This window comes from Lycorma delicatula, chromosome 10 (assembly GCF_047948215.1).
Source record: "Lycorma delicatula isolate Av1 chromosome 10, ASM4794821v1, whole genome shotgun sequence".
Lineage (NCBI taxonomy): Eukaryota > Metazoa > Arthropoda > Insecta > Hemiptera > Fulgoridae > Lycorma > Lycorma delicatula.
The window spans coordinates 123081078-123153166 of NC_134464.1; the positions used below are offsets into that span (position 1 = coordinate 123081078).

General features: G+C 28.4%; 2 protein-coding genes across 18 annotated transcripts; one reads left to right on the plus strand and one right to left on the minus strand.

Annotated features, from left to right (window-relative positions):
* Positions 1-3332: 3332 nt before the first annotated feature.
* Positions 3333-33726, minus strand: LOC142331010 (cytochrome c oxidase assembly factor 6 homolog). Of its 17 annotated transcripts, none has more exons than XM_075376552.1 (4): positions 33587-33726; positions 14685-14787; positions 14001-14227; positions 3341-3978 (listed from the first exon to the last, which is right to left on the minus strand). In XM_075376552.1, exons 3-4 carry the CDS (start codon positions 14142-14144, stop codon positions 3934-3936), a joined length of 189 nt encoding a protein of 62 aa, XP_075232667.1. In that variant the 5' UTR covers positions 14145-14227; positions 14685-14787; positions 33587-33726; the 3' UTR covers positions 3341-3933. The 17 variants fall into 17 exon arrangements, with proteins under 17 accessions (XP_075232672.1, XP_075232679.1, XP_075232678.1 ...); XM_075376548.1 differs by having other exon boundaries at positions 33473-33613; XM_075376553.1 differs by lacking the exon at positions 33587-33726 and adding an exon at positions 29158-29224.
* Positions 33649-56713, plus strand: LOC142331009 (gamma-butyrobetaine dioxygenase-like). The gene is made up of 7 exons (XM_075376547.1): positions 33649-33891; positions 35886-36088; positions 39539-39673; positions 45520-45625; positions 50360-50559; positions 53230-53396; positions 56465-56713. Exons 1-7 carry the CDS (start codon positions 33649-33651, stop codon positions 56617-56619), a joined length of 1209 nt encoding a protein of 402 aa, XP_075232662.1. The 3' UTR covers positions 56620-56713.
* Positions 56714-72089: the final 15376 nt, after the last annotated feature.

Here is a 72089-nt window from a genome sequence, read left to right on the forward strand (position 1 = left end):
GATCCTCTTCATCTCTTACACTTACAAAGCATTAAATCGTACATAAATAAGAAAAAGAACATGGAACTCCAAGAAAACAAAAATAAGTTCTTTAATTTTGTAATAACTATTGTAAACTTGGATTTTTTAATTTTTATGTTTAGTTATGCAAATTCAACCATATCGTTTAAATGTGTTCTGTTATAGTATTAAAATAAATAGTGTTGTCCTATTAGTCGTGGTTTGTCGTTTTAGTTAACAATATGTTTAAAAAGTATGAAAAAAAACAACGTGTAAATAAAATCTAGCCACAAACATAGTAAGTACAGTCATTCAGTTCTCGGCAATTTACTGAATTATTCAAAATTTTTATTTTATCAAAGTAATTTTATTTGTAGCTGTATCTTTTGGTAATATTTTAATTATTATAATACAACGTTAACTCAATGGTCATTTATTTTTATTGTTTCTCACTTCACCTTCGAAATAATGCGATTAGCCCATAACGCGGGTATAATCAATGTCCCCATTTGGCCATGTTATAGTGGAGTTGTAATGTAATTAATTAAAGTTACTAAAATTATATATTAATAGCGTTTCTACAAGATGTTATATTTCTGGTGGATCCATTCATTATTATCATCATCATCAGTGCCATAATTTTAAAAAAGAAATTTAATAGATTGCTTAAAAAAAATTCAAATTATAAAAAATAATTTAAAAAAAATGGTTCCCTTTAATCATATAAATTATAACTGAATGTTATTTTTCAATGGAAATTATAATTTGATCATGGCAGATGGTGGCAGCAACAGTCTCAATCAATTTTTTAACTGAACCTGCTTGTTTATAATATTAGCATTGTTAGATTTAAATTTGTATATATGAGATTTCTCCAAATTTTCAATTTGATAATTTATTTTTATTATGCAATTTATATTACATGAAGGGTCATTTTGTATATCTTAAGATTCTGTATCTGTTTTTAGCAATTTTATAGATACCATATCTGATTTTATTTCAACACTCATGTCATTTTTTCTAGGGTGTATGAAAAACAATAAATATTTTTTTTAAATTAGTCTTTTAATTGTATATAAATAATTTGTTTTATGTTTAAGTCAATAATAACTTTTGTATCAAGAGGCTTCATTAGCACTACCTCTGGCAAGTATGACAACTTGACAAGAGAGATAGCGATGCTACCAATATAATCTTTAAAATACAGTTTTTTGACACCTTTTTACTTTCAAATTCATTTCATTAAATAAATAAGAATGATTTTGGATATATGAATTGTGTTTAAGAATCCTAATTAAAAATGTTACAATCATCTTATGTGTAAACTAGTTTATCGATTAGAATTCTTGTTTTTTTTATTAAAGCGCATCAAAGTTCCACAGTAACTGCTCTAAAATTATTCAGACTCCAGAATTGGTCTGACTGAGATCAGCCTAGCTGATCTTGATCGGTTAAGAACATTGGAGATTTTTGAGCCTCAATACACATCCTGTCAAGAATTTTCATGATTTATTTAATATTTATATGGAACATTTTTATTAACTGTACATAAAACTCTGTACAATTACATCTTCAACTACATGCAAAAAATTAAATCAAAACACATTTGTCAAGCTTTCATTCGTTAATTTTCCTACTACATGAAATTTTTTTTATATTTCAATATACGTTTTTTTCTACATACAATTCTATGCCTAAACATATTTATGTTGAGCTAATGTTTTTTGCAAACCATTTATACACAAGATCTCTACAAAAGAGATGTGATCTTAATAGTTTTTCCTATCTTAATGAATTCATCGTGTAGAATTCATCATAGGATAAAAACAATAGGTCTCTTATTTTAATATAATATCCCGAAAGAAAAAAAGGGATCGATGAAGTAACTGACATCGTTATTCGATTGATTTTCAATCAAAAACAAATTGGACTTTGACCATATTTGACCGGTCTGCCAGAAGAGATATCAGCGGTATTTTGAAAAGAAAAAGAAACTTTATGTAGTAGGCAAATTATCTAATTATTTACAGCTGTCTTATTCCTATAAAATCCATGTTATTTTGAATAAATTTAATTGTACATGTTTCTCGGGATTGTAATTTGTTGTTCACAGATCACATTTTAAGTACTATAAAAATGGGAGAAGACAAACAGACAAGATGGTTATAGAGGTGCAGAGAAATTATAACAAGTTTTTAGCATCAGTAAATATAATTTCACAAAATTACTGAAAGCCAATTATCAACTGTTATTTTAAAAATATTTGTTGAAAAAACTTCAAATTGAAACAATGTAGAGTTTTTGCTACAATAAATTTGTCAAATATCAAGAACACGAAAAAAATTATAACATCAGTAGATAAATACTCATGTGCACAGATGCATACTCAAAAGCACATATTTGTTCTTTTGTTGAGTATTATAAATAAAAACCAAAATAATGAAGTAATAGTAATTGAGGCAGTGCAATAAATTATTTTGAATAACCTCATCATGCATTTTCAACATTTTCTGAGTAGCCTATGGCAGTATAAAACGTAAAACAGCATAAAATGAAATGCAGGAAATGTAGCCTTTTTTATATTATAGAGATAGGACTAATTCAATTAACTAGGTGTTCAATCATAATCTTTGTTTATTCTCAATCTAAATTTAGTCTCAAGTACAAAAGAAAAGAATTTACAGAGAAATAAATGAGTAATTTTTAGGATTCATTATCAGTTATGTTACTATACATTATAAGTGCCAAACACAGGATTTTTTAATAATTTGGTTGTTAAAATCTCACTAGGAAACTGTTTTTTAGAATTCCTATTATTAATTTTTCCATAAATTTGTTGATTAAAAGTCAGGATTTAAAAAGTTCAGATTAACAAGTTAGGACTACGAATAATTAAAGAAAGAGAAAAGTACTTATTTAAATTTGGATGTCTTTTCAACTAATAATTATAATAAAATAAAACAACTAATGAAATAGGGATCTATATTTATCTTTAAACTATTAAGCTAAAATAACTATGTACATAAATTACATTTAGAAAAGACCACCACAATTTAATAAGAAATTCACATTTAAGAAGACATTAATTCAATATAGGTTAAAACATATATATCAAAACTTTGGCACAGAATTTTGGCAACACCAGGATGTTTTTATAGTTAAAATGATACTGATAAAATTTATGATTATTAAAATAACATATAATAAACGTTACAATACATAAAATTAACGTAATTAAAAACAACATAATAATGAATTTAATTATGTGCAAAATGCGTCTTAATTTTAATTTAAAGCAAATTCTGCCAATAATTATCTTAATCTTACATTATATAAAATTGAGACAAAAATTTAATGAATGCTTTATAAATAGTATAGAATAACAAATAAATAAATAATGATAAGGTCTTTATATCATTGTACAGTTAAGATTGACTGTAATGTCTGATTTAACTAATACGTGTCACAGCTTGTTATAACAAGAATTTTAAAATTATTTTATTTTTATTATTTTTTTAAAATTATTTTTATTATTTTATTATTTTTTTATGATGTGTCGCAGCTTGTTATAACAAGCTGTGGCACATCATATTTAAGTCATATATCATATCTCAGAAAACACTCACCATACAATAGAAACATCTATGCCTTAGTGGCCTTTTAGTCAGATCGTACTATTTAGGTTTTACAATATCAGACATACATTAAACATGTATATTAATGAAGTATATATGATGTACATAAAACAATCAGGTGAAAAAATGTCAAAAGAGACTTGCCAGGAATTTAAGCCGGCAGCAACAAATTAAAAAACAAGAATTATGAATGATAGTACCTCTGAATTTCATCCAAAAGTTTTTGGGTTCAAATTCCACCAAAGCATGGTATTTTTATACATGCTAAAAATTTCCATACCAAATTTCCTCTAATAGGTTAATAGGAAGAAGGAAATCCAGTTGTACCAACATCAATCCATGTCTATTGTCAAGAGAAAAAAAGACAAAGAGAAAATAACAGTAGAAATACACTTTAAAAAAAAAATAAATAAAATCAACTTCAAAAACCCACACAAATGATACTTTTTTAATTATTCAGAATTCTAAATTTTAACTTTCAGAAGATAAAATCAAACTACTAATAATCTTAGCCCTGACCTCAAACCTAGTCAAAAAATAAAGAAGAATCAAAATGTACTGTTTTTTTTTATGTTTTATTTAAGTTGATTTCATTTTTCATCAAACTGATAGACCAAAAAACACATTACTTACACAAAAAAAAAGAATTCTAGGAAACAAGAAGGCAAGAAACCATCATTTTTATAAAAATAAGAAAATATATAGAAATGACGTAACAAAACTACTACTATTTTTAGATTTTTAGAATGCGAGAAATAATATTAATTTCTTAAATGTCGCATAAAAATTTTCTGAATAGCAATAATGACATTAGGGATTATTTCATTAAAATAAGACAATTACTAAGCAAAACTAAAAAATCTGATGTGGCATCACATGACTTCCTTGAACACCTATTAAATTACACACACATTTTTTTTTTAAATGAAAAGTACATATTTTATTTTATTAATAAAATCTGATATTTTTTATTATTATTATGGAATTATTATTTATCGTAAAAATTTTTTTACAGTAAGAGATTAATAATTATTAATAAATCAATATATTTAAATTAAAAAAAAAAATATACGTATATGAAGTCGGATTCGAACTGATGTGCTTTCGATTTTTAAAATCCAAATATTTCATTAATTAAAATTTCATTTGGCTATAAATCTGGAACCACTTAAAAGAGTACTACTAATGATACATCGTTGAAAAGTTCTCAATGAGGGCTTATTACTGCAGTTAAGAAAAAGTCCAAAATCCAATTTTTTTTTAGATTTTCGCTTTTTTGAACACTTTTGGTTCAGTCAACTGCAATCAAAAAGGGAAGTGCAGAACTAGATGTTACAGCAGTCCGAAATTCAAAATTTCAACATCTTATAGCTAATCGTTTTTGAGTTATGTGAAATACATATGTACATATGTACAGGCATCACGCCAAAACTAGTCACAATGGATTCAGGGTTGGTCAAAATAGATATTTTGATTGATATATATTTATTATTTATATATTGATTTTTGAAAACCAAAATTTTTCAAGATCACAATACTTCATTTACTTTATACAAAGAACTAAAAAAAAAGGATAAAAAAATCCTCAAATTATCTATATAAACATAATTTTTTTCTTTACAAATATCTTTCACTAAAGTTACCTGTAAAAAAAACTTGTCACCAGGGGAAACAAAAAAAAAATTCAGATTGAATTCAGACCCTCCTTTTTAAAAGCCAGTCAAAAATAAATAAAGCAGAAGTACCAGCAGTTCAAAAGATACTCCTATAAATAACTATTAGTCATTTTACACAGATTTTATAAACAAGTTGTATACAGAAAGAAATAAAATAAATCTAAAACAATGTGTTCAACCATTATTACCAAAAAAAATCAATAAAAAGAGTTATGTTATTACATTTTTTATCCATATGACAAGCATAATTTTTTTTTTTTTTTAAATTAGGCTTAGTCCTTCAAGGTAAAGAAAAAATTATCATGAATAGAAAAATTTTTAAATGATATTTACTAAGCAAAAAAAAATAAAAAATAAAAATAGGAGTTGCATGTCAACTTTTATTTGCCATCATATTAGAAAAATGAATTAAGTTCTTCCTCATTTAAAGTTTCTCACATAGCTCTTATAGTATATGAAATACTAACATAGCCTCCTTGACATGAACACCAGACTAATTTGAGAATTAATTTTTTTTTTAAAAAGTGACATCAAACCAAATTTTATAAAATGAAAAGCTTACTTTAAATGCTTTAATCATCTTTGCAACTATTCTCAGTGACTAGTACTCCCGTCTTTACACTAATATCAAATGTTATTAGTGGTGGCAATTCATTTTAATTAAATACATACATATTAGGAATGTAGAATATTACTAAGATAAAAAATTCCATTAAAAAATACAAAAAGAAATTTCAGAAAAAATGGTTTACAAACCCAAAAAAATCTGGCTACAATGTAGCCTACTAAACAACAAACAAAAGTAATTATTGTAGAAAGAACAAAACTACTAAACAAATATAATACCCCTGCAATAAATAAACTAACTATTCTAACCGTGCAATGTTTTACATTTTGTCAAAAGAACAGCAGTTTCAAACAAAGATATAATGGACATTTAAAAGCCCTCCTCAGCAACACAGATTAACATTTGCTAACCACCACATAGAACTAAATTATAAATCCACCAATATTGGTAACAACCTTGACATTCTTCCACATACATAAGAATCACCACATTTTAACATGCTTGAAGATTACGAAATATAATACAAATTGCTTAACAACATTGAACAAATAATTCATATCAAATACATTTTTCAACCCAATTCACAATAATATGTGTCTGTAATTAAAAAAAAATCACAATGCTACTACAAAAACTACTACAAATGCTAAATTGTTTTTATATTACAGCTATAATTTTAAAAAGTGTCTAGTAAATAAATGTAACCAGGATGTCCTCTAAATGAATATATTTTTAAAAATAGAAAATTCTTTTAAAATCCTAGCAGTCTGGGTGATAAAATTGCAATGTCAGCCAATAGGATTATAAGAAATGAATAGAATAACCTAAACTTTTATTTTGTTATTTAAGAATGTGTGAACAAATTTTAAAGAAATTATACATATTTTTGTGTTGCACAATTTAAAAAAAAATCTGTTCCTCATGAATTTGTTTAAAATTCATATAAACAAACAGTTTTCTAAATTAAAAAAATTAAATCAGTACAAACAATTTTAATAAATAAACATTCTTAAAATCACAGTGAACTGAACACTCTTTAAACATTTTTACATTACTTTATTTAAATTAATGTTATAAATAATATTATAAGTTGGACCGATCTGATTATTTTTTTACTACAATTTGAAGACGGTTGTAGCTGTAGCTGTTAATTTATCCAGATAACTCCATTATTGGGTTGATGGTAAAGCTTAAACAAACAGCTTATTACACTATCAATGTAATTTTTTAAATAATATTTTAGTTCATTGACTTCATGTATCTGTTTAAGGAAATAAATCCATGGCCCTACAAGATAACATAGAAAAGTAACTAAATATTAAAAAAAAATATTTTTGATAAATATATATTTAAATATAGAAAATTTTTTATTCTGGTAATCAATATAAAAAAAAATTATCTAAGTTCAAAATTTAGTGAACTGTTTTCAAAATCAACTATTCTATACAAAATATACAAGAATGTGATTGCAATTCTTTATACAGAGTAATATCTATATTCTGTAAATATAATTAAAATATATCTTCTATAAACAATAATTATTGCTGAGATGCATTTAATTTTCATGTTATTGAACCCATGATCTCTATTGTTTTTAGATTACATATTAATAAGATAATCTTTTACAATGAAACTTTTTACCTAAGCATGTTTGACTGAAATCTAATGTTCTTAACACGAAATAATTATCAATAGGCTGCTGCCACCTCTTATTATTACTCATTTTTGGTATTTACTCATTCAAGATGCAATATTAAAAAAAAAACTAGATTCAGTACAATTTTGGTAATTTTTTAACTCACTCAAGATGAATTTTAGCAAAATATTTGACCCAAGAAAATTGAACAGAATTATAAACAATATACAGAGAAAAATTTTTGTTTTTTTTTAATTTCAAATAGTTTTTTTTATTTTAAAATCTGTGAATGAATTTCAAGTAAATGGAAATAGAGGATAAAAAATTTGAAACAACTTTCAAACAAATCTTTTTTTTAGAATTTTGATTGAGGGTTTTCTTCTGGGCACTGAATAAAACTTGTACCTCGAGAAATGCCATGTGTCCAGTTGTATCGCTTGTGTCCAGGAAGGCCATCTTAATTATAATCTTAGAGAATTAAACAAATCTCTCTCTATCTATTGCAAAAAATGCATTTTATGAAAAAAAGAAAAATGCAATAAATACAATCTTTGTTAGAGATATTCAATTATATTAGCATCTTGTATGTTAAGTCCATAACCAAAAACGTGGTAGGACACAGAACTGGCACAACCATTCTTAAGATAACAAGGTTCCCGTGCCTTACTAAAGAAAGTAAGGATTAAAGTGGTTTCTTGTGCTCATCAGAATCTCAAGTGCACCGGAATGCAGATGTTCATTTCTACAAATTACACCATCACTTTATTCAACATAGGGGATAGCTCTAAAGAGAGCTATTTCACACTCATATGTGAACATCTGGAAAATTTCATCCGGTTTTTTGGGTTCCTTAGGTGTCAAAAAATAAAGATCTGGTGAAAACCACATATGCCCAAATTGGACCAATTACCATACTTTCCATTTTGTAGCTATAGTGCTAGGTGGGAAAGTAAAAGAAGGCCATCATATACATTGCCTGCGTATTTACAAAGAAAAATTAACATATTACTTTAATTTGAATTTGATAACTGAGGCTATATGTTTTAATATAGCTAATACAACAAAAAAATATAATTTTAATTTTTTTTTTTATTGTAATAACACACTTGTTAAATCAAGTAATTATTTCTAGTTAGATCATCATTTCTATAAAGTCAAATTTAATTTTGCTTGTCTGTAATTTTTCCTCAAAATACTGAGAACATAAACTGCTATCATGATTTTTTTTTGTTTACACCCTTTCAGTAGTTCATTAAACTTAAAAACTTAAACATTTACTGTTGGAATTATCCTTTAACAATTAATTTGACTTTAACCTAAGACTGCCAAATTTCTTCTCCTTTTAGTACTCAATATAACTGACATTTTTAATTAAAAAATATTTTATTAAAGATAATATATTTTAATTAAATAATATTAAATTTTTAGTTAAAAAATATAATAATGTTCAATAGTAATAAATAACGTTTGTAATTGCATTGCTTTTATTTTTACTGAGCATAAAGTAATATCTCTTTTTTATAATATTGTTCAATATAATATAAGGTTTTTATAACTATTTTTCTTTCCTTTAACTAGCTTTAACTTTAGCTTTTTTTTATTAGTTCTCTTTAAAATAATTTTATAATTTAACACAATTTTAAAAATGGCAATTAAAATTTAACATGGGCTCTGAGGTTCATGCAACTGGACATTTAATGATTAACATAAATATGATTTCTGGAGAAAATTTTACATTTAAAAAAAATTGATTTTAAACAAACTTTAATATTTGATAAAGTAGATAAAGGGATGTATTCATAATACGTATAAGAATAAATTAAAATAAATACTTGATGTATTGAAACCTTTTTCAGCAAAAAACATAGCATGGGAAAGGGCCAAAAATTAATAAGCAGTGAAAGAATTGATATACAGAATTAACAATGTAAAAATTACAAAATCTATCATCAATTTATAACATAGAAATACAGTGTAGAATTAAAATAAATTTTTAAACCATAAATGCTAAAAAACCATTTACAAATAACCTAAAATACTAATGTTCATTTTAACAGTCATCTTAAGTAGACAACAGGTTCCAATAAATAAATAAATAAATGCGTGCGTGCGTGCGCGCGCGCGCGCGCGCGTGTGTGTGTGTGTGTGTGTGTGTGTATATATATATTATGTACAAATATATATATTTCAAATTTCTAAAAAAATAAATATAAATACATGTAAACCACTTCGGCTCTCTGCTTGGATTACCCCTTTTATTTAAATTATTATACGTACATATACAAATTTACATATATATGCATACAGAGATATAAATAAATGAAAAGGGTCAATCTAAGTAGATAGATTAAGTGGTTTATAATTTATATACGAGGTGTGTGAGAAAAGTAATGAGATTGGTAACACTGTGAGCGATCAGGCAACGCTGTGTCTACCGGTCTGTGCTAGACCGGTTTGTTCATCCCTTCCACATGCTCAGTACAAGTTTCAACTCCGTTCAGCCAACACATTATTTTTGACAGCACCATCAGTGAAGTTGTGTGTTACAAAAATGGAGCATCGGAATTTGGAGCAACGTTATGCAATCAAGTTTTGTGTTAAACTTGGGAATCTACGAGTGTGACCTTTGAAAAGTTGCAACAGGCCTATGGGGAACATTGCTTATCAAGAGCACAAGTTTTCTGCTGGCACAAATCATTTTTGGAAGGCCGAGAACACATTGAAGATCAACCTCGCTCAGGGAGACCTACAAACATCAAAATCTGACGAAAATGTTGAGTGTGTGAGGGTTCTTGTGAAATCAGACTGTCATTTAACAATAAGAATGATGAGTGAACAGTTAAATTAAACACTTTCACCGTATATCAAATTTTGACAGACGATTTGGACATGCAAAAGGTTTGTGTGAAACTGGTGCCGAAAAACCTCACAATGGAACAGAAGGACAATCACAGAAACATGAGTGTTGATCTTTGAGAGGATTGACAATGACCAAGAATACTTCATTCATGTGATCACAGGTGATGAATCTTGGATATTTAATCCTGGCGAAGAGTGGCAAACTCTGTCATCTCCTTGACTGAAAAAATGTCAAATGAGCAAATCAAAGAAAGATCAAAACCATGCTGATTTGCTTTTTTGACAGTACGGGTATCGATCATAAAGAATTTGTTCCTCCAGGACAAACTATCAAACAAGTATTTTACAAAGGTGTCCTTGAAAGGCTCAGGAAAGAGTGATTCGCGTGAGACCAGACATTGCAGACAAGTGGATGCTTGATCATGACAATGTCACACCGCCATTTCCATCAGGGAATTTTTGAAAATTCAAAATGCATTCCTATGGTTCCTCAAACCCCCTATTCACCTGATTTGAGTCCTTGTGACTTTTTCCTTTTCCCGAAATTGAAACATGTCTTAAAAGGACGTCATTTTGGAACTCTGGAGAACATTCAAAAGACTGTGACCGACCAGTTAAAAGCCCTACCAGTTGAGGCCTTTCAGAGCTGCTACCAGGAGTGGGAACAACGACTCCGCCGTTGTATAGCTGCCCAAGAGGGAACTACTTCAAAGGGGATAATATTGTTATTTGAAAAAAATAAAAACTTTGGTAAGTAAAAAGTCAGTCTCATTACTTTTCTCACACACCTCGTATATGTATATATATTCATCAAGATATTGACCACTGTGGTAATTAAATTCAAAACAACAATTGTTTTATTATTTTTTGATTTTGTATTTAATATTATATGAAATATAAACCACTAAAATATAATAATTAGATAAGTTAAATTAACCATATTAATTCCCAATAACCAGTTTTTGTAGTATCCCACATCTTCAGTTGGTATTAAATTCTATATCTATTAAATTTTTTAAAATAATTTATCACTTTATTTGAAATTATATTTTGTAGCTTAACATTTTGAATGACATTAAGAGCATAATGTTTATTTTACTGTCTACTACTGAAATGATTTAATCTTTAAAACATAGTATTTTCCTTTGTGTAATGAAAGGATTGTTTTAATGTTATCATTGCCAATTGTTGGATTGTATTTTTATTATGTTTTTAATTAAATCATCATCTCTGATTGTGATCTGGTGATATAAATTATATTAACAAATATATTATTTCTCATATGTATCTAAATGTATATATTAACTTGTCATTATTAGAAATTTCAAAAAAAAAAAAAATTATTTTTGCAAACTGTAATAATATGTTTGCATTCTAACAGATGGTCGGCTACAATATATAAACCACTTTTTTTGGTTTGTATTCTGTGTAATGTTCTGAAAAAATCTCTTTTTAAATGATCTATTAGTTTTAAAATATAAATAATATTACATTCATTGCACTTAATTTTGTATATTCCTCTTAATTCCCATCTGTATTACTTTTATAATTGTTTTTTTTTAAATATTTCATAATGTGATTAATTGGTTTATATGCTTTTTTATATTTATTTTTATCATATATAAAATATTTTTTTCTATTATTTTATCTGTGTAATTAATTATATTTTAGCTATAAACTATTATAAATCTTTGTGTTATTTTTTTGCTGTTGTATTTTAGTATAATTACCTTGGTATTTTTCATTGCTTTTTATAATCTTTTTTCTATAATTTCACGATCAAAACCATTAAATATTGCTATATGGTTTTATTTCATATATTTCTTTTTCGAGTATAGGTAAGATTTAATGCATTAAAGATATGGATGCAAGTGGAAAATAATTATCCAACATATTACACTATTATAAAAGTTTTGATAGATAATGAATGAATGAAATTAAAAAAAATAAATAAATGAAAAAATACTACCAACTATTAAGCAAAAAAAGAGATACAAATTAATGAATGAATACACAAATCTTGGTAGTGAATTATCCTCATTAAATAATATATTATTGTAATTAAACAAAAATAAAATTTGAATAAAAGTACATTTTATTTCAACAGTTACCGTGTAGTGTAATTATTAAAAATTATAATATACTTTTTTAAACTTGTTTACTTAATATTTTGTTTGTTACTACATGCAGATTATACTTTTTTTCTTTGTTATGAAAGAGTGGACATCAACAGCTACGGTCAACAGCCTGGTAGAAATTGGTAGCGTATGAAAAGATGTCATGCCTCAGTGGAATTCAAAGCCAGGACCTCTGCACAAAATTCAAAGATTCTAACTGCTCAGCCATTGAGGTTGTCAAAATTATTTTTATTGTTTTTAAAAATAATTACAATCTACAGACTTAAGCAAAAACATATTTCATTTATTTATATTTGCTTAAGTTAGCCTGATGATGCTCTTCTGAAAATGAGAAATGCATCAGTTTAAATGAGTCTAATACATTTATTCTTCTTCTGGTAGGTTTTTATTGAATATCTTTAAAGACAATACTTAAAACTTTAACTATGAGCAAATATTTTTTGAAAAATTTGTATCAATGGATTCAAGAAAAGTAATTAAAAAAATTAATTTGGACACCACATGACTTCCTTGTACGCTATTAAATTACATGTACACATTTTTTTGCTGCACTTCATTTAAACCTATTTCATTTGAAAGTGAGATATGATCCTCCAATTCTTTAATAAAATGGATAGTTATACATACAATTGCTGCTAAAATGTTAGTTTTTATTAACATCAAATATTTCTACAATTATTACTTAATTAACATTTTATATTAGTTTATATATTAATTTTGTTTCACGTCACTCAAGTAGATATGTGGTGTAAGTGAGAACAAGTCGGATCCGTAACCATGCATACATTGGTTCGAATCCGACTTCATATGCATATATTTTTTTTTAACTTTCTTTTTTTTTAATTTAAATATATTGATTTATTAATAATTATTAATCTCCGATTGTAAAGATTTCTGAATTAAAATGAAAAGTACATAAAATTTTATTTCACTAACAACTTCTGATGTTTTTTCACTTTTTTTTGTATTGTTATTATTGAATTATTATTCATTTAAACAAATTTTTTTAACAATAAGAGAATAACAACTATTAATAAAGTTCTCAATAAGGGTTTATTACTGCAGTTAAGAAAAATATCAAAAATACAAATGTTTCAAAATTGAAACCCCACTCTATTTAGAGGTGTCGACTGTGTACACATTTTTGGCCCAATCAATTGCAACCAAAAGGGGAGGTGCACAACCAGATGTTACAACAGTCATAAGTACAAAATTTCAATGTTCTATGGCTATCATTTTTGAGTTATACATATATGCAGATGTCATGCTGAAACTAGTCAAAATGGATTTGGGGATGGTCAAAATGGATATTTCAGCTGAAATCTGAAAACCGAAATTTTTTATGATTACAATACTTCCTTTACTTCATACAAGGAAGTAAAAATGTTAATAATTGTTTATTTTTACAACTGCATACTAATAAAAAAAACTTAAGCATACTTTTACATGAAAAAAAAAAATATATATATATATATAAAAAACACTCACCCACTGTATAGGACATGAAATTTCATAAAGTTGTCGTAATTTTTTACAATGTTCAACTTCATTACCGTTATTATCTAAACACTCCCAGTAACGATCCCGTGAATCCCAACACGCCTGACGCTCATTTTTTGTTGGAAAAGACATTGTGTTGATGAATTTAATATTGAATATATTACAAAATTGTGTTAATAACTAAGCACATGGGATTTCACAAATTTCATTCCACACTAGAACACACAACACAAGTTCATAATAACAAATTTTCTATACATTTATAAAATTTGGTATTAAGGTAAAATATTAATAAATAACATTATAAAGAAATATTACAAAAAGAAAAAAGGGAACCGCTTGTATTTTATATAACTTAAATAAAAGAATTAGAAAGTTATGATTTATACAAAATCTTTGTTAGTAAACAAAGAATGAAACTTATTTTTGTATGCAAAGTATGTAAGAATTATGAAAAAAACTAGATATGTCAGGTATTTATAAAAAGAACCATACAATTAATTAATTAGCAAGATATAAATTTAAACTATTATTAAATGAATATAATAAAAAAAAGAAAAGAAATTTAACAGATAAATAAAATGGAATAAGCAAAATACATAATTAACAGATATAAAAGTACTACACACGACTACTAACAGGTTGTAAAATGAAAAGTAGAAATAAACTGACCAAAATTACATGCTGGGGATTATATCAACCAATCAGATGAATTTTTGAAATTAAGCCAACCAATTAAAATTCAGTAACACGTAGAGTGTAGTATGCAGTGTATCTGTCAATGAAAAAGATGCAAGGTGTAAGATAAAAATAACTTTAAAGAGTAGATTGAATAAGAAATAGAATACTGTGTTTATATTTTTGTCACTAGTAGTGTCAAAACTAATTTTTCACTATTTAAATATTTCGGCAAAACATTTTTCATAATATTTATTGGTTTAAATTGCAAACATATAACTGCAGTATTTATCAAATAAATCTTCTTTTTTTTTAAAAAAAAAAACAAACAAAATAAACATTTATATGTAAATTTTTTGAATGAAATTGTAATTGTTAAGACTAAATGAAAATACAAAGAAATAGAATGCAAACAGTTCTATTTTTAAAACTATTGATTCAATATTATTTAAAAATAAAATATCTGTAGTGAAAACCATTAAGTAATATATTATTATCACTTCATTTCATTTTCATTAACAAAGAAATGCAACACACAAATTACTTTCTATTTTTATAAATAATTTGTGCAACGTGCATCATGTTAGAAACTTTTATCATTATTCAGGCAGCTAATAACAATCAAAATAGTTTTGAATTACAATTTCAACTTAAAACAAAATCTATAAACTATAATTTTTTTTTTTAAATGATTTTCTCCAATTTTTAAAACTCTTTTAAGCTACACAAACCCTCATTCAGAATTTTTAACATTATATAATGGATAAAACTGTGAATTAACTTTTCTGATATGTTAAAAAGTTAATTTATAACATGACAATTGAATACTCTTTCAGTCCATATAACACAACTAATTCATTACCATAGCATCATAGAAGTAAGAACTAAATATCAATAAATGAATAAATACTTTTTCAGTTTAGAATGTAATTAAACATTTATTAAATCACATTAGAAATGGTATGGTATCTACATATAGCACTTGCTTAGAAGGATCAACAAAATATATGGTAAAACCTTCATTGGGGAAGCATTACAAAGTATAAAATTAATTAATGAAAAAGGGAAGCAACTACATGTGCATTAATAATAAAAAAACAATAGTAATTTAATTACATCAAGATAATAAATAAATAAAATCAAGAGAATAAAATAAAAATTTTGAAAGCATATAGGTATGTCTTCAAAGTACAGCATGAAAGAAATACGTAAAAAATTCAGTTTATCTCAAACTTATCATCAGAAAAATAACATAAAAGGAAATTTTCTGTTTGATTTTAACGAAATTCATAATAGTAATAAATATTTTAGAGCATTTAAAACATCTTTAATTGAAAAACAAAAACTGAAACAGAATATGATGCTATCAGATACATCAAAGTATTAAGCTGTATAACATGAATAATTCCCTTGTCCAGTTTGATACAAAAGAATATCAATTTTTTTCTAGAAATAAATGGGTGCCTGTTTTTACAGAAAATGTTAGTGTTTTTTCCTATTAAAATCTGGTCTAAAAAATGTAATTGTTTCTTCTCAATTATCAATTCTGTGGGTCAGAACTAATTCATGCTGATACTTTAAGAAGCAGAACACATCCTTCAAACTTGGAAGATGGAATAAACATTCCTCTTCCACAGATCTGTGTATGACTGATCATTAGTCTGTAAACCAACTGCACAGTAAGTCATTAAGTCCAGGAGTCCCTCAATCAGTAACATTTGGGCTTCCTAATTCCTTTTCCTAAAAAAGACCACAAAAATACTTTTTACCTACTCATGTTATATTTTCACCACCTCATTCATAAAATCATTTTTAAAAATGCATTTGAAACGCTATTTGAATTCTTGAGTTCTTTTATAAACAACCAGTATTTATATATATAAAAATAACTGCTGAACTGTAATTAACTTTATACCTTTTACAAGAGAATAAAAGTAAAAAGTTGTTTAAGTTATCAAAATTCACCAACATGTACGACTGTTATGAAGATATTGCACTTTCACACTGATTTATGTTGATTGATAAAAAGGTAAAATAACTTTTAATAATTATTATACATGATGAGCATTGCAAAAATTAAAATTTTTCAGAGACCAATTAAACTTCTACTGTGAATACAAGGAAAAAATGAAGATAAAACAAAATTTACATTACTAAATATAATTGTGATACAACAAAAACAAAATATACTACTACGAAGAGCACACACTAGAACTGATATATTATTTTAAATATTATTTTTAAAAAATAGAACTGTCATACATAAATGAAAGACAGGCGTCATACAATAGATGTCATACATTTAAAGCTTGGAATAATTCAGCTTCCGTTTTGGGATGAGCCAATATATTAAAATAACTTGTACAAATGTATACATAAAGGTAAGCGAGTGTGTGAGTATGTATATTTTATGTACCCGAGATGAAATACTTATACATTTGCCTGCGTCAGGTTCAGGGTTAAAGAATGATTTACTATATTAACAATATTGCCAAAACCACCAGAATGAAAAACTAAAAATAGTTTTTACTGAATCTACCAACACATGCATATTTCTAAGAATGTATACATGCATAAATATATTGAAATGTATACCACTTTAAATCTTTATTTCTCATCCAATCCTATATAAATAAACATTCTTAAAAAGATTTTTTTTGCCATTTATTACAGTTTTTTTTATCTTAAATAAAAAATTAACTGTAATTTAAACAGAAATATAAATCATATTTCAACATTTTAAATGAAGTATGAATAATATAAATAAAAGTTGAAATTAATTTATACATGTCTTACCAAAAAGTTAACATATAAAAGCTAGATTGCAATTAACATTTTTGGCAAATTTTCCAAAACAAGATTAAAATTTTTACTCCCTATTACACTCACTCATAATGAAAAAAAAAGATTCTGAAAATTAAGATGTTATAATTTAATAAAAATGAATCCAACTGAAACATTTTGATATCAAATTTGCAAAATTAAAAAAAAATGTGATGTGGACACGACATGACTTCCTTGTATGCCTATTAAATTACATATACACGTTTTTTTTTAGAATTAAAAGTATATAAAATTTTATTTCATTAATAACTTCTGATATTTTTTCTTTTTTTTTTTATTGTTATTATTGAATTATTATTTATTGTAAAGATTTTTTACAATAACAGGTTAATAGCTATTAATAAATCAATATATTTAAAATAATAAAAAAGTTAAAACAAAAAATGGGAGATGAAGTCTGTTCGAACCGATGTGCCTTCCCCTAAGAGCCAAATATTTCATTAATTAAAATTTTATTTGGCTATAACTTTGGAACCAACGAAAATAAGTACCACTTATGGTATATCGTTAAAAAACGTTCAATGAGGGCTTATTAATGCCCAAAGGGCTTAAGAAAGGTCCAAAATCCAATTTTTTTTAGATTTTGGGCTTTTACCATGAAGTAAAAAATTCAGTACAAGGGAAAATAAAGTTACTATATGGGATTTGCATATCTCCAGAAGCATTTGAAAATGTAGAATGGTTAATAGAATACTAAGGAAAATTTTGTTAAAATTAAACAAACACAAGTTATTAACAAACAAAACAAGAATTAGGTTGCTATGATTAGAATTGATAAAAAGCAAGAAAAAGGCAAGCCCTAACCTAAAAAAATAATGAGACATTATTTCAAACTACATTTGGAAGCAGTTTGTTTCTATTATTTTGAATTTTACAGAAAAGTGTTAAGGAATACTTAGTGAATATATTAATAGTATAAATATTAATTTGAATTAGTAATCAAATGAAGAAAACACTGGAGTTAAGCAGCAAACTAAGGAAAGGGAATTAAAAGGACAATGAATACAGTTTGTTAATGACAACATACTTCTCGTCTAAATAAAAATGAGCTGGTAGAAATAATGAACAGCATCATAGTTGTACTAAATGGAAAGAGATTAAATTTCAAGATAAAGAAAAAAGTCAACGTTTATGAAATATGAGAGAAACAATGAAAATGAGGAATTAAATATATTAATATAAAATTTATATTAAATATTAAAATTGAAAGGCATAACACATACAAGTTTTGTCAATTAGGTAATAAAATTATATAAATTAGATAACATAAAGAAGACAAAACAATAGAATGGTACAATGAATGAGTTTTCATATAAACAAAAAATATGCCAATACCAAATCTAGATAAGAAGTCCTGGGCAAGAAATAAAATGATCCAATCATATGCAGTCAGGGTATTACATTTTAATTTAACAAATTTTCAAAAATTTGATTGCATCACTATTTTTATTTTGATATTTAGTATATGATAACTACCACCTTGTAGTGTCAAAAAAATATTTCTTAATATTTAAAAAAAATCTTTTCTTGAGTAATAAATTATTTTTTAACTCACCAACAGGTAAAAATAGCCATTTTCATCACTTTTTCCATGAGCATTCTTACTTTACATCGTACAGAGGGTCAAAAAGGCCTTTTTGGAAAAAGTAAATATAGAACTTCATGTTAGTGTACTCAAAATTCATTTTGTTACATAACCAAATCTTGTTAAATGTTTACTGCAGATACATTTACAAATTGTTGTTTATTTAAAATTTTGGCCCCAAAATAAATAATAAAGGGCTTAAGGTAACAGGCCTGTTTTTTTACCTTTTAACTCTTAGGTACTAGTAGTACTTATAAAAAAAATTGTATTGTTACCGAGTGTCCTTCATTAAAAAAAAATTGCCACCAAATCCTAAGATTTTGAAAATGTCTCATATTTGGGGCCCAAAAACCACATGTGGGACAAGTGGCAAAAATTTTAAATATTTACAGTAGTAAGTACTTTATATGTACTTTAAAACTATATAAAATTTATTTTGTTACTCAAAGGGGTTGGCCAGTAAAGTAATGAAGCCAAGAAAGCCTTAAAAACACTGATCCTTCTAACTGTGAGCAATGTATCCAAAAATTTCACAGCATGTATTTTTTCAGATAATAATGTAGGCCTACTATACAAAATATTTTAATATGTCTATAATGAGATAGCTCATATTCTAGATAGTTTGTTACTTAAAGTATAACTCACACATACATACTAATGTTTAAACACGAAAGTGAATGGACATGAATGCTTGCATAATCCTGAATGTAAACATTGTAAAAGGCTCAGTTATTGTTCTGATTTTGATGTGATATGTTGTATTGTTGCTAGTGTTAATACTGTTGTTAGGTAGTGTAAACTTTTTTATAAAGTAATTTCATTAGCAGTGAACTTTTATGTGATATCTTTTAATTTTATTAATTGGAGAAATTTTTATTTTAGCTAAAAATTTTAATTTTTAGTATAGAAACTGAGATAAGACAAGGTGAGGTACAATTGTTAGTTTTATAATCTATACTAACTGTACTGTTATTGTAAGAACCCTTGCATTTTATAAAAACGGACTATGAGTGTTCAATTGGCATTCACACTGCAGAGTATATCACAAATTGACTTCCAATAGATTTTCAATATTGCGCAATATTTTGGAGTTTACTGAACAGCTAATAACTGAAATCAAATCAGCAAATAATTAATATCTTTAAGAAGTGGATGTACTAAAACAAAAAATATCTGTACTTTTCAGAAAACCGAATATTTAGGTAAATTCTTTCATATTAATGAGAAAAGTTAAGCTAAGAAATTTCTTTGAGAAATATCTTTTTGATACTTTCAACAAGCAATACAAATTTTTAATTAATTCCAGGCAGAGCACTGTGTGCAAAATGCTTATACAAAAGCCATAAGATGATGCAGAAAGCGAACCAGAATATCAAATATATTTAGGCCTCAAAGTGTTATAGTCAAGTCGATGAATAAAGCTTAGCATTTCCCTCATTAAGGTTCAAAAATTATCGAGCAGCGCAAAAGAACCAATTTTAAAAAATAAAGTTACAAAAATAGCCAAATCAGTTACCAATAAATTAAACAATTCCTTTGATTTAAATATTTCAACAGAAGAAACCAGTTTACTACAAAATTATGCTGATCTTGGTAGGGAATATGAAGAATTAATCATTAAAATAAAGGATAAAATGGAAACTGTTACATCAACTAAGGAAAAATGTAATATTTTATGTTTATTACCAAGCAGCTGGAGCATTAAAAAGATTCCAAAATTAGTTTACTGTGTATGTTAGTATTTAGCTCGCCAATCCAAACAATTAGTTAAAACAAGTGGAATTTTGCCACAAATTGACAAAAAGAAACCCACTCACACAATTTATGAAAATGTTACTAAATGTGTCCAAGATTTTTAACAGAATGATGAGCATAGCTGAATGATGCCAGGCAAGAAGAATTGTGTCTCTGTAAGACAAACTGATGGGAAGAAAATTAATATTCAAAAAAGGCTTATCTTATGTAACTTAAGAACTGTACACAGCCTTCAAAGAAAAACATAATTTAAAAATTGGTTTTCAAAATTTGCTGATTTAAGATCTAAATTTTGTGTTCTGGTTGGTGGGTCAGGTACTTTGTTTTATTTTGAAAACAAAAAAAAGCAGCTGGGATGATTTTGATTCTGAAATTATCTTCAAACAGTGGGTTTCTGATGATCATTGTCAACTAACTACTCAAATTCCTCCATTTCAAGAATACTTAAATAAACTTACTGAAAATTTAAATAATCTAAAAAGGCATCATTTTGTTGTAAGGAAACAAGCTAATTTCATCAACATTAAAAACTAAACTTGTTGGAGTGTTAACGTATTGAAATTGGAGAGTTCTCTCAAAATTTTCCTTGTGATACTGCATGAAGTCGTCATATCACTGGTCAAAATCTTATGCAACAGTACATCCATTTATCATATATTTTAAAAAATAAGGAAAATTACAAAGCCAAAGCTACTGTGTGATTAGTGAGTACAATAGATATTATTAGTGATTAGTGAAGCACAATACTACATTGTTCTTCTACTTCCAAAAGCAAGTTATAAATAAAGTAAAAATACTGTTACCACAGGTTAAACAATTTTATTTTTTTTTACGGCTCCTCAGCCCAGTATAAAAACAAAAAAAAATTCATTAATTTGTGCTACCATCAAGAAGATTTTGAAATCACAGCTGAATGAATATTTTTGCCTCATACCATGGAAAAGGACCATGTGATGATATTGGTGGAAATGTAAAAAGAACTGTGTAAAGCAAGCCTTCAAGGGGCAGTCAACAATAAAATAGTTTGTGCTACCATCAAGAAGATTTTGAAATCACAGCTGAATGAATTTTTTTGCCTCATACCATGGAAAAGGACCATGTGATGATATTGGTGGAACTGTAAAAAGAACTGAGTAAAGCAAGTCTTCAAAGGACAGTCAACAATAAAATTGTTACCCCTGAAATGTACAATTATTGCAAAGACAATATTAAAAATATAACATTTATTTTCTGCTCAAATAAAGATGTTCAAGAGACTGAAGCATACTACAGTTCTTGTTATCAGGTAATCACAACATGCCCAGAAACAAGAACCTTTCACAGTTATGTTCCAACAAGTTAAAAATATATTCTAAAAGTCTGAGCGACATCTGAATCAGAAATATTTACGTCAATATCGGTACACAAGGACATTAGTGTTTCTGATTGCTTTATAAGTTTACCAAAGCCAAAATGTAAAAATTATGTCTGCTGTGTATACGATGGCAAGTAGTGGTTAAGCAAAATCATTGAGGTCAAAATATATGAAAATGAAGGGGAATATCAAATACAGTTTTTTCCATCTGCAGGGTCCTGGTACTTCATTCACAAAATTATTGAGGGATGATTAAACGTGGGTTCAAGTAGAAAATATTTTAAAGACTCTCACACCTTTAGAGCTTTTTCTATCAACTACTGGAAGAGAACACAACATTACACCAAAGACGAATGAGAACTTATCAGTTCTACTCAATAAAAAAATGGCAGGAGCACTAAGTTATGTTAGTTAAGTTTGTTATCAAAATGTGCAAGATTTATTCATAACTTCCATTAGCAGGAGTAAAATGAGGTAAAAGTGAAATGAACAACTTATTGTGTTTGAATTTTTTATCATTTTGAAATTATTATTTACCATTCTGTAATTGACTATTTATTAATTATCAATTTATTCATTCTAATGAGTTTAGCTGTAATTTTTATAATCTAAAAAAAATACATTTTTTGATACGTTGTGTACAGTTAGAAGGAATGGTGTTTTTAGTGGTTTTGTTGGCTTCATTACTCGTTAACCCCTTTGAGTAACAAAATACATTTTATATGGTTTTAAAGGATATAAAACGTACTTACTGCTGTAAACATTTCAGATTTTTGCCACCTGTTCCACATGCGGGTTTTGGGCCCCCAAAATGAGACATTTTCAAAATCTTACAATTTGGCAGCCATTTTCTTTTAATGAAAGACACTCTGTAAAAGTCCAAATTTTTTTTTTATAAGTACTACTAGTACCTACGAGTTAAAAAAAGTAAAAAAGCAGGCCTGTTACCCTAAGACCTTCATTACTTATTTTGGACACAACATTTGAAAAATAACAATTTGTAAATGTAACTTAGTAACATTACAAGATTTGGATATGTAACAAAATAAATTTTGAGTACATGATGATGAAGTTCCATATTTAGTCTTTCCAAAAAACCCTCTGTACGATGTAAAATAAGAATGCTACAGCTCCTGGAAAAAGTTACGAATATGGCTGTTTTTACCTGTTGACGAGTAAGAAAATAATCTATTACTCAAGAAAAGATTTTTTTTTAAATATAAAAATATATTTTTTGGCCACTACAAGATGGGTGTTTACCATATACCAAACATCATCAGTCAAAAATAGTGATGCTCTGATCATTTGTTGAATTAAAATGTAATACCCCGGTCCCTTTGTTAGTTGATCACTTCTTTTCTTTTTTCTTGACAAGTGCCATGAGAATAGTTCTTCTACCTATCCTAGTTATACTTATGGCATCAGTAGGGTTTTCATACCATTAATGGAATGCAGAGAGTTAGTGACCCTCTGAGTCTATAGAATTGCATTTTCTCCTTCTAATTACGGGTTTATGTAAAAAGCCAAAGAAGTGTCAGAGATAACCACAGAGTGGGGACAGAGAAATTATTCCTCATAAAATGTAATGAAATTAAATTAAATCTATCATCATCATTATTATTATTATGACGTCCAAAGCATAATGCTTGCTAGCCCAGAGAATACAAATGCAGATGATACATAAAATATATCTATTGCTAACTTATTTTTTAAAAATTAACCAGTATAAAGCCTGCCAAATCTGATAAATAAAAATCAAATATGTATTACATATAAATCAGTACATTCACTTCTAAATGAGTTTTTAAGATTAAATTTTTAGAATGACCTAGGGTTTTGGAATTTTCTACAGGAACAAAGAAAGGTAGAGTAAAAGGGTTAACAGTAATGATTATGTATTTTATATGCTTCAATTTGGTTACCACATGTACATAGAAAATGTAAAAATAAAATGTACATGTAAAATGTACATTCAACATAAAAAAACCATCTGAAGTATTCTGGAAGCTTCATCACAGGTCTTTAAACTTGCTCTAATAATTTAAAATCCTTGACAAAATACAATTCTAAACATTTTAACAATATTCAACCTTTGGTCTTATAAATTTTAATGAATATGTCAATAGGAATTTGCTTAAAGACCTTACTAATAAATAACATATGGCATGAGCCTACAAACAATTTTATTTATTTGATTAGACCATTTAAGATTTGAAGATATGAAAATTCCTACATCATTCTTCTTAATCCCAATATTAGTCTTTGTTATTTACAAAATAATGATGCTGAAGACTACTATTAATGACGTGTAAAAAATTACATTTGGTAATATTAATAAGCTTTGATAACCATTTTTCTGACCAGTAAGTAATAATAGTTAACTTTATAAATGTAACGATGATGGTGGTGCTAGGTTATACAGTTTAGTGTTGTCTGCATACTATCTACAGCAAGATTGTAATCTTTCATTAATATCATAGATGAAAATAAGTACAGGCTCAATAATGATAAATTGATCAAGACAAAATAATATATTTAAAAAAAATTTCTTTCATACAAAGCTTTAATGGCTGATGAATATAACAAGTTCAGATTAGTAAATTCTTTGGGTACTCATATTTAAAAAAAGAAAATTCATTTTAAAGTGATTTGAAAAATATGGAGAAAAAGTATTAGGGAATTCAAATACAATGATGTGAATACAACCTTTTGAAGTGGTTTAAGTAGTGACAGAATCTCAATATTATAATAAGTGATACAATTATTGAAAGAAAAAGTTGAAAATCTAATAATTTTTAAGTATTTAATTTTAGTGCTTAAGTGGATGACTAGATTGTTTTAAACCCCAAGATTTGATTTTCTTCATAAAAATGTAAGGTAGCTTATAAAGTATGGTTAATCTAAATATCAGGATGACTGGAGTATGAAATACCTAGCTAAACCTTAAATAATCATACAGAGATGAAGATGTTTTTATGGAGGTTAAACAGGATTTTTATAAACTAACAATAAACAGATAAAATTCTCAGATTAAAAATTAAGAATGTCAACGTGAGAAACCTTCTAAACAAAAAATTCAGTTTTTGTTTATACAAACATGCTGGAAAATGAAAAGAGGAAACTTTAAGAAAATAAGAAAAGTTAGAATATAAAAGTTAGATATTTTTAAAATATTAGAAAATACCTATGATATTTCAAATAAAAAAGGTTTAAGACTTTTGAACTTAGGAAGTGAAACAAAGATTCCACTTCCTAAAAATTTCTATTTCTCACAGAAAACTCTGCGCTCTATACAAAGTTAAACTTAAAACACGATGTTCTAATATTGTTATTGAAAAACTTGGACAAGTCTCTTGTAGCCGGTAGACTAAGACATCATTAGAAGTCTAAAGTATCAAGACAACAAAAAATAAAATTACTTCTCATTAGATGTAGCAAAATTTTTCAACAACTCTATTACAACTGAAAAGTTCTTTAGGATAGCGCAACTAGCAGATCTCATTTTCCCAACAGTGATGAAGAGGAAAATGATTCGCTACCTTCAAGGATGGATTGATTAGGCAATTCCATGTGAATATATCTGGACATGAACTTGACCCTAAGTTTTAGTGGATGATAGAAAGTAGCATCATTTCCAAATGTTGAGCGATTTACAAATTACTTAGGAAGGAAAAATGGAGATGCAGAATCGACTGGTAAAGAAGAGACCGAGTCAAACGAATTGACCCAACCAATCCGTTCGAAGTGACCCCAAGGGTAGTTGCTTGACCAATTCAAAAAAAAAATTGAAACTTACCCACTTGTTTCCTACATGTCTCAGGACCTTAAAACTATATTTTCTTTAATTTTTTATTTAAACAGTTTACATGTAGCGGCTAGTTTTGTTACAGTATGCACACCTATTTTTTCGATTGTTAAGAGTTTACAGAAAATATCATAACTAAAAAACTATTAGTCCTGCAAGTATGAAACAAAAAGCAATTTATTCATTTTAACTCAAGGTAAAAGATTTACTTACCTCTCTTCTTTCTATGAGAAAATTACCAATAAATATTTTTTTATACATAGAAGCAGTGCTCCTACATATAAATATCAAATGTATAAAATTTACATATAAATGAGTCAAAATGGTATCATTATTAACAGGATTTTCATGATTTTTGAGAGGTTATAACTTTTTTATTAGTACAATACACAAGAAACGATTTTATTTGCCATAAACATCTACAAAAACACTACAAGTTGTGAAAATTTGAGATTTTTATCACTAGCCCCATCAGAGTTATTTGAAGCCAAAATGTGAATTTAAAAAAAAAATTAGTTTTCAAAAATTCAAAAAAAAATTAGGGGTACATATATCACCATTATTATTTATTGTAAAACTACTAACATATACCTACATATAAAAAATAATTCAAACTGTGTATGCCATCCCTGTCTCTTGAAAAAATTTACCAAAAGTAAAATTTCACAGTTTTTAAAGTTCAACTTTATTGGTAATTTTCTCACAGAAAGAAGAGAGATAGGTAAATAAACCATTGGACCAGTTCTTTACCTTGAGGAAATGTCATTAAATTGCTTTTTGTTTCATTCTTACAGGACGAATAGTTGTTTAGTTATGATTTTTTCTGTAAACCCTTACAATCACAAAAATGGGTGTGCACACTGTAACAAAAATGGCTACCACAGGTAAACTGCTTAAACTAAAAATTTAAAAAAGTAGTTTTAAGGTCCTGAAACATGTAGGACACAAGTGGATAAGTTTCTACTTTTTTTTAATTAATCAAACAATCAGCTGTTTTTTTTTTTTTTAACACTTCAAATGGATTGACCCTATTGTCATTATTAGTCTTGACATTTTAGAATCTATTTTACAGAAGAGCAAATTCAAGAGAAAATCATTTGTGAATACATTTTTTTAATGTTTAATGGTAAATAGTTACATTATTAATTTGGAGAATAAATATCACAAACAATATTTTTCTTGCAGTAAAAACAATTTTTTTACCCTATCATGATGGTTCTGTTGATACAATTAATCATGCCCAATTTTCCCAAACATGAGTCAATTAATTACACAATTGAATTCACCTACCCAGGAAAAGTAATCACACAATTGTTCAACAAGCCTTTATAGGTGTTTTTTTTTTTCAGCTAGTTACATAATTATTAAATACAAAATTTCTGACTGACTTAATATTGAAATCAAACATTGACATTTGATTATCAAATGTCAAAAGGCTGCTATGGTTCTGGTGATAGTGTAATGTATATATATATATATATATATATATATATATATATACACAAGAACACAAGTTTATTTATTTGCAAAAAGAAATGCCACTGTGGAAACTAGGAAGTTTCACATCAAAATCTATATTAATAATTGAAGATATGGACTCTTAGAAAAGCAAAAAGAAAAAAATTTTATGTTTTTAAGATGCGATCCTGTAAAAGAATATTGAGAATCTTTCAGAAGATTAGTGTTAAGAATGAACAGTACTGATAAGAGTAGGTGAAAAGAAAACATCTGTAGGGCCCACCCACCATAGTTTGAGAAGAAAAAAATAAGACATAATGTATTGTAATGCCTATCTCAAAGTTTTCATTTCATCTCTTGAAAGTATGTACATACTGCTTATTTTTTACGAAATAAATATATATCTCTTAATGTACAAATATATGAATAATTGACATTTATGTAGATAGAATGAAAACAACACAGAAAACATATACTACACAAATCTCACACATTTCTTATTTTAAAGTGTTCAATATTTAATAACTTTGCAGTGTTATTGTGGGTTGTTTATTAGAAACCAATATAGTAACCAAGAATCAAAATAAGTATATGAACACTCAAATGCAAAAAAAAACATGGACAAAGATTATATAGTTTTTAACGACATCTTTTAAAATACACAACTTCTTTGTAAAGATGACAAAGAAAATTTGTCGAGAAAAAACATCCTTCTCACTAAAGTCTTACAAAAAATGATATGTTGTGCAAAAATATTTGTCCACATTGGTAGGGCAAGTATTAGTTGATTATGACTACTAAATCCAAAGAAAAAGAAACTCTGCTCTAACTCACCCCCACACACAAGAAATATATAAATGCATGTAAGCACACACACAAATATATACAAAATAATATTTTGCATAGTGCAAACATAAAAACCAGATCTCAACATATTGAATGATAGGAAATTTACAAACTAACAACCATAACATATTTCAAATATGTTATTTTATAACATGCTTGAAGGAATTTTCTAACCTTTCTAAAATAGATCCTATTGGAATTACTGCTCTTACATATTCTACTGAGAAAGGAACTAGTAATTAGTTTTGAATAGGTGTAGAAGAAAATGTTCCATTAACAAGTTTCAAGTGGTTAATAATTATTATTATTATGTTATCATGGGTTTTGTCAGCATTCAAAGAGTTTAGAAGTAATTATTTTAAGTTGAAATATGTATGTAATGTAACAATGCGCACTTAATTATAGATTAACATTATTAATCCACAAAATGGTCTTAAATTGGAATAATGGAAAAAACTTGGGAGGAAAGGTTTAAAAATCCAACTTAAAGGTACCTGTTTGATTTAAATGACCTTAAGAGACATTAGCATGTTTTAGTTTTTTAAATTTTTATTTTAATTTTTCAAAAAAAAATTCACCAGAATTAGAAATGCATTACACTAATATTTACAAAAATAAAAACAAACAAGTATAACGGAAAGAATAAAAAATACTGATACTGTTCAAACTTTTTCAAGATAAAATTGTGTAATAAAATATTTCTAATCATTAATCTAATATAACCTGTACTTACTTAGTAAAATAAACGTAAACTTAAAAATAAATTTATATTACTGTATAAAATAAACTAAATACTGTCGAGATTTCTTTGTAAAAATACCTAAAAGTCAATTGTTATTCGGAAATACAATGATCAGAAAAATAACATAACCGCAAATTATTCACATGCGGCTTTTACATCAGCTGATGTCCAAAATTAAGTTCTGCTATCTGTCAGATACAAAGTGAATTAAAACGTAAAACTAGAGGTTTTATTTACTTTTTACTCATGGACTTAAATTTGAAACTCAAGACATAGAATGTTACAAATGTAAACAAAAAACAAACACTGTAAATTATCATTTTATAGTTCTTTTTTTATGACATTGAGAGGAAATTTATCTAACAGTACACACTCAAGATCCTGAAGAAAGTTAAAAAAGGGACAGAAAAGGTCCGGCATAATATTATTAGCTATACTTTGAATGCCCTATAAGTTATAATACTATGATTTGACATTATTCTGGGAATATATGAAGATACTTAACGTGTAGATTAAAATTGAAGTTTAGGAAATACAAATTTTTAAGATTTAGAATGTCCAGAGATTAGATATGTTGATTACATTTGAAGTTCCATGCTACCGAGCAATATTCAAGTTGTGAACACACCTGAGAAACAGATGTTTTATTTTTTTAGTTTTTGAGGTAGTAAGATTTTTAAAATTTTATTTTTGTATTTTCGCTGACTTCAACTGAATTTTGATTATTTTATGCAGACCAACTTTACTTGGATTGTTTTTTACTTTCTTGTACGAATTAAAGAAAGTATTGTAATCGTGAAAAATTTTGGTTTTGATTCTAGCAAAAATATCCATTTTGATCATCCCTGAATCGATTTTGACTATTTTCGCAGTGGCGTCTGCATATATGTATTTCGCATAACTCAAATAGGATTAGCCGTAGAATGTTGAAATTTTGGATTCAGGGCTGTTGCAACATCTAGTTGTGAATCTCCCCTTTTGATTTATACTGGTCCAAAAAAAAAGCTCGAAATCCAAAAAAAATTTGGATTTTCGACTTTTTCTTAAATGCAATAATAAGTCCTCATTGAGAGCTTTTCAACGAAATATCATAACTGGTACTTATTTTCATTGGTTCCAGTCATAGCCAAATAAAATTTTAATTAATGAAATATTTGGATCTTACAAGGGGAAGGCACATCAGTTCAAATCTGACTTCATCTTTTTTTTAATTTAAATATATTGGTTTATTAATAATTATTAACAATTAAAAAAAATATGGAAAATCAAAAGTTTAATGAAATAAGATTTTATGTATTTTTCATTAAAAAATTAAATGTGTATATGTAAATTTAATAGGTGAACGAGGAAATGCATTGTTCATATTATTTTTAAAAAAATAATATTAAAAATATTTGATAGTGGTTCAAATTAAATAATTTTGTATCTCAAGCTTGCCTTCTTAATTGTGTTGTTTATTCTATTTAAGTATACGTAAAATTTGAAAGTCTGCATTGTTATTTTATTAAGATCTCATTTACTGGTTTCTTATATTTTTAAAGAATAATTTTTTGTGAAAGTTATTAATCAATCTGTTTTATTAGAATCCTATACCATTTTTAAAAACCACAAGTACTGGTGATAATACTACAACATAATTTTTTTCTTATCAAATTTTTTTCATGTTTTTCTTAAGCTTATACTTATATAAGCACATAATTTTAAAACAAACATAATGAATTATTACTAAAAATAAAATTTATGGCTTAAGTAAAATAAATATTTCAAATAAAAATAATTCCAACAAGAAAAAAACATATTTTTATCATAAACTATTGATATTTTTATGCAAAATTAATTAGCTTATAGAAATAGTTTAATTATGTACAATAATTTAGTTTTTTATCTACAACAAACACTTTGTTTTTTCTTTGGTCACAATAAAAAAAAAATTTCTATTTCTTTTTGTTAAGATCTTGTCCTTGTGTCCTTTATTGGCAATTAAAATTATTTTAACTATAAACTTTGGAAATAACGAATCGAATCATAAACAAATTATAAATAAAAACTTTTTTAATAATTTAATTCAAAAACTTTTCAGTTGCTCTTGTGACTGTCATTAGTAACCGGTGAGAGAGAATGTTTAGAAGTAGTAAATTTCATAAGTATATAATCAAATTTTACAATTCAGTTTATGTTGTGATTATTTTTAAATGTTGGTCAAATTTTGTAAGTTTATATACATTTTTTATTATTTAGTTGTGTTGAGATCTTGGTTTTTATGTTTGATACAAACATGTAAAATTTATGTGTTGTGATTAATGTCTTTGCATCTTGTTTCTATTAGGTGATTTGGAAAGGCTGATTCTAATTATGTTAATAGTGAATGTTTATCTAATGTCTATTTATCTGCAAGTGAAGTCTGCCTATTATGTACTCCAATTTAATATGTAAACTCTTTTTCTTTTTCTTTGTAATAAAAATTTTGTTAATCTATTGTAAATAAGATCTCATGTATCATGGTAAAAATACTGTTTGAAGTGGTTAGTTCTATTGGGGATAACTATGTCAATTGTGGTGGGTTTTCTATGTACTTTAGATGTGCTTTAATTTTTTATTTATTTTGGAGATGATGAGGTAAGAAAGTTAAGTGATTTAATATATTAATTGTTTGTCTGCAAAGTAAATCAACGTGTAATCTATTGATAAACACGAGGAATATACAATCTTGTTATCTATGCTAAAAACAATAGTCAGTCACTCGTTCTTAAAAAATAATAACATTCATCTTTATCAAAATTATCTGTTAAAACTAAAGCATTCTAAACTCAGAAATTAATTACCATTTTTATTAAATTACTGACTCATTTAAAAGATCTTCTCACTAACTTTTATAAAATAAAATTAATTTCTTTTATAGAAACAACATTAATTTATCAGTGATTTTTTAAATGATAGTAATTAATAAAATAATTTAAAACTGGTAGGAGTTACTTAACTTTCTCAGCTTTGCCAGAAAATTGTGTGAATTTATGTCCATGTGAAGATGGACATTAAACCATGGAAGTAAAGAATATACTAAAACATTATTCTACTAGGAAGTAAAATTTTGTGATATGAGACTGTATTTCAATACCCATGGTAACTGTATCACTACCTCTTTACCAGTTGTAACCAAAATTAAATGGTATCTGATGTGTTAATGTCTACACATCCACACTTCTAAACAATATGCTACTCAAGGTAACAAAAATTTCATAAAAAATTGGTAAATCAGTCTGAAGATATCAAGTAAAACATAACTGATGAAACATAGCAAAAAATTAGGCTTACTATCACACATCCATGAATTAATTGGCATAATAAATAACCAAAATGACATACTAATGTAATGGAGTACAATTTGACTTTGAGCAAGAAAAAGAAAAAAAAGAAAAAGCAATTTTTTGTCCCCACCCCTTTATTGGAATTTGAAGAAGACCCAACATCATCATAAAGAATTTTAGCTACCCAAGAAGCATTTAATTATGTGAAAAAATGTATCTCTACTGTTTGAGTAAAATTTTAGGTTATGGTAATTATGAGATTTGTTTCTCCCTTTCTCCTTGATAAATTGTGACAAAAATTGCAGCAATAGCTATATGCTGAAATTACTATGCCAAATTTAATCAAATTGGTCCATTCAGTCTGGAGATAACAAGGTGGTAAAACAGGGCAACCTTTTTTTGTTAAAGGGAGTCATGAAACATCAAGTTCTGCAAAAAAAAAACCTGTAATGCAAATTTTTATACAATACGTAAGTTTTTTCTTGTCCAGTATATGTAGCCATGAAACTTCTAGTGATTTGAATCAGTGTATGGAACAAATTGTTCCACCACAAAAGGAATACAGGGATTAATATGTTGCTTTTACACTATATTGTCTTAAAATTCTTAAGATTTTTTGTATGAAAATAAAATGCATTACATAATCAATCATTGAATGTACAAGTAATAAAGCGTTTCTAGTACAGCATTATTATTTATTTTTGTACTCATATTCTTAATTTATGTAAAAAAATGTCTACATTATCTGTTTATATTAAAATTTAAATAAAGAATCATATGTTAATAGGAAAAAACGGACCTATAATTCTATTAACAAATACTTAAAATTTAACTACTTTAAAATACAAAATACATTTTGATACGTAATACATAATGCATTAACAGAGTAATTAGCCTAACCTAATTAAAAATGAACAGTCAAAAGAATATTTGCATAATAAATTTATTTACTAGAGTTTTCAATTTACAATTCTTTTAAAGGTTTTAACAGCGACTTATTTATTGGTTCCATGTCAATAGTAAAGGTTATGAATTAATTATTACTGAAATATGTATGACGTTGCTTTTTACTATCTTAGCCTACTTACAGAGTGGTATGTCAGCATTATGTAGTAAATTTATTCACCGAACAGCGATAGAAGCGTGATGTATATAATATATATGTATTATGCATTTAGTTGATACAAAATTTATTGCCTTACTTTTTTATTATCTTTTCCTAATAATTTTGGCTATTTGTTAATAGTCTTTCAAATATACAAGAATGTTTAAAAGATACATTCCCCGACTTAATGATTTTATTAGGCTAACGCGAAATATCTGGACAGTTAATTTATCAGAAAGTAATGTATGTTTAAAACAAGACAAATATGAAGAAGAAATAAAATTTCCTTATGTTTGGCTTCGTGACAACTGTAGATGCCCGAAGTGTTTTCACGAATTATCACATTCCAGAACGATACTTATACGCCATTTTAATTTTGATGCTGTACCAACAAAAACATATGTAAGTATTGCATTACATTTTATTTTATATTTCTTACAAAAAATATTTATTTATAAAATAAGACAAACTTCATTATTTAAAAAATCTGGTTTTGTTTTATCTTTTTTGTAAATGAATAATAAATCCCCTCCACAGTTTCACGTTTGTCATACTTTTTAATATATCATATTAAAAATAACTTTTAAAAGATTATTGAAAAATTTGTTAAACTTTCTTTTCCGTTGTATTTTTAAACATCGATTTTTTAGGGTAACTTACCTATTAAATGGATGTAATCATTTTTTTTTCAAAATAACTCATTTTTCTAAAAGGAAATTTTTTCTATTGTAGTCATGCCTCTTAAAATTTTAAAAGTTTTGCCTCTTAAAATTTTAAAAGTTTTGTTAAATAATTTTAGGATAAGTAAAACTTTGAAGAAATGTTTTAGGGAAACAATTTAATTGTACTTTTTTAAAAATTATGTTTTTTTTAACAGAAAAAAATTATTTTACTCTTAATAGGAAAAAATTGAATTATCTCATTTATCCTAAAAACAATCTTTGTAAGTAATATTTTTTGGAAAACAATAATATAAGAATTTATTTTTGATATGAAGAGAAAGTAATTATATTCAATTTTCTTAATATCCGGCACCGTTGGTATTATACAATTTATATATAGAGTATCCACTTACCAACAATTATGAGTATTGACTATCCAAGTGCTTTTGGATTATTCATTGATTGGCATAACAGTTTTAAACATCTTACTGACAAGGTGTTTTTCTTTTAACATTGACTTATTTTAACTATTGACAATCAACTGTTATGAACATAATAATTTTAAATGTTATTTTAATTTTAATTCCCATTTATAAAAATTTATATGCACTACTATAAAATTCATAATTAATCAGTAATCCCTGATGATGGAGAAATAATCTGAAAGCACTTGGGTAGTCAATACTCACAATTGTTGTTAAGTAGGTACTATATGTATATACACAGTAATTATATTAGCATGATAAATTTCAGTTTGATGAATAGGAATTAATTTTTACAATTTCAATAAAAGAGATTATAGAAATTTTTATTTGCAGTTTTATTGAAAGTTTATTTGCAGATAAAAGGCAAGTAAGTGCTGCCATAAGGAATTTAACAAAACTCCAAAGAGTTAAAATCAAAAAAAATGCGTTGACATTGTAACATTTTGAAACATATAAGTAGTAAATTTATTACTAATCGAGCTAGTTAATTGTTTTTTAAACATTAATATATGTAATTTTATTGCTCAGTTTTGTGGAATAAACAGTTATATTTTAATTTAAAACTATTTTCTTTTGAAGTGGCTAAATAAAAAAACTTTTTAAATAATATATTGATAACGATTTTGAAACCTATTTTGTTTTCTTTGTGACCATCTTCAACATTGAGTGCTGCTTTCTCATTGCTGGGTATTAAGTAAATATGGATTTAGCATCAAAAGGTTTACTTATGTGTGTGGAATACACATTGCATACAGTTTTAATCCTGGTTAGGCTTGTTATTTTTCATTTGTTACAAGTAATTCATATCATATTCCCACAACTCTTAAGGTTAAGTGATGAATTAATCTCCTAAGAAAAAAGGTAATTAATGATGCTGATGGATTTTTTATTTATATCTATGAGCTAATGTTCACTTATATTGCTGTAGAAGGTTTTCAAGCGTTTATGTAATTTTTGAAGCTATAATTAAATCAAACTCACTTTTAATAACAGTTTGAGCCTGTGATTACCTAATTTAATACCAGCAATAACAGATGATACTAAGTTAGAACAGCACCAGTGAAGATTGTATACTTTTGATCTCAATCTCAATTATTAAAAACTTATTTTTATAAATCATGGTAGAGTCTACCACCTTAAAATTAAATAGTTTTCATTTTAACCATCTTGAACAAACATATTTAAATTTTGTTTTTGAAAACTAATTGATTATTTCGGAGTTAATTTATTACCTATTTGGATTTTTTAGGTAACTGATGAATTGTTAGAGATTGAATGGAATGACAATCATAAAAGTACATTTTCTGTTCCGTGGTTAACAAAAAAACAATTCACTAATGAAGCTCAAAAAAACTGGAAGGAAAATGTGTTTAAAGATAATAAAATAATTTGGACAGCTGAACAATTTCCAAGAATATTAAAAAAATTTACATTCAGCAATATTTTAGAAAGGTAATATAATACTTTAAATACATATATGTTAGTTTTTCTCATGTAAGAGGGTTATTAACATTTATGTGAGCTTAATGAAAGTTGAAGAGGGTGTAATCCAATCCTTAGTTTGTGAATAACTCATTACAGTGGTGAGAAATGGAAGGTTACTGTTGTCAGCTCAAATATATACACACACACATATATCTATATATGTATATATTTTATATATATGTATATATAATATATAATTTTTTTTAATTAAAGATTTACCTTTTTTTATTGCTTACTTTTTTCATTCATTATATTTTTTTCAATTACTTTCACAGAGATTTCTACTTTAACAGAATAGCTTCTTTTAGGTAGATTTCATAAGAAAGCTACCTATTCTAATGGGTACCATGATTTGACTTCTGTAAAATTTACTCGTGTTTCACATCCCCCAGACCCCAAAACCACCATCAGCTCAAAAGTTTATATATTTCACTTTCTTGTGGACATGATAACTGCTGTAATTTTGCGCCAATCACTTTCAAGTTGTTCCCTAAAATAATCTCGACCCAAAATCTCAGTCGTGTTCATTAATGGCCAAAATCGGACCATGGGGGTGGAAATGGGGTGGCTTTTTTGAAAAAAACAAAATTGCTATAACGTTTTTATTAAGTAAAATATTGAACTCATTTAAAGTTCCTACGATTGTTTAGATAAGGGTCTAAGACTTATGTAACTAAAGTTTTTTGATATAACCAACCATTGACAAAGGTGGTAGAAAAAATAAGGCTTTAAAGACACAAAAAATCATATCTACGTTAATAGGCACAGTATGGAATCAGTTTAAAGTGGTCGTTAGTCCTGTAAACATTATCTAAAACTTTTGTCTGAAGCAATTTTTGATATGACCAATCCTTACGGCAAGGGATGACCAATACTAAAAAAAAAAACCAGAAACTGTAACTTTCTTATTATGTAAAATATCAAATTCAATTAAAGTTCTTTCTATTCTTTGGGTAAGGGTCTAAAACTTATCAAAGTAAAGTTTTTTGATATAATCAACCTTTTGCCCAGGGGGTGAAAAAAATGTGGTTTAGAAGACAAAAAAATCATACCTCCCTTAACAGGCACAATATTGAATCACTTTAAAGTTTTAGGTTAATCCTGTAAACATTACCTAAAACTTTTGTCTGAAACAAGTTTTGATATAACCAACTCTTACGGTAAGGGATGACCAAAATATTGCTGGAATTTAAAATGGGGCTTTGTTGTATATAAAAAAAATCGCTATAACTTACTTATTAAGTAAAATATCGAATTCGTTCGAAGTTCCTACTATTTTTTTGGATAAGGGCCTAATACTTATGTAAGTAAAATTTTCTGATATCACCAACCATTGGCTCAGGGGATTGAAAAAATTTGGTGTTGAAGACAAAAAACATCATACCTCCCTTAATAGGCACAGTATTGAATCTGTTTAAAGTGGTCATTATCCTCTAAACATTACCTAAAATCTTTGTCTGAAACAATTTTTGATATGACCAACCCTTACGGCAACGGAAGACCAAAATTTTGCTGGAATTGTAAGAAGATGGACTTGTCGCATGATCAACATGTAAAACTTTTTTCAAATGCAACTATTGTCATATTGAGTAAATTTGAAGTTTTCCTTAACTTTAAGGTGCAAATCTTTTTAATCCTCTATTTAGCACCGGTGAAATCTACCTCCACCTTCCAGTGTGACGAAAGTGATTTTTTTTTAATAAAAAGTGATTAAAACATTAAAATTATGTAGAGAAACATATGTACTACCTATCTTACCTTAGTAGATTTATATAAAATGAACTATGAAATCTACTGAAAGATTATGAAACAATTGTTTTGGTACTGCATTTGGATGCACCATTTTATTTTAACCATATTTTCTTAAATGACTGAAATTGAATGTATTATTTCCCTAATCCGCTCATTAAATTCTAATTTTATTCAGTTCATATTTTTCATTATTCATTGTTATTTTTTATTATGTATTTTTTCTAATTTTATATTTTTAAAATTAAAATACTCACAAATAAAAAATAAAAAAAATTAAGCAGTTATAAAATTTCTTTTAAAACTATTAACAAAATAGTAAATAACAAATCAATTCTTATATTTATAACTAAGTTGTTATTAATAAATAATATGTGGAGAGCAAACCCGTAATAATTCTGTATACTAATGAAGAAAAAAAAAATTAAAAGCTAGTAGTATATTCAGAAACATTTACAAGATATAAATATATAACAATTTAATTATGCTGATCAAATAAGATAAATAAATATACATATTTGTGAGTATAGAATATATGATTGGATTAGGGAATAATATATTTAAATTATTTAAAAATTTATATTTAAAAATGTATCTCATCTCTGCCACTAATATTATCTAAAAATTAATAATTAATAGTACTAGATAGTTATGAAGCAGAATATATGTTGAACTTGAATGTAATACGATTTCAATATTTAAACTAAAGATATTTTACAAAGTGTGTTTTACATTGATTTTGATTTCACTTTCTTTTTGTTTTTCATTTACAAGCAGTTTTAAAAGGGTCACATTACATTATGCTAAGCATTAAATTAATTTCAGTTAAATACATATTATATAAGATGTGCAGCTACGTTAACAGTAATAGTTAAATTAAAACTTTTTCTAGTACTGATTCAGATGTGACCCACTAATATTGTTACATTTTTCTGCAATCAGTATATTTATACACACACACACTTTACTTTATTATATATAAACTTAAACTAAACTAAACTATATACACTTTTATTTTGTTTATCATAATGATTTTCTGTTCAATGAACATCATCACTAGCAGATACAGAAACTCTTGACTAGTACCATTTGTATCTCAGATGCTTTATGTGTTTTGTAGTCATAAGAAAGACAGACAGCTTGTGAAAAGCAACAAACTGATGTATCCTTTCTGTGGGAAATATATATAGTATATATTCTCTCTATCGATTGTGGAAATTACTTAGGTAGGTAAATTGATAATCAGAAATGCAAGGATCTTCATCACTTTTCATAACTGTAATATTAAGTGATGACTACAATAACGCTGTTTTAATTTAACAAAAATGTTTCCTTTATAGAGCTGTATTTATAGAAAAAATAAAAAATAAATAATCACCAACTTGGTAACTTATTATTTTTTATTAATATTTACAGAAAATTATTGAAATATGAATTTGTATCTAGTTTTATCAAAATGAAATTAAATTTTATTACATAGAAGTAACAGAACTCAAATATTTTTAATGATATATATCAATCAAAGAAAACCCTTTTTTTTAACTATTTCAATATTTTTATATTTTATATCAAAAAGTCTGACCACACATTAAATTTCCAGATATTTAAATCTCTTTCTTCGATGCATTAATTTAATTGATAATCTGTATTGTTTTATGTTTTATAAAGAGATTCTGAACTTCTTTCATGGTTGGAAAGTTTAGCAATCTGGGGTGTGGCATTCATAGATAATGCAGGACAAACTGAAGGTAAAAATCAGCTGCTTGCAGAAAGAGTAGCTTTCCTAAAACAAACACAATATGGGTTGGTATAAAATGTAATATTATTATTATTGTTACTCATTAAAGCTTGAAATATTATTAGAAATTTAATATTCTTAAATTTATCTAAATATGTATTTTATTTTTATGATAATTGATTACAAAAATATATATCCTTTCAATATAATTTTCATTTGCCCTTGTAAAAAAAAGGAAATGTGTAACATAGGGTTGCACACTGTTTAATATGAAATAAATTGCAAATGATGGATGAAGTAAAGTACACATCAAAAGCAAACTGGCATAAACAAAGAATGCTTTAATAAAAAAACAATTTTGCAAGTGTGTGATACATAACTTTAGGAATTAGATTCTAAAAAAAAAACAATGTTGCACGAATTGTGGTGCTTTATGGCAAGACAGGAATATGGATGAGAGGAAAAGAAGAAAAGAGAAAGGTCTTTGAAATGTGACATTACAAGTGGCTGTTGAAGAATTAGGGCAGTAAGAAGGTAGATAAAATAGGAAAAGAAGAATTTTTTTAGAGATGAACTAAGTTGGAGGGCTATATGTTAATACTTGCAGGTTTAGTTAGTTTGATAATAGAGGTATAAGTAGGGGGTAAAAATTGTAAAAAAAAATGAAGACAAGAATTTGTAAAACACAATCTAGGGCACAGTTGATTTAAACATCAATAGTAATTATGTGATGAGAGTGGCATCAAACCAGCAAAATTACCAATGACTCCAAAAAATAAATAAATAAAAACAGATGGGTGCAGGATAATGTTTTTTTTCAAAAGGGGGCTAACAGGATAATTATAAAAATAGTATAAATGGAACACTTTCTCTTACATCTTGCTGTAGTAGGTGTAAGAAATCTATTTTGTCTTAAAGTTTCTAGATATCTTTATTATGAAATTGACAGTCTTACAAAATGTAGCCTTCGACATAATCATGTCGAATTATTAGTATATACTAACTATAAGTATGTATGTTGAACTATAAGTATGTATTAATGTATATACCATAAAAAGAATGAAAATATGATCATGCTACTTGAAATTATGTTAGTGACTTTCTATTAGGTTGTCTAAAAAATACTCAGCCTTTGGAGGCCAAAATTGAAAATATTTATTATTACTGGAAAATAACATTATGAGACCACATATGCATTAATTTTTTTATGACCTTCTGCCATTTTTTCGACAATACCTGGTCCTTTCTGTTGACCAGTTCAGACCATTTTTTTTGAATTGCCAGATGCAATCGTGCTAATTGTCGACAGTACAGGTCTGAGTCTGTTGTACAGCTCGGCGGCAGCAGCATGTTATGCATGATGCCCTTCCAATCTCACCAAACTTATAGCATAACGTTTCTGGGTATCAGTGTGGGCTTTGCCACAGATTATAGAGCCTCTCCTCGCTTCAACCATGATCTTTTTCGCACATTTTTGTCGCAGCTTATCCACTTTTCATCACTTGTGATCAGCTGCTTCAGAAATGGCCTGGTTTCATTACATTTCAGTAGATTTGCAGATAGAAATTCAATTAAGTAAATTTTTCGAGTCAGATAATGTGGCACCCAAATATTGAGCTTCTTTTATAGCTAGCTTTCTCCAAATGGTTTAACACTGGTAATGGTTTAACATGGTAATGGATGTTTAAGTCACTGGCAATGTCATGTCTGTTTACATGCCAGGTTTCCTCAATTTTTGTCAGAATATCATTCATCGCTTCTGTGATTGGTTGCCCACTGCGAAGAGCATCTTGGACATCAAAATTTGCCAAACAAAAGCGATTGAACCATAATATTTTCTGTTGATTTTGATAACATATCTCGCCCATAAACAGAAATTTCTTCATGTGCCTGCACAGTATTTGTGTCCTTGCTGAAATAAAATTGTAAAATGCTATGCAGTTTTGCAGAAAGTTCACTCACTTTCACAGCACAATACCTTACATCTGTTTCCAATACTTCATGTGCAATTTCAACATTGAAATTTTTACACTATTAATGAAATTATCACTTATTACCACTGAGATTTGCACATCTATTAGCTTCAACTGCCAGCTGTCAAATGATGTTTCACCTGACTACTGCGACTCATATACCTTGAGATTTGGTCGCTACTGCTAATGGTGCAAAAGGCACACTACTTTTTAGACTACTATTCTAGAAGTCACTGATGTAAATTCTGCTCATAATGAAAATAATTTTTTATCCTAATTTATGGATGAATTTCTGGGAAGCTTATTTATTATGAACTCTTCTAAGTATTTATGAAAAAAATTAAAGACAGTCAAGCACAGAGTTAATAATAAGAAAAATCAGCTCAAAAACACAAAACCAATTAGTGGAAAATTTATAAAGAATGAAATCTAGTATACATGCTTATAAACAGAGTATTTTAAAGTTTCAATTATCTTATTTTGATAGTGTTGTATATGAGAGTGACTTTTTTAGAATTTGTTAGTGATGATAGGTTCATCATTTGCAATCAAATAGGTCTGTTACATCTAGAAAATGTTGCAAGAAGTGGCACCTTAAAAATAAAAAGATGAAGTAAGGGTAATAGGATAAAGTAAGGATTATATTCCTTAGGGATTTTCTAACTGTTTTAATAAGGGTGCCATTAGAAATTGAATTTTAAGTTTCTACTGAAGAAGGTAATACAGAAATAATGGAAATTCCATTAATCTGAGAGCAAATGGTTAACAACTTTTAATAATTTTAGATTTTTTTCATGCTGTTCAAAACCTGGCAAGAAAGAGTAGAAAAACAATAAAGGGTGCAGATAATCTGCATTTTATTCTTTTTTATTACCACCTAATGTTAAGCTAGTAAATTCCAAAAAAAGTGTACAAAATTATTACTTTTGATGAAACTTTTGTTCCTCAGTTGGTAGAAGCAGTACTGGGTTTATTGTGTTTTGTCAGTATTAACTCTTCATCACCAATATATTCTATCCATGTATTATAATTTATATATAATATTTTTTATGATAAGATGCATAAAACTAAGCTAAGTGATGTGTTGCTGTGGCAACTATCAACAGAGTAGTATAACTTTTTTAAATATGGACTTTATTTAGTTATAAAATTTATAAAAGTTACTTTAATGGTCAGGAAAAAATAGTTGTATTTAATAGTTTTGAAACATATTTATTCATTTAAAGCATTAATAAATTCATTGTTTTAATTCTAAGTTGATTTCTGTTACGATATTTTTAAATAAATAGTAATCTAGTTTAAAAAAGACATTCTGAAATATGAAATAAAATTTGTGTTGAAAGTGATATCTATTGAAATTAATTATAACTGAAAATATATTTATTAGAAATATCTCTGAGTACCAGCATGTAAAAGCTGTAAATGTTCGGCCTTAATGATTAGTCTTGTGATGATAGAATCAGAGTGTAATATAATAGGATGTTTTACATGGTAGTATTCAGTTAACACATCATTTGCTGTGTCAGAAGTATGCCAAAAGAACTATTTCACCAATTGTTAATAACTGTTTGATTTGCTTCAAGTTTAATGTAAGAACTCAAACTCAACAACTTGGTCAACTACCACATTTTAAAGTAGTTCCCTCTTGACCATGCTCTGCTTGTGCAGTGGATTATGGTGGTCCAGTTATGTGATATGCCATGGTGGGCAGAGATCTAATTTTTTCACTAAAGCTTATATTGCACTGTTTATATGTCTTGCAACCAAGGCAATACATTTAGAACTAGTTTCTGACTTATCTACACAGTCATTCATTGCAGCCTTAAAAAGATTCATATCTCATAGAGGTAATCCTAAGCAAATCTTTTCTGACAATGGTACTAACTTCTGCTCTGCTAAAAATGTACTTTATAACTTATATCAACTCTTTAACAGACAGTTTCAACTCAAACATTCAATAATTTTCAGCGAAACAAGATTTCAATTGGTCTTTCACACCTTTTGCATCTCCTCATTTTTGTGGTTTGTGGGAAAGTGCAATTAAAAGTGTCAAACATCACATGAGTCGTGTTATCGGTCAAAAAATTCTTAACTTTGAGAAATTATATACAATTTTAATGCAGATTGAATCTTGCCTTAACTCCCGTCTCTTATTCTCTATTTCAACAGACCACAGAGATCCTGAGCCTTTAACTCCCAGACATTTTCTCATTGGGCCTCCACTTACATCCTTGCCTGAGCCCAGTTATCAGAAATTCAAATCAATCGTTCAGGATGCTGGTAACTATCACGAAAAATTATTCAGTCTATTTGGAAGTGTTGGTCTAAACACTATCTGCATTATTTAGAGCATAAAATAAATGGCAGTTTCCGAAACGAAATCTTGCGGTTGGTGATTTGGTTTTGATCATCAACGAACATTCCACTCCACTGCAGTAGAAGTATGGCATTGTCACTCAAGTTTAACCTAGTTCTGATAATCTTGTGAGAGTGGCTGATGTAAATACTGCTAAAGGTTTACTAAAAAGACTTATTATGTATATTACCAATTATAAGTGATAACATATTTCAATAACATATTTCTTAAAGCTCATTATGATATTTATAACAATAATTAATTAGATTTTTTATTTATGGTTCAATATTATCATGTAATTTCATTTGTTTTGTATTTAAATACTGTATTAATGTATATTCTAAGATGCATACTTATGTTGATGAAATTGAAATTCTCATTTTCATATTGCTCCCGTATATCTATACAGTATACAGACTGTTGTATGACATAAACTGTTGTGCAAATACATATACACAACACACAACATAAATAATGCATACAAAATACAATGCAAACATACACTATTGGCTACTTAGGCTGTCAGGCTAAAGGCTAATTTGGTTGCACTAAGGCAACAAGATTGTATACTTATCATTTGCTTGTGGTTAGAGTTCCAAGCTTGATACATCTTGATGCATGAGGCTGCATGAACAACACTGTTAAAGAAATCCTAGAGCTATGTGACTCTAGGTACAATCTGCTACTGGCATGTGATTGCTCTGGCCAATGGATACATCTTAATGCATAAAGTATCACGAACAGTATTACAAGACATCCTAGATTGGTGCAATAATAGGTATATACTGATTAAGATAATCAGATTATTTATAGAGTTATGTAGTTACTTATGATTATTACATAAACTAATCTATTTATGAACATTATGATTTATTCTATTTATTGTATAATTGATTGTAACTTTGATTCATTGTATATTTAAATGAGTGAATGTAATTACAATATATGTTTTGAAATAACTATTTCATTCTAACTGTGATTCATAAATGATCACAATTCATTCTAAACATGAATTTAGACATTTCTATTATGATTTAGCAATATGCATCTTGTAAATTTGTTATCTTGATAAATACAATACTATGATTTTATAAGTTATGTACAATTGCATGATATTTTTACATTACATTTCAAGTGTTAATTGTAACTTGTCCGTTTTTAACATTAGTTACTGTGTAGATTATTGATTTGTTATTTTCATTATCTACAATATTTTATATGTGCAACTATATTGACCCTGCAATTCAAAAATTATTATTTTTACCATTGTTATTACTTAAAAATATTCTCTATTCAAAGAATAACAAACTTTTAACAAACATTAGTTTTGTTATGAAGACAAGAGTACATAACACCAAAAAAGAAGATTACTACCATGTTGACAAGTGTATAACAATTTATTGACTCATCATCAGTAACATCCAGTTTACTAAATAAAACCATTAGTTTTACATGGAAAGATAACCCGTAATGAATGGATCTTATAAAAAAGAAAAAAAATAGTTAATTAAAATAATAGTGGACAAACTTCTATTCAAATAATTTTATGTAATTATTAATATCATTCTTTTGCTATTTTCAGCAATGTATTTAGAGTTGAAGCTAAACCAGAAACAACAAATGTTGCATATTTAAGTGCGCCTCTACAGCTTCATACTGACTTACCATATTACCATTACAAACCTGGGGTAAGTTAATTTTTCATTTATTAATTAAATTTTGAATAGTTTCTAGATATGAGGATAATACTATTATAGTTATAAAAAGGTTAATTTTTTATTAAATTCACAGATACAACTTTTTAAGAATTTAAAATAATTTAGTCATTAAAATATTTCTAAGTAAGCTTAGTAAAAATTAAGAAATGAAAAATTATGGTATACAATGAAATGATAATTCTTATATTTTATAACCAACAACTTTTATTTTATTTTATTTATAACCAACAATTACTTTTTTAATTGATAGATGATTTTCAAATATTATCCTTTTACTAAATTGCATTTTTTTACAAACTTCATGGAAAATCTGAAATGTACTTAATTGAAAATCAGATGGTTAAGTAAGTAAAATACAAGTAGCTGAAATAAAAACATTTAATAAACCAATTGTTTTAGTGTGTTGAAATAAAAAAAAAACCTGATTGTTATTTCAATTCAAGTTGATAAGTTGATAGTAATACATTATTGTAACCATATTATTTGATCACATTAAAATAAAACAATACTAATATTAACAAGTAGATGAAGTATTATGAATATGAAAAATAATTTTAATATAGTAAAACTGATGATTCATTAAAAGCTTTGCAATTGCTGTATTTAACTTAGAAAAACATATGTTGTCACCTTCAGTAACAAAACAAAATTATGTTGTAGCTTAAAAATATTAAAATAATTATGATAATGTAAAAAATAATAATAATAAAAAAAAATTAAATGCAGTAGAAGTACAAATTATGTCTTTAGAATTAAAAAATTCTCCTTGAATTAAAAAAATTGTTGATATAAAATTAAGGTCAAGAAATAATCAGAGAAGAAATATGTAAATACTAACATATATCAACCAACAGTAATAAATAAATGAATAAAATAATAATATATATATATTATTTTATTCTTAACTGCAAGTATTTTCAGGAAAGAAGGATGCTCTGTTTCACTTTAAAAGCAGCAAAGTACAAAAAATCAAACAGCTATGGACAAATAAACACTACAAGTGTTTTTTAGTAGAATACAAATTAATCTTTAGTGATTGCAGTAATACAAAATCATGCTGGATTGAAATTCATCCTCAGTTACAAGGAATGCTTACAGCCACTACACGTAATGAACCAATTGTTACAAATCACTTATGTAAACTGAAAATGGCTACAAAGACATTATCTACAATATGAAAATTTTATAAAAAATAAAAAATTAATATCACAACATTCTTCAACAATATGAAATTTACAAACATACACATCAATTTATGTTGTTATATACATTAATTAAACAATTAATACAATGTAAATCGAACATATTATTTGATTATATTCTTAAGGGGTTTCCTAACCGTTTTAATACGTTGCCAGTAGAATTTAAGTCTTGAAGTTTCTACTGAAAAAGGTTAATACAGAGGTTATGTACAGAGGTTAATTAGCTGTGAAGGCCTTTGAAAGGTTTCCATTTTGGAAATTCCATTAATCTGAGAGCAAATCATAAAATTTTTAATAATTTTAGAGTTTCATCATGTTGTTCACAAACTGACAAGTACTTGGTATTATTATTTTTTAATTATTGAAATCAGTTTTATTATTATTTTTTAAAACTTCACTTTGAATTTTATTTTTATTTAAAATATAGGTAAGTTCACTAATTCTCATAGTGTATGAAAAATATTTCTGCGTTTGTACTGTATACCTTTCTTAGCTTCATTCTTTTGTCACTTGTTGACGCATTTTGGAACCATTCCACTGTTAAAACTTAATTATTATCTTAATAAAAATAATTTATATGAAAAAGGTTGTTCACAATAAATAGAAAATGCAGTAAATACAAAATATATAAACACTTTGGTCATTAACTAAAGTTTTTCAACTAACCAGTAGCCTAAATTTTCTTATTTACTTGAATATCAGAATGACATTTGGATATATACCATTTAGCCATAGCAAACTAACAATAAATATCGAGAAAAAAAATAAAAAGGTATCTTCAAATGATTAACATATAGTATGATATACATTTTTTAAAACAAAAACTTCAAGTTAAACCCATTATCTGGAAGAATTGTTTTGAACAACAAAAGAATTTAAAAAAAAGAAAAACCCCACAGAATCATTGAACTATGTGTTTTTAGTAAAAACCTGAGACTGAAATGTGCATAAAACACTGTAAGGGTCAAATCGCAAACCTTGTGCCTTTTTTAGATGTTAAAAAATTGATAATAGTTGGTATTAAACACTGAACATTGTGTATTTCACTGTACACTTACAGATACGTATAGTATCATTGAAAGAAATGATCAAAAAGTGCACTGTTATGAGCTTGTTAATAATTTCAATACATATTGTCTTAAAATGAAATAAAACCTATATACAAATTAAATTAATGAATAAAAAAGGATTAACTAATTTTTTATCATTAGTTTGTTTAATATAATTTAAAAATCCTTACAAATAAACATAGTTGTAAAATATTCTTAATACTTTTAAAGTGATATATTTTTATGTTATGTATTGCAACATTACTCTTCATCAAAACCTAATATCTGATCCATAGTATGTTAATAGAATAAATAACTTTCGCTAGTTTTTGGTGTTACAAAAGTCTCATAATGAATAAAAAATCTTTCCTGAATTTTTCATATTTTTCTAATTCTTACAAATGTTTCATGTTCTATCATCACATTTCTTCAGATTAATTTTTCTTGAGATTAATGAGAGGCCATATTAATTTTCTTCATACATTTCTTTTAACGCAATCTTTTGATTTGATATAAAAAAAAATTACATTCAGTAGTGAAATTATCATTGAAGAATCCAACAAGTTCTTAAAAATAGTTTTCATTTACTTTCATGAGTGTTAATGTAGAAAGAAGAAAAAATCTGAGAGGTATTATTTAAGTTGTAATTTGATATTAATAAAAAATAAAATTAAAAAGTGGGTAGTGTCTTGGCATTTTGTGCAGAGATCATGGGTTCAAATTGTGGTCAAGCAAGGCATTTTTTCATACGCTACCAATTTCCAGTGGGCGAATGACCGTAGCTGTTGATATTCACTCTTTTATAACAAAAAAAAAAAAACAAAAACTAAAGAGTTCTGTTTGTGGTTTACTGAAAGTATGTTGTGTAATATGATTATAGTCTATGGACGTAAAAAGAAGACTAAAGTGAATGGAAGTTAAGATCTCTGTTTTCTCCATTGGTATAACATCAAGATTATTCATAATCAATATTTCTGAGAGGTGAATTAATTAATTCTTTAAAATTACTAACTGAGCTAGATTTAAACTTAACTAATTTTTAAAATGTTACATCAAATTATTTTCAATCATTTGTACATCATCCAAAGTAAGAATGTTAATGTTTTGTACTGTGATTTCAGCAGAAGTTATTCTAATTCTTCATTGAACCATATATATAATTCTTCTACCATATATAAAGTGACAAAATTAATATGATGAAGTAATCATGTAATGGTGAATGAAATTGATTGATTTCATGAAATTGCTAGTATTTTCAGGAAAAATACTAAATCATAAAGGGAAAAAATACTGGGCTAATCATAAAGGTTTAATAAAATTTATTAAAATCTGCCCGTACATTATGAGGTTTGATATTCTAGTTGTCTACATTCTTGATCTTCATCTAATATACTCTGTCTTCTATCTATAACTAATGTTTTGCTTTATAATTATTTTTTAATTGCAGTTGTGCTTAGTATGTATCAATTAGAATTTTTTTTATTGCCTTTCATACTTACATAATCTTTTCAGTTCTTCTTCATTACTTATTTTGACTTTCCAACTGATCCTTAACATTTTTTCTACAATATATTCAAGATTTTGTAAGCATTTAATTTTTATCTTTTTCAAATTCCATGTTTCTGCATTATATAACATAATACTCCAAATGTGTAAAACATAATGCTAAGATGTGGTCAAGAACTGTATTAAACCTGAATTTTCTCTTAAAGTTAGAATAGCAGTGTTGTATATTTGTTTTATATTGTCCTTTTTTATAAATAACTAGCTCTTTTTTTTTAAATTGATTAAGTTTAAATTAAGTTCAGTTTATCTCACAAAAAATTTTAATTTATATAATATTCATTGCTGATAAATAAGTAGTATTTTAAAAACGGAGTATATGGAAAAGTTTTGTTATTGAACTGTTATCATCAGTTGAGTCTTCAAAGAATTAAAAATAAGTATAATATTTAAATTAAATCACTTGCAAAATAAAGGTAGAAATAATACTTACTCAATTAAATAAGTATGCAGTTTTTAACTACTTAAAAAATTAAATATTTACTTTAAGTATTGTAATGTTATGATGTACATGTTTAAGTATATGTCATTCATTATAATCATACTAACATTATATCTATTGTAATTCACATTCCCTAGCTGTTACAGTTGCTGCATATTTCAGTAACATTTATAAAACTATACACACTAAAAATTTACTTGCCTTTTCGTACATAACCTAAAATCATATTCAGAGATAATTTTTAAGTCCAAGGGTGTTACATACTGTACAATCATAATTTCTAGTGCCAAAATAAAAATATTTGAATTTATAAAAAATGTTAAAATGGTAGATTAGTTAGAAAGTTAATTCTTTTTATAGACTATAATTACAGATTACTGTTCTTTCATTAACATAAAAAAAAAAAACATTATTTACTTATTAAATTAATCTAGCTTTATTTATCAAGGTAAACTTGCTACACTGCATTATACAAGGAGAGGAAGGTGGAGAAAATCACTTGGCAGATTGCTTTGCGGTTGCAAAAGAAATAAAGGAGAAAAATTATGAAATTTATTCAGTATTAAGAGATACAAATGTTATTTGGTCAGATAAATGTTATGAAGATGGACGATACTATCATAGCATACATGATGCACCTGTTATTTGGTATGATATATAAATTATTTCTTTTTTCTAAACATGAATTATTAAAATAAGCACATTTGTATTATACTGATTACATTTAATATAAACTAAGTTTAAACTGTCAGTGATCATGACAACTATAGGTTTTTGTATTAAAAATGCATTATGTAAAGTTTTTTTTTTGTCTTCAGTCATTTGACTGGTTTGATGCAGCTCTCCAAGATTCCCAATCTAGTGCTAGTCGTTTCATTTCAGTATACCCCTTACATCCTACATCCCTAAAAATTTGTTTTACATATTCCAAACGTGGCCTGCCTACACAGTTTTTTCCTTCTACCTGTCCCTACAATATTAAAGCGACTATTCCAGGATGCCTTAATATGTGGCCTATAAGTCTGTCTCTTCATTTAGCTATATTTTTCCAAATGCTTCTTTCTTCATCTATTTGCCGCAACACCTCTTCATTTGTCACTTTATCATTCTCAGTTTGTCACTTTATCACATTCTCCTATAGCACCACATTTCAAAAGCTTCTAATCTTTTCTTCTCAGGTACTCCGATCGTCCAAGTTTCACTTCCTTATGTAAAGTAACATTACTTATGTACAGTAACATTTTATAATTGATGATGAATCAATCAGTCTGATGAGCTCTTTATGTAAACTGGTAAGTTAAATATAAATAACTGGTTAAATATAAATTATGCTAACATTCTCTTCTATGTTGAAGCATCAAATTCGTAAAAAAGCACTTTTTAGTTTATCAATAATCACAAATGGAAGATTTTTCTTTGATGATGCCCCAAAGGTAGATGTCATAGGTTGTTAAGTTTGAACTTCTAGTCTGTCACTAAATTTCGAAGCCCCCTTATCAGTCCACTGCCCTTCGAAATGTTCATTTAAAAAAAAGATCTCTTACTGATTGGACATAAACAGCTGGAGCTCCATATTGTTGTAAATTGGCAGTTAATTACATACTAATAAAATGAAGCTGAGGAAAAAAATTATTTTCAGGCTTATTAAGGTATGAAATTCTGTTAACATTAAAAAAAAGTGTGGTTTTATTAGATTAGTTTCAGATATCATTGCCTACATCATTACATGTTGTGGAGGTTTTGTAGATCTTTTTTCATTATTTTATGAAGATTTGAATGTGGAAAGACTTTTTTCTGGTTTACTTAAGAGATGGTAAATAATATTTCTCAACATTATGAAAGCTATTCAATCGAGTGGAAGGACAATGAACATTTTGAAATTGAGGACTGACTTGGTGGAAAAGGTTCTTTCTCACTTTCAGAATATTACTGCTGATTAAGATTTCTTACCAGAAAGCTGAATGAATCTGTCCTTATGTTTTCATAGTTTTCATTTACATTTGTATGCACATATACCCAGACTGTAGCAATAAATCTTTCCTCAACTGTAAACATGCACCATTCTAACTTATCAATACACAAATCAAAGTTCTCTCTGAACATATGACAGTAACATCAACTTTTAACAAACCTGGCACTTTGCTGAGTAAATGACTAACCTTTACAAACACCTGATGACATGCAATGTTACCTACCTGTTTGTTGTTAATATGAAAAGGTACTTTGTAGTCATTCTGTAGATGTATTTGATAAAATTATATATACTCATAAACTTTTTAAATGCCATTCATGGAATTTACAATCACCTCAAATTAAAAATATCTTATATTTATATATTCACCAGTGTGGCATTAAAAAAAAATTCTGGCTTCCTGGGGTAAAAATATAATTATAATTTTTTGTTTGTTTTATTTTTATAATCTAGTACACGATTTGGTGGATAGTTTAATTAGGAAATGTTAGGTAAAAGAAAGAAAATCTTGTTGGGAATTAAATCTGAGATACAGAAGTAAAGTTCTTGTTAATTGTTACAGAAGCTAGTATGTTGACCACAACAATAACTGGCTGAATTGTACATAGGGTATTGAATATAAATCTTATTATGATTTCATGCTAATGAATAAAAGATTTATTTGATTACTTATGTAAAAAAAAGCTTTATGTAATTTGCCAGCAGAGATATTATAAACAGACAAGTAAATTAAAAATAATATGTATTTGTATGATGTTACACATTATCTCAAAATAAAACATTTTCTTTAGAAAACATTTATTTGAATAATATAAATGCAGCAATATAATTACATGAAATGTAAAAATGAGTATTAACTATTATTAAATTTAAGAAGTAAACCAGAAAGTTAAAGAATATAGAGATGTTTAAAATTGGTGTAACTGGAAAGTGTTAGACAAGAGGAGCTGATGTTTAGTAAGATGTATTGAGATAAACTGGAGAAAGAATGTTTGCAGCAAAATCATAATATAAAATAAGATTTATATTGGTTAATTATAGTAGTGTTGATTAATAGTGTAGCAGACAAAAGTGAACAGAATAAACCTGTCGTAGATATAAAAAATTAGAAACAAACCAGATAATTGATTATGTAAAAGGCTGCAAATAAATTTTGTATAAAATATTACTGTTAGTTTAGAAAAGAGAAAAATCTAATGATGTTAACAGATATCTTTTTTTATCACAAATTTTAATTATGCTATTCTAAAGGTTCTTCAGCTAAAGGTAAACTTTATTCATCTATAAACAAAGTAATATTTTACAAATGATCTATTAAAATTATTTTATTATTTTTTTTATTATAGTGAAAATAAATTTGGTGAAATTGAAAGAATTAATTTCAGTCAACCGCAAAGAGATTCTCAATTCAATGTACCCTTAGAACACGTCAATAAATGGTACAATGCTTTAAGAGCATTTTCAGAACTAATCTATAGTCCAAAGTATTCAGTACGTTTCCAGATGAAACCAGGTAAGAAATTAAGAGTATTAAATAAATAAGTCAAACATCATTTTGAAGAGAGGTTAAAAGAAATAAAATGATCTGCCATTTAGGTTAATTTTAAATAATTAGTTTCAGTTTTGATTCGTGGTATACCATGTTTTAAACAGTTGACTGTTGTATACTTTATTTTAATGTGCTGAATGTTGTAAAATGTTTTGTATCTGTATTTATTCAAGTGAATGCTAGATCAGATAGAGATAAAGTTTCTGCTTTGTCATTTTCAAATTCAAGTGTACTACAGTTGACTTTTAATAACTTCTCAGCTTTTAAAATTATTGTTATAGCTACTAATCAACAAATTATTTCATACGTATACTATATATTTTCTTGAGAATATGAAGATTACTGTTCTTGTGTGTCTGATTTTTAAGAGAACTTTATGTGATGTGATTATTTCAGTTTTAGTTATTATATTTTGAAAAAAAGCACAAACAATATAAAGCAGGTCAAAGTAAGGTATTTAATAAAAATCTTCATCATAAATTGAAAATATGGGTATTATTTAAAATTGTTTCATTTAAAACATAGTATATAATAAGACAAAACTTGCTGGCCTGAATTAGTAAACTATATAAGAAAATAAGCTTGATTGGCTAAATTTTTATATTATTTCTATTAGTATGCATAGAAATGGGCAAGAGATAGTTGTCAACACCATGAAATTTATAATGGAGATATTAATGAGCTAATTATTTTCAGCTATATTCATATTTTGTTATTTTTTATTTAAATCAGGTATGAATTTTTACTTAATTCTCATTTTAATAAATTAACATAGAAAGATGTAAGACATAATTTTCAGAAATAGCATAAAAACTAAATTACCTTTTAATCAGACTTTGTTCTAAAATCTTAACCTATGTACTGTAATTTATACCACTTAAAAATAATAAGGAATAAATTTGGTATAAGTTGTGTATTGTCACCAAGGGAAGTACTGTTGGTGTAAACAAACAATTAGTGATGAGAGATCATTTATTATACAAGATTCTGTCAGTAATGGGACCAAGAATACCACAACTACTAGAGGTGGCATCTATTGGACAACTGCCATGTAACGGTTTATCATATTCTTGTTGATTGTAACAGTATAAAATCATTGCATAATGTTTTAATTTAAATACGCTTTATAAAAAAAAAACATGTTATTGCTTATTCTTAATTTATTTAAGGAAAAAACATTGCTTAATTTACAGAGGTAACTATGTTTTAAACAAAAAGTAAATTTAATAGGAAAAACTTCCTATTAAAGGGACATGCACAATAAAGTTGTGCATGTTAGTCTTCATCAATGTCTACTACTATTACTGTCAATGTGTGGTGGTTTAAACTTAACTAATTAAAAGCAGCTTTTTTGAGTCAGAAGGTTTAATCTATAAGATTAAGTCAGAAAGTGTATTAGATTTTGAATTTTCTGACCATTTGTAACAGAATCATCAATATATGTAATTGGAATTCACACTTTTCTACAATTGCATCCCACCTAGTTTTCAATTAGTACTCATATTGTAATTGAAATAAAAATCTATGAGATGACAACCCCTCAGTTTTGAAAACAGCATCCAGTATATTTTTCACCAAATGTGATGAAGTACTGATTATTCTGTCACTGTTTATAAAAATAAAAATTAGTAAAAAAAAATTGACAATACAGTTGTAGAACTTTCCTGTGTAACAGGAAATTCACATTTACACTTTAATTATTATTCATTTATTTAATTTTACCACTCACCTGTAACATCACAACATAGTAGATGACTACAACAGCTGTATGACAGTGCTACACTTGCGCTGCTTGGGTGACAAGGGGTACAACTGACGCAGTATGCTGACTTAGCCACTAATTTAGAGCATTTTTTGAGGTGGGGATGCAATTATGCAAAAATTGTTTTTGTGCCTAAGAAAATATGACCTTAATTAGACGAAATTTTGGAATACTGAGGGTGACCTTGCTCTACAGGCTCACCCCCTTGACCTTTTAAGTTGAAAATTTAATGGCATCAATGATCCATATGTAGAAGTAATCTGACCAAGTCTGATCAAAATTGGCCCAGTAGTTCTGTAGATTTAAGGTGATTTATAGTGCAACACTGAACACACATATTTACGTACAAACATCCGGAAAATTTCCATCCAGTTTTTTGGGTTCCTTAGGTGTCAAAACATCAAGATCTGGTGAAAACCGTATGTGTCTATATTGGACCAATTACAATACTTTCTCTTCTAGAGCTATATCTTTACTACAGTGCTATCTAGATGGGAAAGTAAAACCATTAAAAGGAAAAATAATACTTTTGTAATTATTAAATTTTGACTTCTTGAAGGTAGTAGCAAATTAAAAATAATTAACTGTCAATGACTTATTAACTTTTAATTTTTCATTGACTTCAGTATATTAAAGTTTAAAAAACAAATGATTTTCAAAGTTTGTAAAATAAATGATAAATATTAGATATGTTTTTTAAATTGGGCTTTGCTTTAAAAATTGTATATTTTATTTCGAATGTTTTAGTTATATTTTTATTTAAAATTAACATTCTTTCTTTTATGCCCACAAAAAATCTATCAGTAAAAATGGTTTGGGAAAAAAGTTAAAGCTTAGTGAGATATATGAATCATGGTGAAAATACAAAAAGGAATTCACAGAAATAACAAGACAACTATTGAATCTTAGCTAAGGCTCTATGAAATTAAATGGTAGATATTAATAAAAATTTAAAAAAAAAACAAAATCTTTGTTGACCAAGTAACGTTTTGGTAGTGGATTTAGTGAAAAATATGAGTTGAAAGCTAGATGCTTATCAGAAAATATCAACCTATATAAATAGTACAGAATCAAAATATTAGTTTTCTTTTCTTCAGTGTTTGTGTTTAGCACATTTTCATTTATTAACATATTTTCCTAATCAGTACAAAATTAGTATGCAAAAATTAAGAAAAATAAAAATAATACAATATGTATAGCTAAAGCATAAAGCAATAGTAATGATCCACTGTTATAATAAACTGATGTGTAATAAACTTTTTTTCACTAGGTGAAATCCTTACATTTGATAATTTAAGATTAGTTCATGGAAGAGCTGAATATAATGGTCATCGTTGTGTTGAAGGAGTATATCTAGATTGGGACCATATTTATTCCAGAATACGTGTTCTACGTGCAAATTATTCCTACCAAAAGAAGAAATAATTAATACCTTCCATTTTACTTGATTTTATTTTAATTATTTAAAATGTTTCTTATCTTAAGCTTTATGTGAAATTAAATAAATTTTAATATTCAGTATTGTATTATTTTTTATTTTATATTATTTTTTTTATTATTTTGTTTTAGAGGAGAAGTAGGGCGAGGTGTACTTATGTATGTGTGACGGAATGTTATAGTTTTAAAAAAAGGGTCAAAGTGTGGCGATGTGCAGGGTCATGGAGGTAGTCTTTTTGCTTAGGGTGTTCGGGCGCCCACATTCAAGAGTGGAGGGGTTGGGACTCCCCGATGATAGCATAAAGAACCCTCAAGGTAGGAGTGGATTGTGAACTGAAGGATGTGTGAAACATACATGTGGAACTGTTGGATTAGGGACAGGATGGGTAGCTCCTTAGCAGACGGGCATAGCAGGTATCCAGAAGAGGAAGGTTAGCAAAGTTGGGGAGACCCGGTGGGAAAGCCCCAGAAAGGTGGACAGAGAATACTGCCATAACACTCCAAGGCGACTGTGTTTTACTTAACGGTGAGGACTGGTTGTCTTGCGGGGTGTTTAAAAAAAAAAAAAAAACAAAAAAAATAATATTCAGTATTGATTTTTTTTATTTTATATTTTAACGTTTTACTTTGGACATGTTGAACTTAGTTTTCTCTCTCTTTTCTTTCCCTCTCAGAATCCTTCATTAAAATTGCTTATGAATATCAGTTAGTGAACATTCTTTGATACTTATAACCTATGACTTCACAGCATTCTATTTCTCTCTCTGAAGTTATTTGATGATCAATAAGGGTGTTTCTTCATTACTTTAGCTGATATATCTTGAATTTATAACAAGTTTTGGTGGTAAGGTAAACTCACATAAAGTTAGCATTAGAAATTGGAAAAAAATAAGTTTATGATGCAACCTGTGCTGAGGCTTTTTTATTTACAGTTTGGGGAATATCTTTCTGACTGTTTAACTATACAAATAAGAATTATTTATTATGTACATATGCAAAGAGATTTATGACTAAGGGATTATGTGTAAGTAAGAAATTTTAGATCGCATGTTCACAACAGCAGTAAACCTAACAATCTTTTGAAATCTACACTACATACTGCAATAGTTCATTTACGGTTATTTTGAATAATATAACACTATTAAATTGCAAAATGTTCAAAAATTATTTATAAAAGTATGTTTTCTACAAGAGCTCAGCTAAAAATCTTGTAATTTTTGACACAAAATACTAGGCCACTAAACAGATTGTTATGGAGTGGGAGTCATACAAAAAACAAAATTTTTGTTGCTTTGAATTCTCTCTGAGAATTCTTTGTTTAAATATTTTTGTACTCTTGTCAAAACAGTGTCTCCTCAGATCATGTTTTTTTTTATTTTTCCTACTCCAAAACATCTCCAATAATAATCTTCCTCTCAATTAAGTCTTTCTGTTTATAATACCTGCTATCTGTTAACACTATCTCCTATCTTACTGTATGTTTTTCATCATTTCGAGCTAAAAATGCTGTGTGTAAAATTTACATGTTATAGTTTATATATAAAATATATATATATATATATATATATATATATATATATATATATATAAATTTATCTTTAATAGATCAACCCAAGTACAGAATGGAATGATTTACTTTATTTCATTACATAAGCAGAAGCGCTTTCGCAAACTTAATTTGCATATCAGCTGCATTATATATATATATTTCAAAGAACATCACAAACTTGCATATAATATCATATCACGTATTCATTTACATTTTATGTTAAATTTTATATTAACTGGGTTACCAAAATGACACAAACACGAGATATACCTATGCATCCTTTAATTTTAAAACCGCTCCTTCTTCTCCTATGCCCATAGAAGTAACTATTAATATATTAAAGAAAAGATTAGTACAAAATGATGAAGATCCCTTTTTTATAAAAAATATCATTGTTATTTGTTTTGATAACAAATATTACATCCAGGAAATACACTACTCATGGGTTTTCCTTTGTCATCTATATTGTCTGAGGTTAATTTACAGGAGTTTGAAGTTAAGATAGTTTATGGGATAACACATACACATGATATTTTAATGTGGACTATATACATTGATGATATTTTTGTAGTATATAATCCAGTGATAAATGATGAGGATTTAATAATCTTGAATAAGGTAAACTCATACGTAATGATTTGAAATTAATGTTGGAAATTGATAACAATAGAAGAATAGATTATTTAGATGTTGGTATTAAGTTTAGTAGGGATAATCAATGTATAACTTCAGTATATAGGAAACCCACTTCTAACAAAACAACTGTACATAGAGCTTCAAATCACCTATGGTCACATAAGATTAGTACTTACACAAATATGGTAATAGAGCAATTAATTATACAAAACTTAACGTAAATAAAAATTAATTAAACAAAGAATTAAATATTATAAAACAGATTGCTATGTGTAATGGTTATGATAGTAGATTGGTCGATTATCTAATAAACAAGTGGTAAAAATTAAAAAAAAAAAAATCACAAATTTAATACCAATAAATAACACACAAAAAATTGACAATGTATGTCAATTTTTTGTATTTAACAGATGTTTGTATAATATAAAACAAATAAGAAAGAATAAAACATTTTACCAGTTATATTTAAACTATATAGAATGGAACAAACATAATAATAAAATATTATAATGAAAAATGAAAGAAAATGACCACAATTGATGATGAAAGTAAAGGAAAAGAAATCTCTGAAAATTTCAATAAATATAATCATAACTAAAAAAAAAAGATTGGTTAAAAATAAATAACAAAAAAAAAAAATCATAAAAAAAAATAAAATAGCATATATTTTATTAGTACAATATTATATAGATATAATAATAAAAAAAAATTAAATAATGATTAAAATTAGGCTGAATTATATTTACAGTGGCATGCAAATTAACCTGAACACATGTTATTTAATAAAAAATAACTCTGTTTAGAAAAAAATATAAAACTGTACAGTTTGTGTATATCTAGTGATTAACATGTCCACTTTAATTCTTAATCACTTCATGTACCCAATTTGCAGTGATTCAGCAAGTATACTATAATTTTGTGTTTTAACATAGATCCACATAAGGAGAAACTTTTGAATGAAAAACAAATGCAACCCATCTCAATTTATTTTTTTTACATGTGTACTTATAAATGTAAATAAAATGTTTATAATAAATGGTTTTTTTTCTCATAAAATGATTTCATTACAGTTTACGTATAAAGTTATAGGCTAATTTCGCAACCCCCCAGGTTAAGAAATGCTGCTCTAGAGTTATATTTTTATCATTATTTTTTATACAAATTTTAAACCTGCATATAACCTTTCAAGCAATCTTTCAACTGTAGTGAATTCATCATAAAAGAAAAGTTGTTTTTTCAACTACTTATTAGTCCTTTTCTTGGTTAAATTGTAAAAACGTTAGATATTTGTAAAAATGTTTACATTAGGGTAAACTGTGATAAAATAATGCAATCAATAAGATTTTAAATGAAATATAATTGACTTTACTAATTCTGTGTTAGTATAACTTATTATAATCAAGGTAAAATGTTTTTAAATTCTGGTATTAGAACTAAATTATTACTACTTGTTACTTGGAAAAATATTCTTTTAACTTTTCTGTGGCTGAGCTTATTTGGAGCCCAGTTCAGTGCATTGGATTAAATTCAGAGGTACCTGTGTTCAGTTGCACATTCCTGGACAAAATCTGTTGAGAACATGAGCTCAGCTGGTAAATCTCAGAACATGATCTGCTCTGCTTGGTCTGTGCTTTACAAATGGTACTCTCTGCCTTCTTAAATTAAACCTGAGTTCTCACACCAAGTACCCGTTAGGTGACACTTATTGGCTGGTGCACTTATTGGCTGGAGCCTAGTTACTGCACAAAGGTAAATCTGTTCATGCCTACAGCCTAATCTACCAAATATTTCATCCACCATAATTATATTTCTTGTTGAAATTAGAAAAATTATAGTAGACTCCAAAACAAGTCCAAGCCTGACAAAAGTCTATTTTTCCCAGAGGAAACCCATTAGATGTAGTGAAGTTAATTCATAAGTTTTTCAGGAAGGAATGACAGTGTACGTACTTTGATTTGCAGTAGGTAATCTTGACCTGAACAGCATTAAACCTTCTTCCATGGAAGACTATACAATAGAACACCACCTCTAATTAAAAATACAAAAGATATAAAAGAACAGGAAACTCAATAAAAAAAAATAAATTGCTCATACAAATGGAATTATACACAAAAAAGAGTATTATTCATAAATATAAATACAAAAAAAAAAGAAATAAAAAAAATGTTAACAAAAAACATAGCCTATCCTCTAAAATATCTTTGATTCCACAACTAACTTAGTTAGTATTATCAAATTTGGTACTAGTGGATGGTTTGGTTTGGTTACGATGGAGATGTATATGATTCAATCAGATGTACATGACAGGCAGGTGACAGCTGAAATGTAATTGATGGTAAACACCTGATACATGGGTTAACGGTGTTCTATAAGGCTAGTTGCAAGCTCTTCTGTTATTGCACAGGAGAAGTCTGAACAGGTGCATGGAAGTTCATTTACGTTCATACATATCATCCTCATTCATTCAATGAAGTAATACCTTATAGTGGGTCCAAAGGCTAAATGGAAAAAATAGAGGTGCATGGGGCAGTCGAATTTGAAATTAACTATTCCTTGACAATCAACCTATTTCTTCAGTGATCTTTGCAACTTTATTAGTTTTTTTTAATGTAACAGGTATTCAACATAGTTTACAGAAAATGGAAGAGGCTAATAAAATGATGGAGAATAACAGTGGTTTTTACTAAAATATTTTTTATTGTAACAACATATTACGAAATAAGAAAATACAGCCAATGCAATCTGCAGTCATGATCAATAAGAAACTAATCATTATTTATTTTTCATAGTTAGTAATGTACTTTTTTAATGAGATCATTATTTTTAGAAAAAAATATCAGTAAAAGGTTTTTTTTATATGATATATATATTATATATATATTTTTTTTTTTAACTGAATTTTTATGGGCATCGACTGCTAAGGTCATTAGCCCTCGTCACATTCTTTAAAAGAAATTATTATCTCCATCAGTATCGTCATATGTAAAGGTGTAAAGGGCCCTTACATTTTATTTAAAAAAAAACAAAAAAAAACACACAAACTTCACAATAAACATTAAAACATGAAAGACAAGGACAATCACAAACACTTACGGGGTGTAAAGGGCCCCAATATTAACATTTGAGATAGGTTCTCAAAAGACCATGAACTTAAAATTAAAATTAAACTAATTAATACCATATCTTTCTTTCTTCTACGAAGTCTCATTTATAGTTTGCTTAAGCACCCTCGGGGCGACCAGAACCGCCGTTGAGCAGTATATCAGTCGTGCCAGGGTGCCGTGGCAGTTGAATCCTTCTTATATCAGGCCATAGGCATGCACGGCGTACACCCATAGCCTCGCGCCCTCAATCCACCCTTGAGGGTCCCCCATGCCATCATCGGACACACCCCGACTCACTGCTCTTGAATGCAGGTGAGCCAAAATGGCCTAGGCAAGAGGGCTACCTCCCGTCACTATACGTGCCATGCTTCGAGACTCCCTTATATGTATATATAAAACTACCGCTTAGAGTATCTTTTACCACAGCTTTAAACTTCCATTTTATAGACTTTTAAGAAGTCCACTGGCGTGTAAAAATGCAACTATATTTTCTTCATTTCCATTATCCAGATCAGCACTAATATTATTTGTAAGACGGAACCTCTTTCTGAGGTCCTCATATATGGTACACTCTTCTATTAGATGCTTGATTGTCAGTGTTTTATTACAAACACCGCACATTGGTCTCACTTCGCCGGTTAACAAATATAAATTTGTTAATCGCGTGTGACCGATTCTAAGTCTGGTCACCGCTACTTGTTCACGGCGAGTCAACTTAAAGTCGCTTTTCCATTTATAAGGAGAAGTTTTAACTGAGTTTAATTTTGTATTTAAACTCCTCCATTCAGCGTTCCACTTGTTTCTTACTATGTTTGTTAGACGGTTTTTAACATCTGCCACTCTTACAGGAAATGCATCCAAATCATCGCAGACTGTTGCCTTTCTGGCAGCTTCGTCTGCGATTTCATTACCTGTAATACCAGCATGCCCCGGAGTCCATACAAATACGCATCGCTGTCCTCGTTTTTTTTAGTACGTATAAAATGGACAGGATGTTTGCAATTAGGACATCCTTAATGTTCTTGTTCCGAATTGCGACGAGTGCACTTAATGAATCGCAACATATTAGCACTCTCTCTTCGCAATAGTGTTCAGTGTAGCGAAGAGCTTGCTGAATTGCAGTGAGTTCTGCCGTGTAGACACTGGCCACATCTAGCAGTCTCCAAGAGTGGGCTTCTTCATTTACATATATCGAGCATCCAACACCATGTTCGGTTTTAGAACCGTCAGTATAAATTCTAATATGTTCTTCGTAACTACTGACGGTTGCCAAAAATTCCTGCTGGATGATCACTGCTGGTTTCTTTTTTATTTCTCCTTGAGAGAGATCCAAACTTACATTTACCGCTGGCAAGAGCCATGGCGGTATTTCTCTAGTAGAAATTGCTAGAGTCTCTGGTATAGCAATTTCATATTTTCTTCTTAATTCGTGGTACCTAATTCCGGCTGGTCTGGAATAGGTAGCACGACGTTCGTATAATGCAGCCATGGGATGATTCGTAAACAATTTATTATTTATATGAGCAGGGAAAGCCCATATATTTGCTGCATATCTTAACAAGAGGATCTCTCTTCTATAATGTAGTGGCATTATTCCGGCTTCAGACATCAGACTAGCCGCCGGACTTGTGCGGAAAGCACCTGTTGCGTATCTTATTCCGCTATTATGAACTACGTCTAACTTTCTTAAGTGCGACTTTCTAGCGGATGAATATACGATACATCCGTAGTCTAGTTTAGATTGAACCAATGCTTTATACAATCTCAATAATGTCTCTTTTTCTGAGCCCCAATTTAAGTTCGATAAACATTTTATAATGTTTAGGGCTCTTTTGCATCTATCACTCAAGTCCTGTATATGTAATCCCCATGTAAGGGATTTATCCAATACTAGTCCTAAATACCTTACGCTGTCTTTATATTGTATTGGATTATCGTCAATTGTCAAAGCAGGACTTTGATGAGGAATTCTCTTCCTACAAAAGTGTACACAGCACGTTTTTTTCTGGTGAGAATTGGAATCCTGTATTCCTTGCAACTTCATTTAGAGCATTGATCGCTCGTTGCAATTTGTACCTCACCATAGCAGTCTTGTTGCTGGCATATATGATTGCCAGATCATCAACATAGACGCTTTTGCTGATTTCTACTGGAATGGCTAATATCAATTTATTAATGGCAATGGTAAACAAGGTACCGCTCAACGGCGAACCTTGCGGTATGCCATTTTCCAATATTCTTTCACATGAATATTCATTTTACTTAGACGCGTACTTGGAAGGTACGGTCATTCATGTAGTTGCTGAGCAGTATAGGCAGATTGCCACGAATGCCCCATTCATGTAACTGGAGCATTATACCATGACGCCAGGTCATATCGAAAGCCTTCTGAAGATCAAAGAAGACTCCGACACAATGTTTCCTTGTAATAAAGCTGTTATATATAATGTCCTCTAAGCTGATCATTTGATCAGTGGTAGAATGGTATTGTCGAAAACCTGCTTGATACGGTGATATCAGGTTTTCTTTTTCCAAAACCCAGACGAGTCGATTATTAATCATTTTTTCCAATATTTTCCCCATAGCACACGTCAAAGAAATAGGACGGTAGCTATTGGGGTCTGTTAAATTTTTATTTTTATTTGGTACTGGAACAACATGAGCTTTTTTCCACTGCTGCGGGTACGTTCCATCCCGCCATATTTTATTATAAAGTTCTAATAATCTACACTTTGCAGTGGTATTCAGCTGCCTGATCATATTATAGTGGATTTCATCCGGACCAGCAGCTGTGTTACCTGATTTTTCCAACGCTTTCGCGAATTCTTCCATTTTAAATGGTACATTATATGAGTAATTATACTCAGTTCTAAAATTTAGTAGACCTTCGAGTTCTTCTTTTTTGGTTCGAAAACCTTCCTCGTAGTTGGCCGTTTTGCTGGCCTTTTCGAAATGATTGGATAACAGCTCTGCAATTTCATATGGAGTATCTTTTATTTCATCTTAATCTTGAAGGCTAGTTATGGGAGCAAAATCATTACGCCCACAAATCGCCTTCACTTTCCTCCAAACATCTGATGCAGTAGTAGTTTTGTCGATGGATGACACGTATTGCTGCCAGGATCGTTTTTTCGAATCTATCATAAGCCGTTTTGCATACGCCCTGTATTTCTTAAAGGCAACAAGATTTTCTATACTAGGACGCTTCTTAAAGGCATTATACGCCCTTTTCTTTCTTTTTATAGCTTCACTTATTTCATCGTTCCACCATGGAACGGGTTTCTTCGTAAGTTTCCCAGATGTTTTGGGTATATATCTCGATGCCGATTCAATTATTGCATTTGTTATGGCGTCGACATCGTCTCCGATAACTCCAGTTGTTTCTGGGAGTATCGTTCTAGCTGTGAAGATCGTCCAGTCTGCCTTCTCAAATAACCATCTTTTAGGGATGGGATATATTGTTCTTGTAACATCAGTTACAATTTGCACCGGGAAATGATCGCTTCCATGCAGATCATCTATGACATGGAAGCTGTACCTTGGTGCTATCGATCCGCTTATAAGTGCAAGATCTATACAGGACGTCGATCCATCTCTGGCATTGAAAAAGGTTCCTGATCCGTCGTTTAAAATAATAAGTTCTGAATTCATCAGGAACCCTTCCAGTTCTCTTCCACGGGGATCTACTCGATCTGATCCCCAAAGAGAATTATGAGCATTAAAGTCACCCACCAGTAAAACAGGTGGGGGAAGCTCAGAAATTAGTCTTGCTATGTCATCCTTATTCCAATCAAAATACGGCAAGTATATGCTGCAGACAGTGACCTGGAGCGGACGCTTCATTCTAACGGCGACCGCTTGTAGGTTTGTGTTTAGAACAACCGCTTCGGTGGTAGCTCTAGTCGATGTTAATATAGCTACTCCACCTCTAACTCTTATATTTGGCGGTTGATCTCGCCGAAATATATCGAATCCTTTTAATTTAAAATTTTCATTTCGGTGGAAATGCGTTTCTTGCAGACATATACAAATCGGGTCTACGTCATGTACCAAGCGTTGGAGCTCATGGATGTTTGAAAAACATCCATTGATGTTCCATTGTACAATCGACTCGCTAATTTTTAATTAAATTATTGTCTGGGTTTTCCTTTCGGCCATCCCTTTTTCCTTTTCTTCTCCATCCTACGAACAGCATCGTGTTCGCGGAGAAGGTCGTCGCCTGTAAGGCTTCCGGTCTCCGTATCGGAGACCACCGAAGCCGCCGACGACGACGGGCATGGATCGGCCCCGGTTTCAGGCGCCGATTGAGAGGCGGCAACCTGGCCGCTCCCCAACACGGGGGTCGCACCGGTCACCGCCTTTGGGAGGGGGGACACTCGCCCCCCCTGTGTGATTTTTTGTGGCCTCTGAGGCTTAGAGGCCACTTCAGTTACAGGAGGCTTGGGAGCCTCCATAACAGTCTCTGTAGGTATCACCTTTTTCTTTTCATCAAGAATCTCGCTGAGACGGACTTGACATTCTGGTTTGGTGTCCGTTTTCTTTTCTGGAGGAGCAACTTTCACTTTTAACGACTTATCCTCAGCAGGCTGTACCACTATCTTTGGCTTAACAAATTCTTTATTGCCAAAAGGTTTCATCTTGTTTTCGATGATCCTCTCAATCATGTTAGCCAAAGTAGGCGCAAGTTTATTTATAAATTGAGCCTCATCTACAGCAATCGGAGCAGGAGCAGGAACAGTAGCCGCAGCCTGAGCATAAGATGTTGTTGCTCTAGGTTTGCGGGTGTTAACAATCTTTTTGGCTTCGATGTAGCTGACTTTCTGCAGGGTTTTAACTTCCTGCAAAGCTACTTCTTCTTTGTAGACAGGACAATTCCTGGATCTACATGAATGCTGTCCCTTGCAATTGATGCATGTAGGGGGCTCTTTACACGGCTCTCCCTCATGCACCTCTTCGCCGCACACGCATATTTGCGTTCTCTCACATTTGATAGCGGTGTGGCCAAAACGTTGGCACTTGAAGCATCGCATAGGTTGCGGGATAAATGCCCGCACATCCAATCGATGTATCCCCGCTCTAATCTTCTCCGGCAAGGTAGGCCGGTTAAATGTGAGAACATGAGAGGCTGAAGGTAGGACTTCGCCATTCCTCCTCATGTTCAATCGGCGACACTCAATTACTCCCTGTGATGACAACTCCTCAACAATTTCTTGCTCCGTGCAATTTAGAAGATCCCGACAGACGACCACACCTCTTGAGGTGTTGAGCGTACCGTGGGGATCGACATGTACAGCCAGTTCTCCAATCTTTTTAAGCCCCAAAATCTTTTGAGACTGGACTTCATTTACAGTCTCAACATGAAGTCCCATGAAGGTCTTCCTTATTTCTTTTACAGGTCCACCAGCGCATTTGGTTATCTCCCGAGCGATGAGAAAAGGACTCACCCTCGAGAAATTTCCATCCTCCTTTGTAATGACCAAATATTTGGGTTTCGGTACATTACTACTTTTAAAAAAAGCTTTTTGTAAGCTTTTTCTAGCCTCAATCTCAATCCTTTTAGTTTCCGCACTTTTTCTCCGTTTTGCTTCAGGCGAAACGGCCGGTTCTAAACGAGGGTGTTTGCGTGAACCCTCTGCCACGTTTAGTTGTTCAGTTTCCATGAACAAATAATTCCTTCTGTAGTAAGGCTAGCCGCCGGGGTACACCCCCACTCCAGGGCTACCAACCCTGGAGGTCCGTTCCGGTACTCCGGTGGAACCGGCATATGACCTGGCAGAGAGCGGATGCGCAGTCTCTGCACTGACTCCAGGCCCCTACACACCGAAGCTTTCAGGGCTCCCATGCTCCGAACATGGGCACCTTAACTACATGCTTGACATCGCGGGGGGCATGTGGACGACGAAAGGTCTCCGTTACACCTGCAAATAACTTTGACCGTGACCGCCACATCGCCAGCTCTAAGTTTGGTATATGTCCACATCCTAATCAACAAATTGTTCATATCCTGCAGGTAGCCGAAAAATCCAATCCCTGAGGGGACCTGAAGGTGGAAACAGGTCAAAAGAAAAGCATATCCGAGGAATTTACTCGGAGCCCCGTTAGCCAGCTATATGTATTGTACATAAGTACGGCTGTTACCGCCCTGGACGTGGAACGTAGATGTTGTGTTCCGGACGTGGGGATTACCTACCTCAGGGCATTATATATATTTAACGAATCTATTGTATTACTGTCTATTGATAAAAATGTATTAAGGTAGCAATAAAATATTTATGAAAAATCAAATGATTGTAAAATATATTTTATTAATAACTTTTTAAAAAACATGTTTACATATAATCTGTTTACACTCGGCCAACCTACACATTTGAGGCTAAAATAGTGAATTTAATTCAGCATTTGTCTCATTATTTTCAAATCCTAAATTGAAATGATATTAAATAATTACATTTAAATAAAACCATAACAGACTTTAAAGAGAGATTTTCATAGCATAAAAAATTTTAAATTAAACAATATATGATATAAAATTATGAATTGGATAAATAAGTAATCCTTTATAATAAAAATGTTAAAGGAATGTAACAAAATATACAAAAAAGTAAGAGAGGCTTATGATAAAATGACGACTATTTTTGATCTCAACTTAACACTATTGACTGTACACGAGATAAAAGAAATATATCATTTTTAGTTGAGATCAAGTGACACACTCTGATTCTCCTTTTTCATCATTATTATATATGCTGATAACGGATTTATTGAGATGAATGAAACATGTCAGATTATAGCACAAAGAGAATTCACTGAGATTTGCCAAAATGTACTGAAACTACAAGCTAACAGAAACTACATTAAAAGTTCTTTAACTCTAGTAACCTACAAGAAATGGTTTATAAAATATGGCCTTGAATTTTTACATTTATCCCAATTTTATGTTCTTTTATTATTTTCAAAATTACCATTCCTAGAGATATAAAGGGGCTTATTATAACTAACCAGAATATTGTAAAATTCTCCTCCTATGATTTTCAAATAAAAAAAACAATAAATATATTTCTTGTAAATGCACGGTAACTTAAAAAGCAACGTAAGTGTACAATATATAAATATTTTAGTACATACTTCAGACTATAAAAGATTATTTTTTTTTAATTTTAAATTGTAGGGAAATAAAGTTTCATTTTACATCAAGGAACATTTCCTGTATAACTCTGTGCATTGAAAAAATCACACTAAGGTCAGAATACTGTGAAGTTATGGAGTCACAAGAGAGAAAAACATTTGTGTGTTATTAACAAATAACAATATGAGTAAGATTTTTATAGCTGTTTTAATGAGGCATAGTGTAAAACATTAAGTAGCATTTCATTATATTTAGAACAGAAAGGCTTTTCAATGAACTTGTAACAAATTAATAAACAAATATTTATTCAATAAAAATTATATAAATAGATACCTTTAGTAATAATTAGTTTGGTTAAAAGCCATAATTTTTTAATGCTTACATAGTGATAAAAAAAAAGAAATCTGGAACGATATCAAAAATTAAATGGAAAATTTTATTAAGAAAAAAACTAGCAGTTCATGATATTTGTACACCTACGATTGGTGATTTAAAAAATGGTAAATATTATTGTTTCTGGGACCTATTTTTTTTCGATTTCCCAGCTCAAAAACAATAACAAACAATTGAATTTGCCCCTTAATTGACCTTCCCAGAATTTCAGAAAGCCTTAATTTACCCGGAGGAACTGAAACTCGGGAGAAATCTTTCACTCTGTTTAACTTGCTAACAAAGCGTTTTCGGACCTATGTTTACATGAACTTTTTTCTTATTTTTAGCCTCTAGAATGAGTTGTCAAAGTATTGTCCTATCCTCCTGAATCACTCTGTGTATATATATATATATATATATATATATATATATATATATATATATATATGGAGAGAGAGAGAGCGAGAGAAAGAGAGAGAGTGTAAAATAGACAGATAAACTGAGGAATGAGGTAGTAATGAACAGGATTAAGGAACAAGCATTTATGTAGCATGTAAACAAAAGAAAAGGAGACTAGTTAGGACTGTGGTGAGAGGAAATGGAATCTTGAGAATTGCATTGCAAGTTGGTAGGAGAAAGGAAGTGATGATGAAGGAAAAGGATCAAGTAAATACATGCGAAAGGGATTAGAAACTACAAGTGGATGAAGGAGAAGGCTTGGGACAGGAAGTAATGAAGACAATAGTGAGACCTGCCGCTACACAGAACACATACAGATGATGATGACGACGAGCATCATCGAGAACGAGTAATGATAAATTCATTCTGAAAATTAAAAAAAGAATTACAGAATAATTAGTTTATTTACTTCAGTTATATATGAAAGGCAAAGACAACATGAAAAGAATTACTTTATTCTAAGTAATGCAAAACTTACAACAGTTTTTTCAGCAATTTTGTATAGGTTGAAGTGTAATCTAAAAGGTTCCTTTTCAGATGATGAAGGTAACAGCATATCATACAGTACAGCTAGCTAATAGTGTTAAAAATCTAGCTAATAGAAATTAAATATAATTTAATAGTAGGGTAAAGCCATTTAATATTAATAAAGAGTCCGGGAATGAAATTTAACTACGCTCAGATAATATAGAAATTGGAATGGTAAATAAAGGAATATAATCTACAAAGAAATCTCTTGCAATGATAACCCTGAAGGTGAATGGTATTTCTATTATTTGCATTAATTTACATATTATTATTGTCCAAAAATAATTTGTTATTCACTAAACAACAAATTTATATCATCAAATGTATACTACAATCAAATTTATATTAACAACTAAAAATGTCAAATTTTGTAATAATCATTTTAAATAAAATATTATATAATTATATATATTATATTAATCCTATCAACCCAAGTACAGAATTAACAAAATAAAATAGGATGACACCTACTTTATCCATAATCTAAGCAATAAGGGAAACAATTTTAGCGCTCAGATTAGTAGTAGAAGGAAGATTACTTCCTTCTACTATATACTAGATTGCTACTTGACTCTGTTATAAGTTGTTCTCATGGGCCTTTCTTTTACAATCCTGCGATATGAAAACTTGTCTTCACGAGCTGGTCTATTTGAAAATTTTTGTATACAAAATATATTTCTCGCAAACTCAACAACATATAAAAAATTTGCGTCGTATGTAAATGTCCTAGGATAGTCAACTATCTACGAAGAGGTGTTTTTTTTTTTTTTTTTTGGAGGCATGGTACATATTAAACTTTGCTGAAATAAATAAAAAACTAAACTAAAGCGAAAAGCGCGTCAAAATAACTTGGATAATTTAATTGCCTAGTGGGAGGAGTGCTGCTGTAGGCGTGCGCGACGCAGAACGGTTTCGTCTGTCTTAGTTTCGCGTGATTCTGTGTTTTATTTGGGCACATAATAATATTATCCTACTAAAACCATAGACACGCGGCTGTAGAGCATAGACGTGCGCTCTAAGAGCCGTGCGGCTAATAGGTTTTGCTGGCTACAACATAAGATTTCATTTATAAACTGGGTATCCTACCGAAAATTATTGTAAATATAGCGAAAATACGCATCATCACTAGATTTTAAGGAAAATATGCAATAACCGGTGAGAATGGGCTTAATATGCAAATACATATAATCCGGTCTCCAATTATCAGCAATAAATGCAGATTATTCTGAGAAATCTCTTAGATTCAGTTTATTGATTACTGATTTCCAACAAATATCTTGTTTTTTTTAGGGGTGGGAGATAGATGATTATTTTATAGATTTATTATGATAAATTAATCATCAACCTGATTTGGAGCTTGTGTGGAGGAATATGAGATGGAACTTTTATAGGACGTGAAAAAATGCATTACCTGACTAGGATTCAAACCTGGGACCTTCCAGATAAATTTTTTTTTTTTTAAAGAAATATACTTTCACTCCATCAGGGAGGTTGGAATTTTGATTTTATTCAACTTGTAACTTACTGAAATTTAATCTTTACAATATGTTGTTTGGCATAGTTTTTTTAATAATTAGCTGAATGCATTGTAATTTTTATTTTGAAATCAGTATCCTAATAACCAAACAACTGATTCTCATTTTATTTAAATAATTTTAATTCATTTAAACATGATATTAAAATG

What these genes read in the sequence shown, in the direction of transcription:
- LOC142331010 (XM_075376557.1), bottom strand. Translation starts at nt 14,144, where the DNA reads ATGTCTTTTCCAACAAAAAATGAGCGTCAGGCGTGTTGGGATTCACGG. An exon ending in TTTCATGTCCTATACAGTGG is followed by an intron (nt 3,979 to 14,000) that starts GTGAGTGTTTTT and finishes TCTTGACAATAG; the next exon opens with ACATGGATTGATGTTGGTAC.
- LOC142331009 (XM_075376547.1), top strand. Translation starts at nt 33,649, where the DNA reads ATGTTTAAAAGATACATTCCCCGACTTAATGATTTTATTAGGCTAACG. An exon ending in TTCAGCAATATTTTAGAAAG is followed by an intron (nt 36,089 to 39,538) that starts GTAATATAATAC and finishes TGTTTTATAAAG; the next exon opens with AGATTCTGAACTTCTTTCAT. An exon ending in CATGATGCACCTGTTATTTG is followed by an intron (nt 50,560 to 53,229) that starts GTATGATATATA and finishes TTTTTATTATAG; the next exon opens with TGAAAATAAATTTGGTGAAA.